Genomic DNA, 72,089 nt, shown 5'->3' with positions numbered 1-72,089 from the left:
TCATATACCCTTACATTGAAAATGTGAGCTAGTCAAGTCCTTAAATAGTTTTGTAATAGGGTGTGCATATCAGTCATAAAGTTACAGGTGGAAATAAAATTTGGGAGTCATCTATAAAAGAGCTAATGAAGATATGAAAAAAGGCATTAGAAATAAAAATGAAATATTCAGGATTAAGAAAGCAAACCATTGTTATTGAAACAAGACTTTCTTAGATATATGTGCCTTATTCCAGAAGTTAGGAAATAGACCCACTATAGTCAGTGACAGAATCAGTAATTGTGTGATCAAAACTGCATCTCTTTTTAAAGTTTTAAGTACACTTATATTAACTGTATGTATGTTGATTTAAGTTACTCTTTGAAAAAAAAGAAGTGCTGCATTAAAGAATACAAGTAACCTCACTGCAATCTTCTTGGTTGGAGAATGAAAAAACTGAGAACGTGATTGGTATTGATTCCCTTTATTTCTCTCAGTCCAACCTGGCTTTTGTCTTCTAATTACTGAAGGAAAAGAAATCAATTTTTTTTTTCTAATATCCACTCTAGTGAGCAGAGAATAGAAAGATGTAAGAGTGAATGAGCAACTCAGTGGTGCTTCTGGCTCATTTTAGAATATTTAGGAAACTATTGAAATCTCCTTAAAAATCTAAATCACCTATTTCCTTCCACCTTGAGAAACCAATTAATTTATTGTATTCTGTTACTTTCCACTGGCAAATCTTCTATGTCCTGAAATATTATCCTAAGGCATTATTCTTAACAACAGAAGGAGGAAAGTAAATACAAAGAAAAAAAAAGAAACAAAAGAAGATGCCATAATGAGCTGATCAGCTCTATCCAGGGAAGTGTCATGGGGACACTCAGAAGTAGGGCTGAGGAAGGAATGGGAATTATTAAAATGGGAAAGGGCCAGAAAAGAGCAGTAACAGATGGAAATACCATTAAGTTTCAAAGCAGCACTGTATACACAAGAAGCAGCCCTGGCAAGGAGTTTCAGGAAGGATGAAATGTACCAAACTTGTAAAAGATGTCATTAAGATGATAACTGAGAAGAGAACTTTGAATTTATAGGAAAGTGGTCATTTCCTTTGGCAAGAATGGAACCACTGTATTTCAGGAGAAAGTGCTTTGTCAGTTTTTCAGATGAAGCAACTGAAGTCTGAATGTATTGAATGATATATTCAAGTCAGCGGAACAATTGGAAAGAGAAATCAGAACTGAAGCAAAGTTAAGGATTCGTTTCACTCTGTTTGGATTTTATTTTTCTGGACAAGAAAATTAAGCCATACAGGGCATTAAAACTATTCTTCCTGATCTTTTATTGACAGAAATTTTATACATATAGATATCAAATTCCCTGCAATTTCTTCAATATATTAAATGCAAAGCAGAAATTACTTTGAAGATGAAATGTATAGAATGTAAGAAAAACAGCTTTCTTGCTTGTACAGTTTGTGAATATTATTTTTATTGTTGCAAATAAAGTCTCATAAAACCTAAGCAGTTTTACTAAAAAGAGCATATAAGCTAAGAATTATGAGTTTTTATAATTCTTCATCTTGAAAAAAAAGCTAATAAATCTCAACACTATAATTTTCTCCTTCTTTTTAGTCATTTGTGTTTTAGAGAAAGAGATGTTATTAAATTTTTCCATTATTTCAAAAAGATTAAAGCACATTTTTTCTGTAATGCATCCAATAAAAGTCATTTAAGCCTCTCCTTTTCAATTATATATATGCATACATATATAATTAACAGAAAAAAATTGGATTCAAACAAATTACCAAAGAAGAAATAATTTCATTTTGTTTCCAAAGACAGATGTCTTTTATGTCCAAAACAGCAATTGATTAAGCAGCATGCAAAACTTAGTAGACAGCCTTCGAGAGTCCAGTCTGAAAGATTAGAGTCCCTTGGCTGATGCTGCAGACAAGATTCCAGCTGTGGATCATGTTTAATGAGAAACTCCTCTTGTGTCTCAGCCACAATAGGTCAGGTAGAGATGTAAGCAGAGCTCCGTCTGGCGTCACAGGAAAGGCTGGCAGTGGCAGCAAAGTAGGAATCTATGACTCATGCATAAGTCATAACCAGCCTTCAGATCACAGTTATGGTCCCTGCACATGGATGTGTATGCACACAAGCTTACACACACATACATACTCTCTCACCACAGAAAGATCAGAAGGAAAAAATTTATTCATTTATACATGTCAAAATAATATAAAAAATGTTTGCAATAATAAAAAAAGTCCTACATGATTCTTACTACATCTTGCTTCAAAATTGTTCCTATTTGATAGAAAAGGGCAATGCTCAGCACATTTGGCTAAATAGTTTTGATTTTCACCATATTATCTCTATTTCATGATTACATATAACTTCTAGGCATCATGTCAAGCAATGTTGACTATCTGCATTTATAATAGACCTAGATTGCCTCTTTCAGCAAAGGAGAGCTACACCAAAAACAAAAAAAGTTGATCCCAGTTTATTTCTGGTAGAATCCTATTACATTTGATGATAAATTTCAACCACTTTCCTGCCAGCATTTTCAACTCCTGTGCCCAACCCACCCTGAAATACTCCAACCTTAGGTAGGTTCGGTCTCTACTCTTCCATACCCTGGTGCTGCATGCTGATGGAGAAAATGGGTGGTCCTTGATTATCCTTCATGCATCAGTGCTCAATCTGGCAAGAATACTGAAGTGGGTTGCCATTTCCTCCTCCAGGGGATCTTCCCCACCCAGAGATGGAAACTCTGTGTCTCCTGTGGCTCCTGTATTGGCAGGTGGATCCTTTAACACTGGGCCACCTAGGCATTACCCTCCAGCCATCTTCAAATCTAGTTCAGCATCTTTTTTCACTAACCCAAAATAAAAATGTCTACCAAGCATGAGCTAATCCTGGAGAACCAGTGTGAAAGAAAAAAACATCTCACACATCTAGTAGTTGGCCTGCAACCAATACCAAGGCTATAGAGGAAATCAACCCTGAATATTCACTAGAAGGACTGATGCTGAAGTTGAAGCTCCAATACTTTGACCACCTGACAAGAGCCAACTCACTGGAAAAGACCCTGATGCTAGGAAAGTCTGAGGGCAGGAGGAGAAGGAGATGACAGAGGATGAGATGGTTGGATGGTGTCACCGACTCAGTGAACATGGGTTTGAGAAAATTCCAGGAGATAGTGAAAGAAGGCTGGCTTACTGCGGTCCATGGGGTCTCAGAGTCAGACACGACAGAGCAACTGAACAAGTGACCTAATGCTGAGCATAGCTAATTTCTCAGACTTTTAAAACAGAAAAGTTTACTCTGTGTGGTCAGTCAGTCAGTTCAGTCGTTCCGTTTTATCCGACTCTGTAACCCCATGAACCGCAGCATGCCAGGCCTCCCTGTCCATCACCAACTCCCAGAGTCCACCCAAACCCATGTCCATTGAATTGGTGGTAGAACAAGACAAAAATAAGATCAATCCATAATCAGACTTGAATGCTGAAAAAATAAAAACACCATGCAAAAAAAATGAAATTTTTTACTTATTGCAAAATTTCAGACAGAACACTCCTTAAATGTGTGTATGGTAGTTTGGTTTTTTTTTTTAAATCACATATCAATTTATTTTTTTTTTCTGATTGGCTCAGTTTACCTTTTTTTAAAATTTATTTAATTTTTTTTTATTGGAGGCTAATTATTTTTCAATATTATATTGGTTGGTTTTGCCATACATTGACATGAATCCGCCCCGAGTATATATGAGTTCCCCTTCCTGAACCCCCCTCCCACCTCCCTCCTCCCCTTATCCTCCCTCTGGGTCATCCCCGCACACCAGCCCCGAGCATCCTGTAACATGCATCGACCCTGAACTGGCGATTCGTTTCACATATGATAATATACATGTTTCAATGCCATTCTCCCAAATCATCCCACCCTCACCCTCTCCCACAGACTCCCAAAGACTGTTCCATACATCTGTGTCTCTTTTGCTGTCTCGTATACAGTGTTATCATTTGCATCTTTCTATACTCCATATATATGCATTAGTATACTGTATTGGTGTTTTTCTTTCTGGCTTACTTCAATCTGTATAATAGGCTCTAGTTTCATCCACCTCATTAGAACTGACTCAAATGCATTCTTTTTAATGGCTCCATTGTGTGTATGTAACAAAGCTTTCTTATCCATTCGTCTGCAGATGGACATCTAGGTTGCTTCCATGTCCTGGCTATTATAAACAGTGCTGCGATGAACATTGGAGTACATGTGTCTCTTTCAATTCTGGTTTCCTCGGTGTGTATGTCCAGGAGTGTGATTGCAGGATAATATGGCAGTTCTATTTCCAGTTTTTTGAGGAATCTCCACACTGTTCTCCATAGTGGCTGTACTAGTTTGCATTCCCACCAACAGTGTAAGAGGGTTCCTTTCTCTCCACATCCTCTCCAGCATTTATTGCATGTAGACTTTTGGATAGCAGCCATTCTGACTGGTGTGAAATGGTATCTCGTTGTGGTTTTGATTTGCATTTCTCTGATTATGAGGGATGTTGAACATTTTTTCATGTGTTTGTTAGCCATCTGTATGTCTTCTTTGGAGAAATGTCTGTTTAGTTCTTTGGCTCATTTTTTGATTGGGTCGTTTATTTTTCTGGAATTGAGCTGAAGAAGCTGTTTGTATATTTTAGAGATTAATTCTTTGTCAGTTGTTTCATTTGCTATTATTTTTTCCCATTCTGAAGGCTGTCTTTTCACCTTGCTTATAGTTTCCTTTGCTGTGCAGAAGCTTTTAATTTTAATTAGGTCCCATTTGTTTATTTTTGCTTTTATTTCCAATATTCTGGGAGGTGGGTCATGGAGGATCCTGCCGTAAATCATGGAGGATTTATGTCCGAGAGTGTTTTGCCTATGTTCTCCTCTAGGAGTTTTATAGTTTCTGGTCTTACATTTAGATCTTTAATCCATTTTGAGTTAATTTTTGTGTATGGTGTTAGGAAGTGTTCTAGTTTCATTCTTTTACAAGTGGCTGACCAGTTTTCCCAGCACCACTTGTTAAAGAGACTGTCTTTTCTCCATTTTATATTCTTGTCTCCTTTGTCAAAGATAAGGTGTCCATAAGTGTGTGGATTTATCTCTGGGCTTTCTATTTTGTTCCGATGATCTATATTTCTGTCTTTATGCCAGTACCATACTGTCTTGATGACTGTGGCTTTGTAGTAGAGCCTGAAGTCCGGCAGGTTGATTCCCCCAGTTCCATTCTTCTTCCTCAAGATTGTTTTGGCTATACGAGTTTTTTTGTATTTCCATACAAATTGTGAGATTATTTGTTCTAGCTCTGTGAAAAATATCATTGGTAGCTTGATAAGCATTGCACTGAATGTATAAATTACTTTGGGTAGTATACTCATTTTCACAATATTTATTCTTCCAATCCACGAACACGGTATATTTCTCCATCTATTAGTGTCCTCTCTGATTTCTTTCACCAGTGTTTTATAGTTCTCTATGTACAGGTCTTTTGTTTCTTTAGGTAGATATATTCCTTAGTATTTTATTCTTTTCGTTGCAACAGTGAATGGAATAGTTTCCTTAATTTCTCTTTCTATTTTCTCATTATTAGTGTATAGGAATGCAAGGGATTTCTGTGTGTTGATTTTATATCCTGCAACTTTACTGTATTCATTGATTAGCTCTAGTAGTTTTCTGGTTGAGTCTTTAGGGTTTTCTGTGTAGAGGATCATGTCATCAGAGAACAGTGAAAGCTTTACTTCTTCTTTTCCAATTTTGATTCCTTTTATGTCTTTTTCTGCTCTGATTGCTGTGGCCAAAACTTCCAGAACTATGTTGAATAGTAGTGGTGAGAGTGGGCACCCTTGTCTTCTTCGTGACTTTAGGGGAAATGCTTTCAGTTTTTCACCATTGAGGATAATGTTTGCTGTGTGTTTGTCATATATAGCTTTTATTATGTTGAGGTATGTTCTTTCTATTCCCACCTTCTGGAGGGTTTTTGTCATAAATGGATGTTGAATTTTGTTGAAGGCTTTCTCTGCATCTATTGAGATAATCATATGATTTTTATTTTTCAGTTTGTTAATGTGGTGTATTACATTGATTGATTTGTGGATATTGAAGAATCCTTGCATTCTTGGGATAAAGCCCACTTGGTCATGATGTATGATCTTCTTAATGTGTTTTTGGATTCTGATTGCTAGAATTTTGTTAAGGATTTTTGCATCTATGTTCATCAGTGATATTGGCCTGTAGTTTTCTTTTTTTTGTGGGATCTTTACCAGGTTTTGGGATTAGGGTGATGGTGGCCTCATAGAATGAGTTTGGAAGTTTCCCTTCCACAGCAATTTTCTGGAAGAGTTTGAGTAGTATAGGTATAAGCTCTTCTCTAAATTTTTGGTGGAATTCAGCTGTGAAGCTGTCTGGGCCTGGGCTTTTGTTTGCTGGAAGATTTTTTATTACAGCCTCTAATTCCATGCTTGTGATGAGTCTGTTAAGATTTTCTATTTCTTCCTGGTTCAGTTTTGGAAAGCTGTACTTTTCTAAGAACTTGTCCATTTCTTCCAAGTTGTCCATTTTATTGCCATATAATTGCTGATAGTATTCTCTAATGATCCTTTGTATTTCTGTGTTGACGGTTGTGATCTCTCCATTTTCATTTCTAATTTTATTGATTTGGTTCTTCTCCCTTTGTTTCTTGATGAGTCTGGCTAGTGGTTTGTCAGTTTTATTAACCCTCTCAAAGAAACAGCTTTTGGCTTTGTTGATTTTTGCTATGGTCTCTTTTGTTTCTTTTGCATTTATTTCTGCCCTAATTTTTACGATTTCTTTCCTTCTACTAACCCTGGGGTTCTTCATTTCTTCCTTTTCTATTTTCTTTAGGTGTAGAGTTAGGTTATTAGGTTAACTTTTTTCTTGTATCTTGAGGTGTGCCTGTATTGCTATGAACGTTCCCCTTAGCACTGCTTTTACAGTGTCCCAGAGGTTCTGGGTTGTCGTGTTTTCATTTTCATTCATTTCTATGCATATTTTGATTTCTCTTTTGATTTCTTCTATTATTTGCTCATTATTCAGCAGCGTGTTGTTCAGCCTCCATATGTTGGAATTTTTAATAATAGTTTTTATCCCTTAATTGAGATCTAATCTTACTGCATTGTGGTCAGAAAAGATGCTTGGAATGATTTCAATTTTTTTGAATTTACCAAGGCTAGATTTATGGCCCAGGATGTGATCTATCCTGGAAAAGGTTCCGTGTGCACTTGAGAAAATTGTTTTGGGGTGAAATGTCCTATAGATATCAATTAGGTCTAACTGGTCTATTATATCGTTTAAAGTTTCTGTTTTCTTGTTAATTTTCTGTTTAGTTGATCTATCCATAGATGTAAGTGGGGTATTAAAATCTCCCACTATTATTGTGTTGCTGTTAATTTCCCCATTCATAATTGTTAGTAATTGTCTTACATATTATGGTGCTTCTATGTTGGGTGCATAAATATTTATAATTGTTATTTCTTCTTGGATTGATCCTTTGATCATTATGTAGTTTCCTTCTTTGTCTCTTTTCACAGCCTTTGTTTTAAAGTCTATTTTATCTGATATGAGTATTGCTACTCCTGCTTTCTTTTGGTCTCTATTTGCATGGAATATCTTTTTCCAGCCCTTCACTTTCAGTCTCTATGTGTCCCTCGTTTTCAGGTGGGTCTCTTGTAGACAACATATATGGGGGTCTTGTTTTTGGATCCATTCAGCCAGCCTTTGTCTTTTGGTTGGGGCATTCAACCCATTTACGGTTAAGGTGATTCAAAAATAGGAAGTCAAGAAACACCTGGAGTAACTGGCAAATTTGGCCTTGGAGCACGAAGGAAGCAGGGCAAAGGCTTTAAGAGTTTTGGTAAGAGAACACACTGGTCATAGCAAACACCCTCTTCCAACAACACAAGAGAAGACTCTACACATGGACATCACCAGATGGTCAACACCGGAATCAGATTGATTATATTCTTTGCAGCCAAAGATGGAGAAGCTTTATACAGTTAGCAAAAACAAGACCGGGAGCTGACTGTGGCTCAGATCATGAACTCCTTATTGCCAAATTCAGACTGAAATTGAAGAAAGTAGGGAAAACTGCTAGACCATTCAGGTATGACCTAAATCAAATCCCTTATGATTATACAGTGGAAGTAAGAAATAGATTTAAGGGACTAGATCTGATAGATAGAGTGCCTGATGAACTCTGGACGGAGGTTCCTGACATTGTACAGGAGACAGGGACCGAGACCATCCCCATGGAAAAGAAATGCAAAAAAGCAAAATGGCTGTCTGAGGAAGCCTTACAAATAGCTGTGTAAAGAAGAGAAGCGAAAAGCAAAGGAGAAAAGGAAAGATATAAACATCTGAATGCAGAGTTCCAAAGAATAGCAAGGAGAGATAAGAAAGCCTTCCTCAGTGATCAATGCAAAGAAATAGAGGAAAACAACAGAATAGGAAAAACAATAGATCTCTTCAAGAAAATTAGAGATACCAAGGGAACATTTCATGCAAAGATGGGCTCGATAAAGGACAGAAATGCTATGGACCTAACAGAAGCAGAAGATATTAAGAAGAGGTGGCAAGAATACAGAGAAGAACTGTACATAAAAGATCTTCACAATGAAGATAATCACAATGGCGTGATCATTCACCTGGAACCAGACATCTTGGAATGTGAAGTCAAGTGGGCCTCAGAAAGCATCACTACGAACAAAGCTAGTGGAGGTAATGGAATTCCAGTTGAGCTATTTCAAATCCTGAAAGATGATGCTGTGAATTTGCTGCACTCAATATGCCAGCAAATTTGAAAAACTCAGCAGTGGCCACAGGACTGGAAAAGGTCAGTCTTCATTCCCATCCCAAAGAAAGGGAATGCCAAAGAATGCTCAAACGACTGCACAATTGCACTCATCTCACACGCTAGTAAAGTCATGCTCAAAATTCTCCAAGCCAGGCTTCAGCAATATGTGAATCATGAACTTTCAAGCAGGTTTTAGAAAAGGCAGAGGCACCAGAGATCAAATTGCCAACATCCGCTGGTATTTGAGAAAGCAAGAGAGTTCCAGAAAAACATCTATTTCTGCTTCATTGACTATGCCAAAGCCTTTGACTGTGTGGATCACAATAAACTGTGGAACATTCTGAAAGAGATGGGAATACCAGACCACCTGACCTGCCTCTTGAGAAACCTGTATGCAGGTCAGGAAGCAACAGTTAGAACTGGACATGGAACAACAGACTGGTTCCAAATAGGAAAAAGAGTACGTCAAGGCTGTATATTGTCACCTTGCTTATTTAACTTATATGCAGAGTACATCATGAGGAATGCTGGGCTGGAAGAAGCACAAGCTGGAATCAAGATTGCTGGGAGAAATATCAATAACCTCAGATATGCAGATGACACTACCCTTATGGCAGAAAGTGAAGAGGAACTCAAAAGCCTCTTGATGAAAGTGAAAGAGGAGAGTGAAAAAGTTGGCTTGAAGCTCAACTTTCAGAAAACGAAGATCATGGCATCTGGTCCCATCACTTGATGGGAAATAGATGGGGAAACAGTGGAAACAGTGTCAGATGTTATTTTGGGGGGCTCCAAAATCACTGCAGATACTGATTGCAGCCATGAAATTAAAAGACGCTTACTCGTTGGAAGGAAAGTTATGACCAACCTAGATAGAATATTAAAAAGCAGAGACATTACTTTGCCAACCAAGGTCCGTCTAGTCAAGGCTATGGTTTTTCCCGTGGTCATGTATGGATGTGAGAGTTGGACTGTGAAGAAAGCTGATCGCTGAAGAATTGATGCTTTTGAACTGTGGTGCTGGAGAAGACTCTTGAGAGTCCCTTGGACTGCAAGGAGATGCAACCAGTCCATTCTAAAGGAGATCAATCCTGGGTGTTCATTGGAAGGACTGATGCTAAAGCTGAAACTCCAATACTTTGGCCACCTCATGCGACGAGTTGACTCACTGGAAAAGACTCTGACGCTGGGAGGGATTGGGGGTGGGAGGAGATGGGGACGACAGAGAATGAGATGGCTGGATGGCATTACTGACTCAATGGACATGAGTTTGAATGAACTCCGGGAGTTGGTGATGGACAGGGAGGCCTGGCGTGCTGTGATTCATGGGGTCGCAAAGAGTTGGACACGACTAAGCAACTGAACTGACTGATGATCCCATTGCCATTTTCTTTATTGCTTTGGGTTCGAGTTTATACACCCTTTCTGTGTTTCCTGTCTAGAGAAGATCCTTTAGTATTTGTTGGAGAGCTGGTTTGGTGATGCTGAATTCTCTCAGCTTTTGCTTGTGTAAAGCTTTTGATTTCTCCCAGATCCTTGCTGGGTACAGTAATCTGGGCTGTAGGTTATTTTCTTTCATCACTTTAAGTATGTCTTGCCAGTTCCTCCTGGCCTGAAGAGTTTCTATTGAAAGATCAGTTGTTATCCTTATGGGAATCCCCTTGTGTGTTATTTGCTGCTTTTCCCTCGCTGCTTTTAACATTTGTTCTTTGTGTTTGATATTTGTAATTTGATTAATATGTATCTTGGAGTATTTCGCCTTGGGTTTATCCTGCTGGGGACTCTCTGGGTTTCTTGGACTTGGGTGATTATTTCTTTCCCCATTTTAGGGAAGTTTTCAACTATTATCTCCTCAAGTATTCTCTCATGGTTTTTCTTTTTGTCTTCTTCTTCCGGGACTCCTATGATTCGAATGTTGGAGCGTTTAACATTGTCCCAGAGGTCTCTAATATTGTCCTCATTTCTTTTAATTCGTTTTTCTGTTTTCCTCTCTGTTTCATTTATTTCTACAATTCTATCTTCTAGCTAGCTTATCCTGTCTTCTGCCTCCATTATTCTACTGTTGGTTCCCTCCAGAGTGTTTCTTATCTCATCTATTGCATTATTCATTGTATATTGACTCTTTTTTATCTCCTCTAAGTCATTATTAAACCTTTCTTCCATCTTCTCAATCCTTTTCTCCAGGTTATTTATCTGTAACTCCATTTTGCTTTCAAGATTTTGAATCATTTTCACCATCAAAATTCGAAATTCTTTATCAGGTAGATTCCCTGTATCTTCCTCTTTTGTTTGTGTTGGTGGGCATTTATCTTGTTCCTTTACTTGCTGGGTATTTCTCTGCCTCTTCATCTTGCTTATATTGCTTTGCTTGGGGTGGCCTTTCCATCTTCTGACAGTTTGTGGAGTTCTCTTTATTATGTAGTTTCCTCGCTGTGTGTGGGGTTGGAAGGGTGAATTGTCAAGGTTCCCTGGTTAGGCAAGCTTGTGTAGGTGTTCTGGTGGGTGGAACTGGATTTCTTCTCTCTGGAGTGCAATGAAGTGTCCAGTAATGAGTTATGAGATGTAAGTGGGTTTGGAGTGACTTTGGGAAGCCTGTATATTGAAGCTCAGGGCTATTTTCCTGTGTTGCTGGAGAATTTGCGTGGTATGTCTTGCTCTGGAACTTGTTGACCTTTGGGTGGTGCTTGGTTTTAGTGTAGGTATGGAGGCGTTTGATGAGCTCCTATCGATTAATGTTCCCTGGAGTCAGGAGTTCTCTGGTGTTCTCAGGATTCGGGCTTAAGCCTCTTGCCTCTGCTTTTTGGTCTTATTCTTGGAGTAGCCTCTAGACGTTTCTATCTGTCATTTCCAAGGTGGTTCCCTCTGTTTTAGCTTCTGTTTGCTGGTCTCTTCATTGTCTCATTTCCGCTCTGGTACTTGGGGGTGGTGGTGGACACTTTTTAAGGCTCAGTTGTTCAGTCCTGTTCTGGGAGGGGAGGAACACTGCAGACAAATATCTCTGGCATCTGTGGGGAGTGCTCGCAGCATCTCGGCCACACTGGGTTTGCCCCTGCTCAAAGTGCGTGTGCTGTCCCAGTCTACACTGCACAGGCTCTAGGTTGCTCTGCCGGGAACTGTCCGAGGCCGGCGCTGGGTTGTATGCACTTCCCAGGTCTGAGCGGCTCAAGTTCAGGTTCTCAGGTACTGCACAATGGCACAGACTTAGTTGGGCCTGCGTTTTGTGCCTTCCCTGGTCCAAGCTGCTCAGGTGACCAGGTGTTTGGTGAGCACAGTCGCTGTGACTTATCGCCTCCCCAGTCCCTGCCACTTGATTTTCTGGGTGTACAATCGGCGCACCTTCTCAGGCGGATATCGACCTGCCCCAGCCCAAGAAGTCTTGATTAGCAACAAGCCTGCCTGTAGTTTGTATCGGATGCCTTTCTGGAGCCACGGTTGCCACCTCCGGCTCTGGCTGCCCTCCCCTGCCTGTGTCGGTGGGGGATGGGGGATGGGCCGACCGCAGCCGGCTCGCTCTGCTCAGCCCTTTGTTCTGTGAGCAGGACTGGCATAGTCTTAGAGCTTTCCGCCTTTTTGTGGGGAAGCTATCCCAGTCTGTTTTGCTATCCCCAGTTACTTCTCTCAGATTGTTCTCGTGGCATTCAAGCCCAGTCCTCTCTCTAAGCAGTTCAGCCAGCTCCTTCCTGCCCAGCCCCTGCTTGCTAATGGCGTATGCAGGTGTCTGGGCTGCTTCTCTGTTGGGAGTTACCATTTGGTGGGTAATCTGTGGGTTTTAATTATTTCTTTCCTTTTCCTCCCGGTTATGTGGCCCTCTGAGGTTTCAAGGCTCGCCACAGACTCACCAGTGAGAGTATTTCCTGGTGTTTGGAAACTTCTCTCTTTTTAAAGCCTCCCTTCCTGGGATGGAGCTCCCTCCTTACTTCTTTTGTCTCTCTTTTTATCTTTTATGTTTTTTTCTACCTCCTTTCGAAGACAGTGGGCTGCTTTCCTGGGTGCCTGATGTCCTCTGCCAGCATTCAGAAGCTGTTTTGTGGACTTTACTCCGCGTTCAAATGTTCTTTTGATGAATTTGTGGGGGAGAAAGTGGTCTCGCCATCCTATTCCTCCGCCATCTTGTTCCCTCCTTCAGTAGTTTGTTGATCCCATGCTCCTCATTTGTCTCTTATCACTTCCCTCTTCCCTTTGGTATCATAAGAATGTTCTCTATATCTGTGAGTCTGTTTCTGTTTTGCACATACATTCATTTATGTTTTTTTTAAATCCCACATATAAGTGATATTATACAGTACATGTCTTTCTCTGTCTGACTTATTTCAGTAAGCAACATATACTCTAAGTGTATCCATATTGCTGCAAATGGCAAAACTCCATTATTTTCTATGGCAAAGTAATATTCCATTATATATTTATGCGTATACTATATATATGTATATATATATATATATAGAGAGAGAGAGAGAGTCCAGTTTAAAATCTGATCATCAGTTGAAGGGCACTTGGGTTGTTGTTCCATGTTCTTAGGACTTGAAGGGATATTGGAAAAGATTGGAAGTCTTAGTAAGACTTTCACCTAAGATGCAAATAGAGAATGATGTTAAAATAAAAGTCATTTGTCAACATGTAAAGTTTCAAAAAATCAACTTGCCATTCATGCTTTTTATAATTTAATTTATTATTGAAGTATACTTGACACTAATACTAAAAATATTGTGTTCATTTCAGGTGTACAGCATAGTGATCCAGTATTTTTGTGGATTATATTCCACTAGAGATTATTACAGGATAATGGCTATAATTCCCTGTGTGTGCTTTTCCTCTCTTTCACTTTCTTTTAATAGACACACAGTGCATAGACATACATGTATTTTATTTATTTGTTTGTTTACTAAATCACTTGAGAGTAAGTTTTAGATCTAATGACCATTTACCACTAAATTTTTCACTGTGTATTTTCATAGAACAAACACATTATCTTACATAGTCACAGTAAACTTATAAAGTTAAATTTAAAATTGATGCAATACTATTGTCTAATGTAAAATCCATATTCAAGGGCTATCAAATTGTCTCAATAACATATTCTTTTGCAATATGCTCCAACAAGGATCTAACAGGAAATCACCCATGTTAATTTTCATATCTCTCAGTCTCCTTTAATCTGACACCATTCTTAAGCCATTTTTTTCTTTCCAGACATTAATCCTGTTAGAGACTATGTCAAAATTATTTGGGAAAAGTTATTTTGCAGTATATTCTGTGAGTTCCACTATTTCTTTCCAATGAGTATCTGACATTTGATTCTCTAATCTGGAGCCAGGATACTGCACAAAATGTTCTTCTTAAAGGCTCTCACCAATGACACATAATGTCAGTTTCCCCATCATTGACCAGATCACCTTACCTGCCTCCTGAGAAATCTGTTTGCAGGTCAAGAAGCAACAGTTATAACTGGACATGAAACAATGGACTGGTTCCAAATTGGGAAAGGAGTACGTCAAGGCTATATATTGTCACCCTGCTTATTTAACTTATATGTAGAGTATATCACGTGAAATGCCAGGCTGGATGAAGCACAAGCTGGAATCAAGATTTCTGGGAGAAATATCAATAACCTCAAATATGCAGAAGACACCACACTTGTGGCAAAAATTGAAGAGGAACTAAAGAGCCTCTTGATGAAAGTGAAAGAGGAAATTGAAAAAACTGGCTTAAAATTCAACATTCAAAAAGCTGAGGTCATGGTGTCTGGTCCCATCACTTCATGGCAAATAGATGGGGAAAACAATGGTTACAGTGAGAGACTTTATTTGCTTGGACTCCAAAATCACAGCAGATGGTGACTGCAGTCATGAAACTAAATGATGCTTGCTCTTTGGAAGAAAAGCTATGACAAACCTAGACAGCATATTAAAAAGCAGAGAAATTACTTTGCCAACAAAGGTCTTTCTAGTCTAGGCTGTGGTTTTCCCATTACTCACGTATGGATGTGAAAGTTGAACCATAAAGAAAGCAGAGCACTGAAGAATTGAGGCTTTTGAACTGTGGTGTTAAAGAAGACTCTTGAGAGTCCCTTGAACAGCAAGGAGATCCAACCAGTCAATCCTAAATGAAATCAACCCTGAATATTCATTGGAAGGACTGATGCTGAAGCTGAAGCTCCAATACTTTGGCCACATTATGCGAAGAAGTGACTCATTGAAAAAAAGACCCTGATGCTCAGAAAACTTGAAAGCAGGAAGAGAATGGGACAACAGAGGCTGAGATAGTTGGATGATATCACCAACTCCATGGACATGAGTTTGAGCAAGCTCTGGGAGTTGGTGATGGACAGAGAACCCTGGCTTGCTGCAAAGAGGGTCACATGAGGTCTCAAAGAGTCAGACATGACTGAGCAACTGAACTGAACTGAAGTGAACTAAGGTGTTGTCCTCCAGATTTCTCCTGGATAAAATAACTTTGTTTTAAAAAAATTAACATTATTTCGGACTCTCAGGATCAGTAAGGAGAAACAACAAGAGAAGTTCTGTCAGAAGCTTAGCTTTCAGTATAGTCAAAAATGTTGAATTATCAACCACAATGTTAAAGGTTTATGCTTAGAGTGGAAATAAGATTAGGGAAACCCATAACAGTAAATCTAATAGTGTATGTGTCAAATTTCTTAATTGGGGGATTTCTTAAAGGAGTTTGCTCCCTGTGTTGTTAAAAGTTGTATATTACAGCTTGTTTAGGCAAACAGTCTTCATATCAGTATGGTTTCTTCTATTTGTTGCTTAAAAAACAGGTATGACTTTTTCTGCTATAGCCCCCGGTGACAGACACCATGACTGACAGCCACTCTTAAAAGATAAGCGCATATTTCTTTCTTAAGAGTCTGTTTCCAAAGAACTGCCACATAATTTTAATACAATTTAATCAGAAAGGGGCTATCTGGGTTGACTTCATTATACATTCACACATTCAATCACACCAACATCACTTTTCAAATACCATCTCTTACAAATGGATGTTGTTAACTTTCTCAACAGTAAAGGCACAGACATGTGATTTCCACCCATCAGTGGAGAATTAATAAATCACCCAACTTATTACAGTTTCACGCCAAGTTAGCACCTTCATTGGGGAATGAAATTAGCAGAGCAAATCCTGGCTAATTGTGAAAGATGCTAATTACTCGCTCACCCTGTAAAATAAGGCATGAGTGATGTGTGGTGAGCCCTGCACAGAGTCATGAACACTTGGAAATGCAACACTTAAATAAAGCCTAAAACTGCTTATGCAGAGAGAAATGGAGACCAGACAGAGAATATAATCTACAACCGGTAAAGTGAAAAAGAATTTGCAGGGATTTTTAAGATCTCATTTCAGAATTGCAGCAAGACTACTGGACACTTGGATGACTCCAGGGATTCATTATGGAGTCTTTACTTCTGGGTCTCTCCTGTAAATCCCCACCTGAACACTACTGGGAGCAAGTTCTCACTGGTTAATAGCTGTTCACAGTCAGGATATGGGATAGCTGTCAGAGAAATGACCTCAGTTCAGCTACTCCTGGATGAGGTGGTCTCCATTACATACTGGCAGTAATTAGCTCCCCTGCTGGTTGTCTCTGCAGAGAGGCTAGGAGCTGAGTGGGTCTTGGGACGTGGATCCTGAGCAGGCATTTCAGAGGCTGTCAGCTCCTGCTTGGCTGAGATGAACTGGTGGAGGTGAGATAGAAAACTTCAGCCCTGTCACTGTTAATCTGGACCCCCTTCTCCGGATGGGAGACTTATTTCCCCAAAGTCGTCAATTTTTCACTTTTCACCATCACGAGGCTCACATTAAGAAGAGAAGCATGTTCCTAATAGTGTTGTTTAGGTGTGAAATTAAAAAAAAAAAAAGTTATGCTACAACATGTACTACCTTTTTCTATACTTTCTAGCTCCTCTGAAGATCTATGACCAATTAAGACCTCAATACAGCAAAACCCAAATAAACAAAACCAATATTTCTATTTTTCTGTTTATCTGTTACATCCCATACACTAAATTTGCTTATGAAGGGCAATTATCACTTACTAATTAATTAAAATCTCCCTGACTAGTGATTTGTGCAAGCTGCTAAAACAATTTTACCATTTACAATTGCAAAGGTTACCCAGAGAAAGATGTTGTTATGTGGTTAATTTGTGTAATGATGCAAAGATGATAAATTATTAACTCCTCAAAGGAGGATGAAATTCCTCAAAAGATGAGCTTTGTTGATCTTTTTTTAAAGATCAACATGATAAAAAATAAAGGAAAAGAAAGAAAGATAGGAAGGAAGGAAAAGAGAAAGAGAACAAGTTAAATTCCCCCAAATTTCCAAATTTTCTCTTTTAACAAAGAAAAAAGTGAATTAATAATAAATATGTGTTTGTACTACTGTTATTGGAATTCAATATAATATGTATGTGCGTGTGTGTGTTAAGTTGCTTCAGTCATGTCTGGCTCTGTGATCTTATGGACCATAGCCTGCCAGGCTCCTCTGTCCACGGGATTCTCCAGGCAAGAATACTGGAGAGGGTGCCATGTCTTCCTCCAGGGGATCTTTCCCAGCCATGGATCGAACTTGCCTCTCTTTTGTCTCCTTCATTAGCAGGCAGATTCTTTACCATTAGCACTATATATTTAACTCTAAAAGAGTAGAAATCATCTTTCATTTTAAAGTTTTTCTTTTTACTAATTGTCAATAACAAATCATGATAAGATAAAGGCTGCTCACTTCATTCCATGACTACTTTTCCCAGAACAAATTACCTGTTCAAATATATTCAACCTCCAGAATACAGTAAGTTTTCATTATATCATTATCACTATGTGATTAAATTCATTAGAATGGCACAGGGTTAAAAATAATTCCATTCAGAAAATCCCTTCATCTTTTAATTTAAGAGTTTTTCCTTAAAATTAATAAAATAAATTGCACTGTGGGCATGCCATATTGCCAGTTATTCCTCTCAGTATGCCAAATACTTCCCTCAGGAATCCAGAAATCATACTTTCTCAGAAGGCAGAGCTTCTATTTAGTGTATATACATATATATTTTGTATATAATTATATATGTATTTAAATTTTCCTGGTACATATTCAGTTCAGTTCAGTTGCTCAGTCGTGTCCAACTCTTGCGACCCCATGAATCACAGCACGCCAGGGCTCCCTGTCCATCACCAACTCCCGGAGTTCACTCAAACTCATGTCCATCAAGTCGGTGATGCCATCCAGCCATCTCGTTCTCTGTCGTCCCCTTCTCCTCCCACCCCCAATCCCTCCCAGCATCAGAGTCTTTTCCAATGAGTCAACTCATTGCATCAGGTAGCCAAACTATTGCAGTTTCAGCTTTAGCATCAGTCCTTCCAATGAACACCCAGGATTGATCTCCTTTAGAATGGACTGGTTGGATCTCCTTGCAGTCCAAGGGACTCTAGGAGGTCACAAAGTAACGGCAAAAGCACAGAAATTTGTTGTTGAAAAAATTCAGAATCTTATCAATATCATGATTGGTGTTCCCTGTAGGTTTTGTTAACAAGAAGATGAAAAAATAATACTATCTAATCTACAATCTTAGGGACTTCCCAGGTGGCACAGTGGTAAGTAATCCGCCTGCCAATGCAGGAGATGAGGGTGCAATCCCTGGGTCAGGAAGACCCACTGGAGGAGGAAATGGCAACACACTCCAGTATTCTTGCCTGGAAAATCCCATGGACAGAGGAACCTGGCTGGCTACAGTCCGTAAGGTCGCAGTGTTGGACATGACTGAGTGACTGAGCACTACAATCTTAAGAAGACAAATTGCAAAACATATCCTCATAATGCTATACAAACTGTATGTATTAAAACTAAGAATGTCAATTATATTCAGTGATACATTTTATATAACTGACTGGTTACAGAAAAATCATTTATAACATTCTTATTGCTGAATGCCTGCCTTGATAGGATATTGTCAATTCTTTTGTAACAGATTGGGTCAGATTTGACTGGTGGCTTAATTATGCTTTGGCCACCTGATGCAGAGCTGACTCATTTGAAAAGACCCTGATGCTGGGAAAGATTGAGGGCAGGAGGAGAATGGGACGACAGAGGATGAAATGGTTGGATGGCATCACTGACTCAGTGGACATGGGTTTGGTTTGTGTAGACTCCGGAAGTTGGTGATGGACAGGGAGGCCTGGCGTGCTGCCGTTCATGGGGTCGCAAAGAGTCAGACACAACTGAGTGACTGAACTGACTTAATTATGTTTTACTTTTTTTTCTTTTATCGGCTATAAGTACTGAACACTTACATAAACTCTGATCATCTGATCTTTTATTTGCTATGTAAATAATTTAGTGATAGAATTGGAATTATAATTTGGGGAATTAGGTAGAAGGGTGAATCTCTTCTCAAATTCTCATTGTGTTTATTTATTACTGGAAAGGAAAGAAGCATAGAAGTTAAAGCATTGTGTCTGCAGTGCTTAACTGTAGCCTTCAGCCTGTCTCTGATCCCCTAAGACTGCTTTGTATTTGGTTCCTGGAAAATACTGAGAGACTGTTTCAAGGAAACGTACTTGTGATTTCTTGTTCTGACAAGGACCAGAACAACAGCAGTGGTGTCCTTGTCATCATCAGTATCTCTGTCAGGAATAGAAGAGTGCCAGCACCGAGCAGTCTGCTCAGGCCTCTCTTGGCACCAGCAATCGTGGTGGTGACAGCTTCTTGGCTCGCTGATCATTGCTAACATACCACACGGTCCAGACCCCGAGGGCCTAAATGGGCTGCACCTATGCTTTTCTTCTTATTTAGTATTAAGTAGAGTCCTGCATGCATAAAATGATTTAGCAAATGTTCTGAAACCATTTAAGCTATTGCAATCATTAAATTTTTTATTGTAAAAATAGTACTTCAATAGCCATCTGACAGATGACTTCCCCACCCCTTCCACCCCGGAAATAGTGTCTAAATGAATAGCATTGCCCCAGTGAGCTTGGAGGACCCTGAAAATAGCAAATGATGATCAGAGTTCAGCAGAAGCCTAAGATGTGTGGCTCTTTCAACTAGGTGACTGTAAGATCTTGGGTTTTAGAAAATCTTAGTATATGACCAGTTTCAGTTCAGTTCAGTTCAGTTCAGTCGCTCAGTCATGTCTGACTCTTTGCGACCCCATGAATCACAGCACACCAGGCCTTCCTGTCCATCACCAACTCCCAGAGTTCACTCAAACTCATGTTCATCGAGTTGGTGATGCCATCCAGCCATCTCATTCTCTGTTGTCCCCGTCTCCTCCTACCCCCAATCCCTCCTAGCATCAGACTCTTTTCCAGTGAGTCAACTCGTCGCATGAGGTGGCCAAAGTATTGGAGCTTCAGCTTTAGTATCAGTCCTTTTGCTGCTGCTGCTGCTAAGTCACTTCAGTCGTGTCCGACTCTGTGTGACCCCATAGACAGAAGCCCACCAGGCTCCCCTGTCCCTGGGATTCTCCAGGCAAGAACACTGGAATGGGTTGCCATTTCCTTCTCCAATGTGTGAAAGTGAAAAGTGAAAGTGAAGTCGCTCAGTCGTGTCTGACCCTTAGCGACCCCACAGACTGCAGCCTACCAGGCTCCTCCATCCATGGGATTTTCTAGGCAAGAGTACTGGAGTGGCTTGCCTTTGCCTTCTCCGTCAGTCCTTAGCTTTAAATAAATACTTTAGATATATACTGCTTTTTTCCCCTCTGATTTTCACCAGGCAACTCATACTAACATGGGCTTTTCAAAGCATTGTTAAGTTAAGGGTTATTAATATGGTTTAGGAGAAAGATACTTCATTGACTCAGCAAAGCTTGATGTTGAATCTCAACTCTTTATTTTTTTCTACCAGGCAAAGTTAAAGCTTTATTGGTGGTGATCTAATTTGGGGTTGTTTAGTAGATAATAACCCTGTGAAATTCCAGATTCTCTCATGACAAAGTTCACTTCCATCCATTCAATCTCAAAGGAGCAAACTATTTCATCTACAATCTAGGGATAATACATTTGAGTTTTCTTGTTTATGAGATTACAGGTGCTTTCTTTTTCCATATCCAACAGTTCTTGATTCATATCCAACTGTTTTTGTTTCATAGCCTTCTGTTTATTTTTAGAATGCTAGAAAAAAAATTTTTAGAAAAAAATTTTCAGTTTATGTTAATTCCTTTCCAGATTATTCTTTTATTTATGTTTCTTCAAAAGTGATCACTCACTGGGATCCTTCCATTAATTTTTCTCATGGCAGTCATATTTTGGGAAGGAATTTTTTGACTGGTAGGATATTTTCCATCCAAGCTTACTCCTCCATATTTGATTTCTCTGTACTATTTTTCCAGGACCCCAGGGTTCTCAGATGAGAACCAAGTATTATATTTCTGATTCTGTACTGTTGTCTTGAGGAAATATAACCTATCTGTTTTGAAAATCAGGGTGTCATTTGGCCCAGCTCATGGTTGGAGGATTGTAGCTACCCTCCTTGACACTCCAGTGATATTGCTCATATATTATTGCCAGATCTTAACCAGAGTCCGAGCTATTATATTTCCAGCCTTCAATTGCAGACCTAGTTCTCTGTTTCCTCACAGCAAATGGAACATCTCATGAGAGCTGAACACAATGATGTGATGAATCGGTTATAGTAGTAGAGCCTTAGACTTGCTTCTTCAAGGTCTTTTTCTGGCATTTACATTCCATTCTGCTCCCCAGAAAGAGTTAATCTTCTTTTGACCATGAATATGTCTTTTAAAATATGTACCAATAGTGTTTCAACTGTCATGTTGTATTTTTGAGTATGAGAATTCAATGTACACTTTTTTAAAGGTATTTGCCAGATGACATCCAAAAAGGATTTTTTAAAATATATGTTTATCTAGCATTGAACAGCTTGATAGTAAGTTATGTTTTCTATAGAAATCAAAGATCAAAAGTAATACAGAATATGTTATGTCTCAAACAGCAGGATATTTACCTGAGCATAAAGCATCTAGATACAAGTGTGGAGAAACCTGGAATATAAATTTTAAGTCTGGTACACAGGATATTTTACAGTTTTAATATCTTTAATCTATGGACATAAAATTTAAAGTGTCAAATCATACTCATTCAGTTCAGTTCAGTTCAGTTCAGTCGCTCAGTCGTGTCCGACTCTCCGCGACCCCATGAATCACAGCACGTCAGGCCTCCCTGTCCCTCACCAACTCCCGGAGTACACTCAAACTCATGTCCACAGAGTCGGTGATGCCATCCAGCCATCTCATTCTCCGTCGTCCCCTTCTCCTCCCGCCCCCAACCTTTCCCAGCATCAGAGTCTTTTCCAGTGAGTCAACTCACCGCATGAGGTGGCCAAAGTATTGCAGTTTCAGCCTCAGCATCAGTCCCTCCAATGAACACCCAGGATTGATCTCCTTTAGAATGGACTGGTTGGATCTCCTTGCAGTATAAGGGACTCTCAAGAGTCTTCTCCAACACCACAGTTCAAAAGCATCAATTCTTCGGCGATCAGCTTTCTTCACAGTCCAACTCTCACATCCATACATGACCACGGGAAAAACCATTGCCTTGACTAGACGGACCTTGGTTGGCAAAGTAATGTCTCTGCTTTTTAATATACTATCAAGGTTGGTCATAACTTTCCTTCCAAGGAGTAAGCGTCTTTTAATTTCATGGCTGCAATCAGCATCTGCAGTGATTTTGGAGCCCAAAAAAATAAAGTCTGACACTGTTTCCACTGTTTTTCCATCTATTTCCCATGAAGTGATGGGACCAGATGCCATGATCTTTGTTGGAATCTTTCAATTGATTGATCAATTAATCAATAGATAGATACAATGAATATAGTTTAAGTGAAAGTGAAAATTTTGTTGCTCAGTAGAATCCGACTCTTTGCGACCCCATGGATTGTAGACTACCAGGCTCCTCCGTCCACAGGATTTTCCAGGAAAAGGTACTGGAGTGGGTTGCAATTTCCTTCTCCAGAGGATCTTCCTGACCCAGGGATCAAATTCGGGTCTCTCACATTGTAAGCAGACACTTTACATCTGAGCCACCAGGGTTTAAGAGATCCTGAGATTTGAATATGTGATTGTTGGGTGCATAATTCTCCAACAAAAAACACGTTGAGAATGCTATAAAGCACAATTGACTTTGTCTTATAAAATACTTTATTCTATAAAATGTTTTATACAATTGTTTACTCCATGAAATATTATACTCTATAAAATATTTTAAAATGTTGTAATTAATATTTGATACAAAAGTTTGAAGTTTTAAAAATCTAACATCACATTTAAGCACTTTATTGCTTCAGTACAAAAATAAACTTAAAATTTTAATATAATATTTAGAATAAGTTCAGCTCAGTTCACTTCAGTCACTCAGTCAAGTCCGACTCTTTGCAACCCTATGGACTGCAGCATGCCAGGCTTCCCTGTCCATCTCCAACTCCTGGAGCTTACACAAACTCATGTGCATTGAGTCAGTGATGCTATCCAACTATCTCATCCTCTGTCGTCCCCTTCTCCTCCTGCTTTCAATCTTTCCCAGCATCAGGGTGTTTTCCAATGAGTCAGTTCTTCATATCAGGTGGCCAAAATATTGGAGTGTCATCTTCAATATCAGTCCTTCCATTCGACACCCAGGACTGATCTCCTTTAGGATGGACTGGTTGGATCTCCTTGCTGACCAAGGGACTCTCAAGAGTCTTCGCCAACAGCACAGTTCAAAAGCATCATTTCTTCTGCACTCAGCTTTCTTTATAGTCCAACTCTCACATCCATACATGACGACTAGAAAAACCAAAGCTTTGTCTAGACGGACCTTTGTTGGCAAAGTAATGTCTCTGCTTTTTAATATGCTGTCTAGGTTGGTCATCACTTTTCTTCCAAGGAGCAAGCGTCCTTTAATTTCATGGCTGCAGTTACCATCTGCAGTGATTTGGGAGCCCCCAAAAATAAAGTCTGCCACTGTTTCCACTGTTTCCCCATCTACTTGCCATGAAGTGATGGGACCAGATGCCATGATCTTAGTTTTCTGAATGTTGAGTTTTAAGCCAACTTTTTCACTCTCCTTTTTCACTTTCATCAAGAGACTCTTCAGTTATTCTTTTGTTTTAAGTGTGGTGTCATCTGCATATCTCAGGTTATTGATATTTCCCCCAGCAATCTTGAGTCTAGCTTGTGCTTCATCCAGCCTGGCACTTCACATGATGCACTCTGCATATAAGTTAAATAAGTAGAGTGGCAATTTAAAATAAGTTCAGTTCAGTTCAGTTCAGTCGCTCAGTCGTGTCCGACTCTCCGCGACCCCATGAATCACAGCACGCCAGGCCTCCCTGTCCATCACCAACTCCCGGAGTTCACTCAAACTCATGTCCACAGAGTCGGTGATGCCATCCAGCCATCTCATTCTCTGTCGTCCCCTTCTCCTCCCGCCCCCAACCTTTCCTAGCATCAGAGTCTTTTCCAGTGAGTCAACTTGTTGCATGTCAAATTTCTTTCTAGTTTATTTATCTTGTAATTGCAGAAACCAAATGAGAAAATATACGTGCTATTCAGGACCCTTCACTTCATGGGAAATAGATGGAGAAACAGTGGAAACAGTGTCAGATTTTATTTTGGAGGGCTCCAAAATCACTGCAGATGCTGATTGCAGACATGAAATTAAAAGACGTTTACTCCTTGGAAGGAAAGTTATGGCCAAACTAGATAGCATATTAAAAAGCAGAGATATTACTTTGCCAACAAAGGTCCATCTAGTCAAGATTATGGTTTTTCCAGTGGTCATATTTGGATGTGAGAGTTGGACTATGAAGAAAGCTGAGCACTGAAGAATGGATGCTTTTGAACTGTGGTGTTGGAGAAGACTCTTGAGAGTCCCTTGGACTGCAAGGAGATCCAACCAGTCCATCCTAAAGGAGATCAGTCCTGGGTGTTCACTGGAAGGACTGATGCTAAAGCTGAAACTCCAATACTTTGGCTACCTCATGCGAAGAGTTGACCCATTTGAAAAGACCCTGATCCTGGGAGGGATTAGAGGCAGTTGGAGAAGGGGACAACAGAGGATGAGATGGCTGGATGGAATCACCGACTCGATGGACATGAGTTTGAGTGAACTCCGGGAGTTGGTAATGGGCAGGGAGGTCTGGTGTGCTGCAATTCATGGGGTCGCAAAGAGTCGGACATGATTGAGAGACTGAACTGAACTGAACTATTTCAGGAACAGGTGGAATAATTTTTCCTTCCGTTGGAAAAATAATCCATTTATTTGTAATATTTTTATATTGAGCTTATTAGTGGTAATAATAGTAATACAATTCAAATGTTCAATTGTGCCAAACTCTCAAAATTTTTCATGCTAGTTTTCCAATGACAATGTGGCAATATGTATAAAAATAAATTTGAACCATTTGTTTCTTTAGCCAACAAGTATCTAGGGGTATCTACTCTGTATGGAGGGCTTCCAAGTGGCTCAGTGGTAAAGAATCTGCTTGCCATTGCAAAAGACACAGAAAATGCTGGTTTGATCGTGGGTTGGGAAGATCACCTAGAGGAGGAAATGGCAACCCCTCCAGTATTCTTGCCTCAGAAATCCCATGGACAGAGGAGCCTTGCTGCCTATAGTCCATGGGATCACAAAGAGTCGGACACTACTGAGTGAGTGAGCAAGCATGCACACATTCTGTATGGAGCATAGCTAAGTTTTGTGGGAACTCAAAACAAGTCACATTTGTTGCCAGTCATCTGCTATTTTTGTCTATACAGCATCCTATCTTTGGGGGAATTTCCTATCCCTTAGGATAGGAACCTGAACCTGGTATATCAACTTCCTATGTGTAGGAGCTCTATCAATATTTGGGCTTCCAAGGTGGCACTACCGGTAAAGAACCCTCCTGCCAACACAGGACACCCAAGAAATTCAGGTTCATCCTTGGGTTGGGATATCCTGTCAAGGAGAGCATTACAACCCAATCCAGTATTCTTGCCTGGAGAATCCCATGGACAGAGGAGCCTGGTAGACTACAATCCATAGGGTTGCAAAGAGTCAGACATGACTGAGAGACTTAGCATGCTATCAATATTTATTAAATTAAATAATTGAGATGCATTCTTATAATATTCAAATGCAATAACAAATGAAAGAACAAAGAATTTAAGAAAAAAAATACCAATTTAAACAAATGAGAAACCCATGAAAATGATTACATTATAGGTGATAGTTTTAAAACTAATTTTCTCACTTACAGAGAACACAAGAAACTCCACATGTGTAAAGCAATGTCTTTCCAAGAGTGACTCTAACAGATTATGTCCCGGCGATTTTCTCTGTCAGTATTTCTTCTGGTTGTTCCTAATTTTACCCTTTCCATTGTTTGCTTATTTTCTAATGAAACATGTTTTTATAAAAGAGATTTGTGTTGAGACTTTCAACCATGATCTTACTTTGAGGTCTGTTTTTTTCTTTAAGATATCAGGGCTTGCATATCCAAAATCAGTTTAACTTCCTTGCTTTCACTACCCCAAACTTTCACATATCAGTAAGCTGGTTCTCATTCTAAGTTGAAGGAGGAAGTCGGGATGGTAAGAAATAAGAGATCATTGAGGTGACAACAGTTTCTTGTTGACTACTGAAGGCTACACTATGTTGAGACGTTTCAAAGGAGAAAGAGGAGAATTTGAAAGTAACATGGAATTTATTTTCACTACATTATAAGATTGCATCTTTTAATCATCATTTATCTTTTTTAAAGAACACTCTTTCATGCATTGGAGAAGGAAATGGCAACCCACTGCCGCAGCCCACGGGGTCGCAAAGAGTCGGACACGACTGAGCGACTTCACTTCACTTCACTTCACTTCCAGTGTTCCTGCCTGGAGAATCCCAGGGACGGGAGAGTCTGGTGGGCTGCCGTTTATGGGGTTGCACAGAATCGGACACGACTGAAGTGACTTAGCAGCAGCATAATAAATATTAATGCTTTCTATTTTCTATCTCTTACTATTTCATTATCCTACCATTTCTTTCCCTTCTAGTTGCCATGCTGAGGCGAAAGTTCAAATTACATGTAAATGTGTCAGTTGTAGTAACCCAATTTCAAACATTCTATTGGGAAATAATGTTACTTGAGAAATACACTGATTTCAAAAAAACCCAAATCAAAGAATAACAAGAACCTTTTGTAAAATAAGATGCATGAAATATGAAAAATTGATGCTTACATACACAACCAATATCACTATTTGAAGATTAATTATTTAAGTATATATTTAAGTATTAAAGTAGGACTTCACTGGTGACTCAGATGGTAAAGAATCCACTTGCAGTGTAGGAAATCTGGGTTTCATCCTTGGGTCAGGAAGATCCCCTGGGCAAGGGAATGGCTACCCGCTCCAGTATTCTTGCCCAAAGAATTCCATGGACAGAGGAGCCTGATGGGCTACATTCTGTGGGGTCGCAAAGAGTTGGACACAACTGAGTGATTAACACATACACATACACACAGATATTAAGATACTGTGTAAACTTGCTTTACAGTAAAAGAATAAATCTCATTTGGTGGAAGAAATTCACCATTATTGAATAGAATTAACCATGTGTGCTTAGTAGCTCAGTCATGTCTGACTTTTTGTCAGCCCATGGACTGTAGCCCTTCAGTCTTTTCTGTCTGTGGAATTTTCCAGGCAAGAATAAGGGAGCAAGTTACCATTTCCTCCTCCAGGGAATCTTCCCAATCCAGGGATGGAACTTGAGTCCCTTACGTCTCCTGCATTGGCAGGCAGATTCTTTACCACTGCACCCCTGAGAAATCTCCAATATTATATATTTTGATTTATATGTCAATCTCTAATTTATTAATTGAAAGCACAGCCCTTTGACTTCCACCAAAGAGCTGGTGTCTAGACTGAAGATCCCCTGGTGAAGAAAATGACAATCCGATGCAGTATTCTTGCCTGTGAAATCCCATGGACAGAGGAGCCTGGTAGTCTATAGTCCATAGAGTGGCAAAATGTTGGATATGACCTAGAGACTAAACAACAACAAAAACAATCATAAAAATTACTTTAAAAGTGTATGCCTTTTCTCTATCCCTTCAATCAAAATTCAAGAACTGAGCTATTTTGCTCATAAAATATTTTACAAAGCTGTTACATATTCAAAAGGGAAGAATAAAAACTTTATACTGCAGGTATACCCACAAAAACAGGTACCTGTGTCCATGCCCAGTTGTTTGAAGAATACCTGAGTGAGTTGCCTTGCCCTTCCCCATAGGATTTTCCTGACCCAGGGATCAGACCTGCATCTTCTGCATGGCAGGCGGATTCTTCACCAATTGAGCCACCCCTTAATACTAAAGGTAAAATGACGTCTCCTTCTTGCCATCTGGGCTTCCCTGGTGGCTCAGACAGTAAACAATCTGCCTGCAATGCGGGAAACCTGGGTTCAATCCCTGGGTCAGGAAGATCCCCTGGAGGAAGATCCCCAATAGTATTCTTGCCTAGGGAACTCCATGGACAGAGGAGCTTGGTGGGCTATATCAACAGAGTTCCAAAGAGCCAGACACGACTGAGTGACTAAGCACAGCACAGCACATCTTGCCATCTAGGTTCATATATGGTAAATATATTCTTTGAGTGATATATCATAAAGAGTGAAAAGCATGCTAGAAAGTTGGTAACTAAGAAAATCCCTTTGGACAGATTTAAGCTTAGTTGATTACAACAACAAAAGTAATATTTTCTTATAGTTTGCTTAAAAATATATTGGGATTGTCAAATTAAAACTGTCTACTCATTAAATATAAACTTTTTAGTTTCAATCCTTTTACTTTATTAAAATCAATAAATCAATATCTACAGAGTAAAGAGAAAACTGAGTATTTTTAAATGATGAATTCATTTTGCAAACCTAGAAAAATATCATATTTTAGTAAAAGTGTTTTGGAATTAGTTCCCCTAATATAAATGAACTTCTTAGAACCATGTTAATATATCTATAAGCATAAAATACGTAGAAACAAGTTCTAAGTTAACTGGCCATGATAATAACACACATCCTCTAGTACAAAGGAACTTGATAAAATGACAAGTTTCATATCCTTCTGTCTAGAAAACACTTCACTCATCAAGTCAGCTGGCTCCTCTTTGTAAGTAAATCCTCTGAAGATGTAGTTTATACATAACACAGGTGTTAATTATAGTTCATTCCTTTGGTTATTTACCTTTAAGATTAGATATATTTATTGGCTTAAGAAGAGAACAGAAGCCTTGACTGATTATGTGTTAGTAAGAAGAAATTTTAGGGGCATATTCTAACCTAAGTCAAAGTTAGCATGTCTTGGCTTTCATTACTCAAAGGAATGCCAAGTCTAGTTGGGAATATGACCTGTCACTATGTCATCACCTCACATCTGCTAAATGCTGACAATAACCCATTTTGGAGCTAATATCCTGACAAACAGCAATCTCCCATGAGTTAGTTTTGGCATATTTGCAAGTATTCATGAACACTGACAGAAAAATAAGCTATTCCTAAAGGAATTCTTAGAATAAAAAAATAATCATTTTCTTAGTTATGGTTTTTATGTACTGAGAAAAAGCAATGAAGTAGGAAGATTCTTGGCAAAATGAGCTCTTAATCATGTTGAATACATATTTGCAAAGCATTAACCATGGATTCATAATGTGCCCTTGAAATCATAAGCAAAGAAAAGCTCAGAATCACAACATAAGAGGCAAGGGAAAAAATCCCCATGCATGATGATGTGTTATATAGAATGGTTAAAATTAAAATCAAAAGTGACAGTTTAGGTATTCTTTACCTAGACCCTCTACTTTTAAAAATGGGGTCTGGTGGCAAATTTTGCTAATTAAGAGACATGAGACATCTATAAAACCTAGTCCTTAAAGAGAAAAAGAGGCAGAAATTCCTGGCCTCAAATTTGGCCAGTTCAACTGTTCAGATTTTAAAACCAGAAATATAAAATCTCACTATGTTGTATGAAAAGCCAAGTAGTTTATAGTTAGCTGTAAAAATAAAAACACATAAATATCAGAATTGCTTCTTCTGAAAAAAAAAAAAAACCTCTAATTTGAAGACCATTTAGAAAGTAAGAATTCTTATTAAAAAAAAGGAAGATATTATAAAGGATGGAATTATATAATAAAGCATCTGGAAATTAGATTCACCTTTCCTCCTCAACTTAAATACCCCTATAATTGTATTTATATTTGAGGTAAAATTAAGATTTATATCATAACAATCCTTTCTTGAAATCAAAACATAATTTCATTGACTTTCTTTAAATGACAGTGGTGTTCATTAAATAATCCATCACTACTCAGCCCCCCGGAAGTTAGTGAGACCATGTTAGTATCTCCAGTCATTAAACTGTGAGCAAACGTGGTAACAGTTATTCCTTGGTCAAAGAATATAAACAAACTAGTAATTGATATTAACTAGCTTGTTCATATTTATTCCAAAACCACAGCAGTGCAGGAGTTCACATGTTGTGCATGCGTACTCAATCGCTCAGTCTTGTCCAACGCTTGTGATCCCATGGACCTTAGCCCACCAGGCTCCTCTGACCATGGGATTCTCCAGGCAAGAATACTGAAGTGGGTTTCCATGCCCTCCTGCAGGGAATCTTCCCCTCCCAGGGACTGAACCCAAGTATCCTGCTGTCTCCTGCACTGCAAGTGGATTCTTTACCACTGAGCCACCAGGGAAGCCCAGTTTACATGTTACAGAGCCTAAATTTTTGCCTTGTCATTTTGTGTGTATTTCATTTAATACTCACAGATATCCTATGGGTACTGGTGGTTTAGTTGCTAAGTCGTGTCTGACTCTTGGCAACCTCATGGGCTATATAGCTGTCCATGGAATTCTCCGGCAAGAATACTGGAGTGGGTTGCCATTTCCTTCTCTAGGGGATCTTCCCAACCCAGGAATCGAACTCATATCTCCTGCATTGCAGGCAGAGATTCATTACCGACTGAGCTAGTAGTGTTATATCCATTTGATAAATTAGGAAATGGAGGATAAAGTTGGTCATCACTGACATTATTGTCATAATGAGTAAAAAGGTTGAGAATTTAGTGACATATGCTAAGCTGTTTACATATTGTAGACCCTCAATAGTGAAGGCCTATTTTTCTTATATTGTCACAAACTCAAAGACTTTTTGACATATTTTAACCTTTAACTTTTTTCTAAGAGTTAGAATAGGACATAGTGAAAAATCAGTTTTAAGATGGGACATTTTCATATTACAGAGACTCAGGTCAATCAAGTGTGGCACGAAGCATGGCACAGTTATAAATTCTTTATATAAAAAACATTCTTTCTTTGATTCCTTCTTTTACAATGTGATAATACACTTTGCTACACTTGTTCAAAAAGTAAATATTGCAGAATTATAAATTCTGGGTCCCCTAGTAAATTCTTTAGAAAATGTTTTTAACCCTTTGTCAATTTTAAGGACACATTTTGAGGTAGTAAGATGAGGCTTTAAGAGAAATTCCATTCTCAAGAGTTGTTAAAATTCCAGGGAATCTCTGAACAATATTTATACCTAAAGATACAAGGGTAATAAGATGATATTTCTAAAATGATTACCTGAAGCTGTCAATTGCCTGATTTTAAATCTTTTCATTTTTTTTTCTCTCAAGAATAAAGTTCAGATTTTGTAGCATTCTAGAAGATTGATCTGCTTTATGTTGATTTTTCACCACCATCTTTTTCTGGTAAGCATTAAGTCAAGCTATAGTCAATATCTCAAGTGATTCATATTCATTTATCCCACCAGTCACTACACTTGTAAACCTATGGTAACATTTTCCTGCAGACCTGGGGGCTTCTTGCTGTCTAGGATGGAAACATTAGATAGTTCAGAACAGAGTCATTTTTAAGAGTGAGTAAAAGAAGTTCTTTGGAAGGTAAACCTTCCTGAAGAGACAAGCATACCTGAGAAATTGAGAAATTCAAGGAGAAAGAACATTTGAGCAACTGGATCTGGCCATACTTAAAGTCAAAACTATATCATCTAACTTCTCACATACAAATGACAAACAATTTCTTTCACTTGTACCTATACTTTTATATACTTAGTTATATTTTCATTTTTCTAATTATCCCCTACATTTTCTTAAGATAAGGATTCTAAATTTAGTATGCATAAGAATCCCTGGAGAAGTTAGTTAGTGACAGATTTATGGCTTTTCTTTTAGAATTCCTGTTTTAACCATTTGGGGAAAGAACCCAGGAATTTGTATTTTTTAGCCAATATTTCATGTGTTTCTTATATATTTGAGATTTTCATACTTTAAGGAAAATTGGTTTTATGGATTAAGAAATTGTGTGTTTTGATAGTACTTGAAAAACATCAGCCACAAATATCAATAACATTGTCTGGTACAAATATTAAGTGTCCTTCTTATCCCTCCAAGTATTTTACACAATGAATAGCACTTGCTTTACTCAATTGGATAACTGAAAATAAGAAATCAATGACTGTATCCTTAGAGAGGTATCCTTCTGATCAATAGCCATTGGCTGTCTTTACCTAACACTCAACACCAGGCACACTAACAAATAATCATTGAAATTGCTGACTTTATATTGTCCTAGGTTCAGGACAGCTGTTCCAGAATCTTCTAATATGAACTGATACTTTTCACTGCTGATGGCAACCATGGCCCATGCTATCATGCCATCTGCTCAGCTCTCACTCACCAGCAGCTGCTGCTCTTGCTTTGGCACCGTCTGCCTGGCTATCTCTGCTTCCCATCTGTACTACTCCTTGGCACTGCTAAAATTACAACACATTTCACCCCCACTCCTAAAGAGAGGAATTCCTTAGTCATTTCTCCTTTTAGATATAGATTCATGGGGTCGCAAAGAGTCAGACACGACTGGGCGACTGAACTGAACTGAAAGCCCTTTGTGAAACCTCTATAGGGCTCACTCTCCTTTCTTCTCAGACATAACAATTACATAGTATCAATGATTTCTTAAATTGTGGGAGAAACAGTCTTGTTTGTCCCAGCAAAAATGCAGATACAAGTATAATAACATTTGGTGTTTAGATAATGTTTGTGTTTAAAAAATACTACTAATAATAAAATAATTTTTAAGAACTAAAATATTTTACTAGTTATAAAGAAGCAAATGAACTCTAGAGATTTTTGAAATATATATATATGCTATATATATATATGCTATATATATATATATAAACAAATGTGTTGACTCTAAGCTTATCATATATTTGATTAACAAACAAATAGAACAGTAATATACTACTATCAATGAGAAATATGAAATTTTAGAAACATTAACCCATTTTGGGAAATATATAGAAATGATTGTAATATAAGATATAGAAAGATCAATTAAGTCTTTGGAAGAGGAATTTATCTGGTGGTCCAGTGGTTACAACTTCACCTTCCAGTGCAGGGGATGGGGGTTCAATCCCTGGTCAAAGGGCTGAGATCCCACATACATCACAACCCAAAACATAAAACAGAAGCAATATCGTAATATATTCAATAAAGACTTAGGGGGGAAAAAGTATTTAAAAGAGTTAATTTCCAAAACACTTCTCCAGTGCCCTCCTTTATCTCTAAAGGCAGATGCCTCCTTTGCCACGGAAAATGGAAGATTTATTAATTAAAGAAATTAAATAAGAAGAACTTTGAATTCAGGGGTATGAAATGAAGCACAAGGCAAACATGAAATATATGGAAAAATTAAAAGAAGATATTTCATAATAATATCTATATACTGAATCAGAATTCTAAGTTCTAATCTTCCTCCAAACAGGTAATCCAATAACTATCCATAAACTTTAAATTAAAAGGTTATTTTCCCCTTTGTTGGTAGCAAAGGAAAACTTCCACGTTTTTATATTTGAGGTATTTAAAGATATTTTTAAGAGAGAAAATCATGGTTCTTGTACAAATATAACCTTATTATGTCAAACGGAAAACAAATCCAGAATTAGTAAAGACAGACTTTTGACTGAAAGACTATTGCAAAGGGGGGGGGGGGGGAGGCGGGGAGGAAAGGCTACCGCCTGGGGAAGAGACCAGAACTAAGTATGAGGGCTGTAGGATTTCTAAGGGCTGGGTGAGCTAGACAAAAAGTGTTGGAGAAGATTGGGAGGCGGTCAAATGCTACGTGTGTTTGTGAACTGGTTTTATCCAAAGGAGAAATAAACTTCCCCTATCTTTAGGACAGGAGGTAGTTTTATAGCTCAGAGCAAGGCATCCCATCACAATCAGAGCCCCAACTCCCGTAGAAACAGAGAGAGAGTAATGCCACTCTTTTAGAAGTATTAATAATTAAAAGTAATGCTTCTAAGACTAGGAATTTTATCTAGGCACATTCTGTAGAAGGCAAAGAGTAACCTTTTCTACTGTAGAGGAAGACATTCATCCTTTAAACAAAGAAGCAAGCTGGGACTCAGCAAACTTTGAAAAACATTTATGTATGTCTCGTGATTTCACTGTCTAGAATAAACTGATACCTGAAGATAAAATTATTCTATTTCTCCTTGGGGGAAAAAATAACATGCAGATGTATTTCTCTGTCACTGCTGTTCCTTGTATGGACTTTACTAGCAATAATAGTTGTAACTTTTTCTTTCATTTTTTCAGATTTATTAATTTTTATATATTTAACAAAATACAGACATTACAATGTTCTGGGACATTGATCTAAATGCTTAACAGATATTAATTCATTCAATCATCACAACCTCCCAAAATAGGTTTTACTAGAACCTCCATTTATAAACAAGGAAATTGAGACACAGAAAGGTTTAGCTGTTCAGGATAAGTTGATGAATGTCAGGGCACAGACCATGCTATTTTGATGAAACAACTGAAAACTATTTAAGTCACACAATGTGGAGCAACAGAACTGAAAATGGAACCCAGCTTTCTGTTTTGTTTCCTATTTGAAAAAGTTTTGCCTTTAAAACTTCCTTTTGTTGGAGGAAAATCTGACCAACAAACTCAGAAACAAAACAAAACATCTCTTTTAGAAATCAGAGCACCAGATTAAGACAGAAAGTTAATTATGAAAGGAAGAATAAATGTGGAAAAACCAGAGCAGCTTTCTTCAAGTAGATTCATTCTTGTCTCTTCTTAGGTGCAGCCCATCCCCCTCCAGCAGAAAAGAAAACAAACAAAAAGCAACCTTGAAAGGGATTGTGTCTACGGCTTGATTCACTTAGAAATTTTATTTTCTTATAACTTAAGTGCAATAAGATGTGTTTAAAAAAAAAAAACAAAACAGGAAGTTGAGTGATACAGACAAAAGATAAAAAGATAAAATCTAAAGGTTTCCCAGAAGATATAGGTTCGATCCCTGATCCAGGAAGATCCCACGTGCCACAGAGCCACTAAGGCCATGTGCTACAACTGTTGAGCCTGTGTTCTAACGCCTGGGAATCACAACTACGGAGATTCATGTGCTGCAACTACTGGAACTGTGTGCCCTAGAGCTCGTGCTCTGCAACAAGAGAAGGCACCCCAATGAGCAGCCCAGACACTGCAACTAGAGAGTAGCTCCTGCTCATGTCAACTACAGAAAAATCCTAGCACAGCCAAAATTAATAAGGAAATAAATTTTTTAAATAAAAATTAAAAAGCAGGATTTCTTCAATCCATAAGGAAGATCTACATCTGTAACTAACCTAGTAAGAAATACTGCTTATAAATTGTTTATTTTTTGTGTGTAGAACATTTGTTTAACTCTGTTAATTCTTATTGGAGAATAATAAAAATGTTACTTTACAATTTTGTGTTAGTTTCTGCTGTCCAGCAAAGACAGAATCAACTATACATATACATATATCCCATATTTTCCTTGGACTTCCTTCCCAATTAGGTCACCACAGAGCATTGAGTAGAGTTCTCTATGCTGCAATTGTAACTCTTAATCAAAATTACCTAAAACCTTTGTAAAGAGAAAAACATGAGAGGTGAAAAAATAAGAATTGACAGTCAAACACAAACGTTTGAAGAAATGAACTGAATGGCAATGTGGAATTATATCTGAATTCTATGTTCCTGGAAAGTAGCAACTATCAAGAAATCCCCACGCATATGTTGATTCCAAGAAACGACTAGCCACAAAGAACTATCCTACTCTTACATATTCAGAAATATGGCACTTTTCCTCCTTCCTCCTGACTCTCATACACTTGTGTATGATTCCTTTGTTTACTTGACTCTATAAAACTCCAGACTCCTTTTCTTTCAAGCAATCTTCACCTGTTTCCCTATCACAAAAGGCTGAATACAGCTATCTCCTTAATTGTCCTATGGATTTGTCTTTCACATAGCACAACTTTCTACAGCTGTGTACATCCCTTTTACAGCAATTAACTAGTAATTTCTGGACGTAGGGAAACATTTCATACTGACACAAGGAAAGTCAGGTTTTTCTTAACTGTAGACACACTAGCTCCCAGGCAGACAAACACATGAGAGCTTATAGCTTCAGTTCTACAACCTCAGCCACAGATCACAAGTAAACAGACACAAAAGACTTGCACATTCCTTCCCAGCAGGCATAAATTTATTTATTTCTTTGAGCTGGCAACCAGAAAGATCATTGAGAATGACTAACAAACTGGATTCTGCATCATCTCTCACCTAGTGGAGAACAGATTAATACCATCGATCAACCAAGAACACGAAATGGTCAGAAGATAAGACTGAATTGTCAAGTATTGCTTCCACCCACCAATGGGGAATCACTTAGTGGCTGTGACGAATGAGAAACAAAAATGCCAGCACAGAATCAGAAGAGAGGAGAGGAAAAAGAGTAAACGAGGGTTATACGCTTGAAAACTCCATCATCATTTGGAATTCACTTTAGGAGCAAAGAAAACCATGCCTGTGGTTAAGAATCCCAGTGAGGACTCATATGGATCTGTGCACTTTACCAAACTGACAGGTAAATCCATGAGTCTCTTGGGGTCATCTCAAAAAGAAAAGCTACATTGATGTTTGATTCCTCTATGGTCAAGTTTACCAGTTGCTAAGTCTACCCTCACAGATTGAGCTTCCTAGCAAACGTCTGTAGTGCTGTTTCACTCTTAAATATAAGCTGACAGTCATAGATCAGCAAATATTTTGAGCATAAGAATAAAAGACATCAAAGCCAACAAACAAGGAAAGTCATTATAAAGTAAAAAGAGCCAATTCAGTTTACAGGTTTTTATAAAGGGAGAAAAAAAAAAGATTTTGCATATTATACAAATATGTTCATTGTGCTATCTTATCCACTCCTACCAGAAGCAGCCATCAAATGATTTATTCAGCAAACAAATGCAGAGATTTCCAAATGACGACTAAATGGTTAAGAAAGCAGGTGAGAACGAAGAAGTAGGTAGGATCACCTTTTGAGGGAAGTGATTTGTTAACTAATAATATGAAATATATCCCAAAAGCTATATAGAATTGTTGAGGAATTGTGGATTTGCTAGAGTATTCAGTACTTTCACAAATATTTGACATTATTGAAATATAGCACATTAGAGATTTACTTCAGGCTTTTCTACTGTTCACCCTAACAGAATCTAAATATTTTAAATAAGTCACAAATTATTTGCTTCTAGAAGTTGGAGGCCATATTTTCATATTCTAAATTTAAGATCTAGAAGTACTGAATCAGTTCAGTTCAGTCACTCAGTCGTGTCTGACTCTTTAACCCATGTAGGATAGTTCTCCATTTCCCAGGGTTACAGGAGGCTGATGAAAGAGAAGCAATTGGGAAGGAAATAGGAGTATGTGTTATGCTACCTCCAGTTTGGTGAGTTATCTTCTCTGGCTACACATCTAGAGAGAAAGATAAATCTTCCTACTAACTATTGAGAAGCTGGGGAGCCCACCTCTGCATTCAAATATTTTGTGCACCAATAACATACAAAACTTAGGGATTTACTTAGTGGAGGCTTAAGGAGTTTTGTTTCTTTTTTGCATTTTTGGATTTTCTAATTTCTCTACCTCTTTCTTTTTTCCTGATTCTCTAAGTGACCTGTATCTTTCTTCTGCTGTCTTGTCTTTAAGTGTTTCCTACCCAATATTCCTTGAAAATAATTGTATCCTCTTGTTCTTTTTCCTTTTTTAACTCTGCCAGTGCAAGCCTCCTCTTAATGCTGAATATAAAAGAAATCTTTCCCTCCCTAGACTGCTGTCAGGTCTGAAGTTGGAGGGATAGATTCTGCTCCTGTAGGAAAGTGAAAAAGTGAAAGTGTTAGGTGCTCAGTCATGTTCAACTCTTAACTCTTTGGGATCCCATGAGCTGTAGTTTGCCAGGCTCCTCTGTCCATGGAATTCTCCAGGCAAGACTACTAGGTAGCCATTCCCTTCTCCATGGGATCTTCCTGATTCAGGGATCGAATCCAGGTCTACATTGGAGGCAGATTCGTATTTGTCTGAGCCACCAGGAAAGCTCCTATAGGAAGATGACATTTTCAATGTTAATCTGCTGCTGCTGCTGCTGCTGCTAAGTCACTTCAGTCGTGTCCGACTCTGTGCAACCCCACAGATGGTAGCCCACCAGGCTCCGCCGTCTCTGGGATTCTCCAGGTAAGAACACTGGAGTGGGCTGCCATTTCCTTCTCCAAAGCATGAAAGTGAAAAGTGAAAGTGAAGTTACTCAGTCGAGTCCGACTCTTAGCGACCCCATGGACTACAGCCTACCAGGCTCCTCCATCCATGGGATTTTCCAGGCAAGAGTACTGGAGTGGGTTGCCATTGCCTTCTCCCAATGTTAATCTAACCCCATGCATTCTTGAGTTCACCTTAGTTCAATTCTCTGATGTCTCCTTAAAATGAAGACTTCACAAACTCTCACCTGGAGTATAAAACAATGAAGAAGAACTGATGGGGATTAATAAGAGACGTAGTGGAAAAGAAAAATTTCACCTAACATTTGCTAAAAATATCAAGGAAAACTGTATTCAAGACTATTGGAGTAAGGGTCAAGACTATATTGCAAGAGAAAAGAAAGATTGAACTCTGTTAATGAGTCTGTTAAAAAGAGGATTTTAAATGCCGGCGTGAACTAATGGAAAAGAACTGGAGGACATGAAGGGGTAGGTCAGTCAATGTGATTACTAAATTACACTTGATCTTAGCCAAAAGGCCGAGAAGCGATGATTACTAATTTACAACAATGTGTTTACTAATTGTTGCTTATTGAAATTGGGCTTGTATCCTCCCACAGGGACCCATAGGTAGTGGCTCTATTTTCCTTGATGGTTACATTTCAAAGGATGGCTCTAAGGTATTTGAGAGAGAGCTTCCTGGGTTCTAAAGGTTTCACAGTCAAAGAGGAGAAAAAGAATTTACAACTGCAAGTTTTCTAAAGTAAATGCTCTAGTAAAAGGGGACATGTCTTGCTTTGTGTTCAGTTCAGTTCAGTTCAGTCACTCAGTCATGTCCGACTCTGCGACCCCATGAATAAGAGCAGATATAAGCAGTTATAAGAATTTAAAAAAGGAATGGCAACCCATTCCAGTACTCTTGCCTGGAGAATGCCACGGACAGAGGAGCCGAGTAGACTACAGTCCACAGGATCGCAAAGAGTTGGACACGACTGTGCAACTAACTTTCAAATAGGAATGATAAAAGAAAAGGAAATGTTATCTACCCAAGAACTGGAACAGAAAGGGAGGCTTCTTGAGCAGAGAACATCAATCATTAACCTAATCCAAACATGGGACACCAAGTCTAATTTTTTTGTTATGTTCTTCTATCCAGGAAATATATAGTTTCAGTTTGTAGTTCATTTATTATATATTTCATGAATGTGGGCACATCTGACAAACTGAGCAGTACTAAATTGAGTTACCAACACTCCAGATTTTTCAGTCCAGCGTTTCATCACAGATTTATTCCTCTGTGCAAAAGGCTTTTCTAGTCTGTTCAAGTTATTATTGAATCCATTGTATGGTACTGATGACCAGTTTATGAATTAGCTAGAAATATCACTCTCACTAAAAACATGTCAGGAAGAAACGGCACTTTTATTTTTGTTCCATTATATTTATCTGTTTTAAAATTGTGTTTTCTGAAATTCTTGGTAGCCAATCGTTAAGTAAATAATTGATGTTTTAAAATTTTTTAAGATGCATATGTTTTAACAAATATGATATGCTTGCTTATAAACATATTAGTTTATCTATCTCCCAAAGATTTTCTGTGATAAATCCAATTCTATTCTGTTCTATCATTTTGTTATATCATATGTTAGACCAATGTGTCTCGATTTTCTGTTTTAGAAAAAAAAAGTCATGGCAGATTATTTCATACTATGTTAAGAAGCTTAAACAGAAAAAGGACAATGTATGAAAATAAGAAAGATGTGAATGAAGCAGCCAACTGGCATCCATACATGGGACTCATATGCAAATCAAGTTATTCTGTGCTTTCCAACACGTCCCAAATTCTTTTAAAACCATATTTTAAGCTGGATAGCAACTCTTTATGAAGACATCAGTGACAAAAATACAGACAGCATTGTGTTGGGTAGAGCAATGCCAGGAGTTGACAGGACCAACAGATAAAACCAAAGCAATTAAGTTTCCATAAACACTTGACTTGGTGTTGAATCAACACTCTTCTTTCTAAACAGCAGTGTAGCAAGACATAAATGACAAATCATACATTTCCAATCTATAAACCATGCTGGTTTGATGAAGTATCAGAATTCTTTTTCCAGCTTTTCTTTTTACCATGTGAAAGAAAAAAAATTGCTCAATAATGTGTGAGTTTTACTTCAGAGATGTGAATTTCTCTGTCTACAAAATATTGAAGAATTATAGATAAGCTTTGGCATGTTTCCAGCTTACTACCATCCATCTCCAGCAACAACAACAAATGTTTATGGCTAGAGGTGAGCAAGTTTTGAATGACATTTAGTCATCCTTTCTTGCAAACTGTTTTCCAGGCATTCATTATCAACTCTGGCAAAGTCAGAGAATGCTGTCTCAAGAGCCTTCCATATCTCTGTTATTTTTTATTTCATTTCCCCTACCTCAACACATAACACAAAATAATTCAAGACTATACACTATCTACCTTATCTCCCTTACTTTGTTCCCTTGTAGATATTCGACTGAACTTATTCAAACAATAATGTTTTCTTTCTTCCAAAGAAGAAAGTGATAATAAATTTCCAATATAAATGGAAGTGTATAATATATAGCGGACTTCCATTTATACTTTATAGAGACGTCAATGTAAATGGCAAGAGGCTCATGTAAGCAAACATTTCCCAAGTTTTCAGGACAATAAAACAAAAGCATCTGATTATATCTGGTTTCAGAGTGATTTTCTACACTCACATATGATTTGTCTGTGTAGCAATGTCCTTCTTTGCTTTAAAGGTCTTATGTATTTGTCTTTATCTAGCTCATATGGTAGAGAAGGCAATGGCACCCCACTCCAGTATTCTCGCCTGGAAATTCCCATGGTCGTAGGAGCTTGGTGGGCTGCAGTCCATGGGGTCGCTATGAGTCGGACACGGCTGAGCGACTTCACTTTCACTTTTCACTTTCACGCATTGGAAAAGGAAATGGCAACCCACTCCAGTATTCTTGCCTGGAGAATCCCAGGGACTGGGGAACTTGGTGGGCTGCCGTCTATGGGGTCGCACAGAGTCGGACATGACTGACACGACTTAGCAGCAGCAGCAGCTCATATGGAGTATTTAGTACTTTAGTATTTAATATTTCCAGACATTTCAAGACAGTTAATCCATGTCATGTCTGACAAATGACATGGACGTTTTTTATTAGACAAAATTTTATTAGAACGCTCTCATATTGTAGGTAGCTTTCCTGTTGTACAAGACGTTCCTTAGGAAAATTGATTGCTTCTCTTTTCATTCCCAGAATTTCAAATTGTCTGGCATTTATAGTGCAGTTACCATGAATGCATTGTATGTACTTTATACCAGGTGATAGATTGCAAACTTCAGGAGATTGAGAGCAGTTTATGTATTTGATTATTCCAGGTTTCTTTATATCTAGAGGAAGGCATGGCACATATTAACATCTTAGTAAATATTTATTAACTGCATGCAAGCATGCAAAGAAAGCCAATAAGTTGCTTCTCTTTTCTGGGCCATGGGGTCATTTTGAGTGTCCTGTTATCTATAGTGGCTCCACTAAATCATGCAGCTAATCTCTGCAGCTTGTTCCAAATGTGGCAGTTTAAGACTGGTGAGGTTCATAGATGACGTTATCTGGATTACAAATGAGAAATGCATCCACAATTGTGACTTGTAGTCTTCACAGGCTCTAGATTAGTTCTGATTATTATGTGTTCATGCCACTTGTCTACTGTAAATTTCTGACTCTCTTGTAAACATTTTCACTGAGCTGACTTTCTCATAGAGCAAATCTCTCATGTGGAGTACTGTGTAAAGGCAAGAATATATTGTACAGCCAAATATCTCATTCTCATCATAACACTGACAAACTGTGTAAATTGGGGTAAGTTATGTATGTCTTTAACTGTTGGTTTAATTATCTGACAAGTAAGATTAATGATACATGACTACTTAATAGCATCATCGTAATGTTAAATAAGAGATTATGTGCAGCCTTATCTTAACACCATCCATCGTAATATAAATGTTAGTTGGAGAACAGACTTGTGTTTGCTAAAGAGGAAGGGGAGTGGGGGAGGTATAGAGACGAAGTTTGGTGTTAATAGATGCAAACTAGTACATATAGAATGAATAAAAAACAAGAGCCTATTGTTAGCACAGGGAACTATATTCAATATCCTGTGATAAACTATAATGGAAAAGAATATAAAAAAGAATGTATGTATATATATATAACTGAATCACTTTGCTGTGTAAACAAAAATCAACACAACATTGTAAATTAGCTATACTTCAATTAAAAAGTTAAAAAAATATAGTATAACCACTTTGGGGAAAAGAAAATTAAATGTTAGTTATTTCCATGTTTTTAATAACCAAATTAATAAACTTATACATACTATACAAGTTTAATATTACTTATTCAGATCATTCTCCAGAACTTCTTGTAGCAAGACTAAGAAGAAATTAATTTTCATGTAGGGCCAAATACCACGTGGTTATACACATCTTAAAGTGTCAAGGCAGGCATCTGTTATTTTAGGAACTATGTGGCACTGCTTTGGAAGCAGCCTGTTATAAGGCAGTGGCCCTCTCGCTCTTCTATAACTGAAGGCAGGATAGTTTCAGATTTAACATTAGGAGTAAACAGGCATGGATTTAAAACAGTTAAACCATAAAACACATTAACAGTTTAGGCAATCCTGTTTACATATCCCATTATATTACACTGGTCCATTTATCTAGAGTGGTGCCATTAGTGGGATTCCCAGTTGTCTTAGTGGTAAGGAATCTGCCTGCCAATGCAGGAGACAAAAGAGATGCAGGTTCAATCGCTGGGTTGGGAAGAGCCACTGGAGAAGGAAATGGCAACCCATTTCCCAGACTAAGAGAAAAGATTAACAGTACATATATTTGACAAATATTTTATATTAAGAATATGCAGAGTTCTTACAAATCAGTAAGAAAAATGCAGTCAACCTAATTATAATAAAGTGAAAAATTTGACAGACACTTCACAAAAGATAATATGAAAGTGGCTGACAATGATATAAAAATGTGTTCCATATCATTAGTAAGTAGACAAATACAAATTAAAAACCATGATGAAACATAGACATAATGAGTATTTTTTTTAAAAAAAGAATACCAAGTATGAGTGAGGATATGAAGCTGGTAGAAGTATAAAAGTACACATTTCTACAACTCCTTTGGAAAAATATTTGATAGTACTTAATGAAGGAAAATATATATATATTGTATAGCCCAATATGTCCCCAAAAAGTAAATAATGATATGTACCAAAAGGCATACAGAAAAGTGTCTACAGAAGTTTTATTTGTAATAGCTCTAAACTGAAAACAAACCAAATGTTCATTAATAATAAATGAATTCTAATTCCTGCATACTACCCAGCTATTAGCAAAAATAAACTTCTTTACATGCAACATGGATGAATTTCATAGACATAATATTAAGTGAAAATGTTTATATGCTAAAAATATATATTCTGTCTATGTAAAGTTATAAAGTTGATTAAATTATGGAAATCAGAATGATTTTTACTCTTGGGAGTTACTCGAAAGAATTAGGCACTTTCTTGAGTGCTGAAACTATTATATGTATATTACTTTTGGTGGTGGTTATTATTTTTGAATTCACAAATTCACGGAGGTAAAGATGATAAAAAGGACTGGTGACCTGATTTGGTAGAGTTCATTCTTATGAGCTCTTTGATTAAAGGAAGGAAGAGACTGTTCTTGTACATACTTTCTGAGCAGGACATGGTCTAGCAATTTAATCCACATATGAGAATGAATTCCCAAGGGCATGCCAGAGGGCAGGACTCGGTTCTCCTTAGTGTTTTCCTTCATTTTTGATCTTTCCTCCTACCAAATTAAGTTACAAATTGCCAAGTTCTGTTTATTTGTTAATAAGACCTACAATCTGAAACAGAAATGTAGGGAAAATTAATTTTTAAAGTGTATCAAGTTTCTAATATTATCAGAAGAGAGTTTAAGAGTTTGGGCTTAAAACTGTCTATTGCTTATGAAACAACTGTGTTAAGTAGGGGCTGAAGCTAAAGTTAGTGAGGTGACATGTCAGCTGCTTCTGTAATACTTCTGTTCAGAAAAACTGCCCTTACCTCAGTACAGGAAATGGAATTTCATAGTTAAAATGGCCTAGTTTATATGTAGATTTTCAGACCTCCAGTCAATAGAGAATCATTTAGATCATTCTGGAGGTTTGGCCCTGGTCCTGAAACATTTCCTGTACTAATTCTCCAGTGGATAGGTCTCAGTGGGTCCCCAGAGTCTCTTAATCTGGGTCTACTTATTTTTTCCACCCCTACAACCTCTACTCAACCTCTGAGTCATGCTCTCCAGTTCTATTTATTTCTGCACATTGATCATTTTGCCAGAATCACTGCTTACCAAAATCTCGGCCTGTTGCCTGTTGCTTTCTAGTCCCTTAAGCCAAGCATCTGACTCTACCTCTAAGGGCTACTCCAGAGCCCAAAATCAGTACATTCATAAAAATTTCAGGCCAACAAGGATACATGTATAATTACCTGAATCCAATCCTCATTCTAAAATGCTTACTATACCACTGATGCCCAAGTGTTAACCTTTATCTTTCTGTTTGACTGTTTCTCCAAATGAATATTTGAACTTTAAGTAAAGGTAGCCTCCTATTTTCCTGGTACCCTTGATCTCTGAAGAGCTTTAAGTTGAATGCACACATTCTACTTATTCATAGACCCAAGCCAAAACTTAGGCTCAAAAATTTGCATGTCCCTTTAGCTTAGCTGCCCTTAACATCAACCAAAGTTCTTTGGAGGAGCCCAACATGTTAAGGTAACAATAATCCCAGATGACACTGACTATCCCGTAAACAGTCTCAGGAGGTCATGATAAGCTTCTTTATAAGTTGTTTTCAGTTCTTGTACAGGATATAATGTCTAGCATTAAATCATCAATTGTATCAAATTCTTTATGTGTCATTACAGATCAATGATTTTTCACCTACTTATGACAGAAGATATTATATCTGTATATAAAATATCCAGGTTCTATTTATCTATTTTCAATAATATGGGGGATACTGTATGTCTTCAAAAGCTATCTATCAGAATTATAACCCATTTGTATAATATGGCATGGCTTTCAAGTTTGGATTATAAAGCCCACTGAGCAAATTGCAGCATTCTAAAAATAACAGTAGTAGTTAACTCTCAAGAGTTGGTTGTCTTTTGTACTTCTATGAATTTGAAAGCCATCTATATCTCCAGCATGTTGGATTTCATTCTAAGCAAAAACAAATTGATTTTCAGAGAATTTGTGGATTTATTGTTGTCAGAGCTAATAAGAGAACCAAGGACAAATCGTTAGTATTTTAATTACAGGATCAGTATGACTTTTATTATATCACATTTATTAATTAACAGATTGTGTGTGTGTCTGAAATAGGCAATTATTTCAACTGTACAAAATATAAATTATTTTAAAAATATTTATTGAGCACTTATTACATATCAGGTTTACTTAGATTAATATTAGTTTTGTATCATGTCAAAAGAAAAAAGTTCAAGATGTCAATCAATTTCAAATTCTGACGCTCAAATCCTATGATAATTTATGAAAAATATCCTTAAAATGGCAGGGTATTTAATATTTATAATAACATAACAGGAGAAGGGAACGACAGAGAATGAGATGGCTGGATGGCATCACCGACTCGATGGACATGAGTTTGAGTGAACTCCAGGAGTTGGTGATGGACAGGGAGGCCTTTTGTGCTGTGATTCATGGGGTCGCAAAGAGTCGGACACGACTGAGCGACTGAACTGAACTGAACAGTACTTGTAGAGAAAAATATTAAAGCTTAAAATCAGACTTAGTCAAAATCTTAAGCTAATTACAGGTTATTCATATTATCAAAACAATGATCATAAGGAATATACGATAATAGAAATTCTGGGGAAAACAGGATACAATTTTTGTATGTATTATGGATATTATGGATAAATCTGAATATTGAATTTATACATAAGAAAAAAGGCTTGGGAGACAAAAATCTGAATTATCAATTCTAGTTGTTTGATTGGGTGAAACAAATTTTTTGGTATTTTAAAATTTTTATGACAGTTTTTTGAGGTACATGCTAGTATATATCAGCAAAATTATCATAACAATTAAGATAATGAGCATTCACATCACACCTCAAAATTTTCCCTTAGAAAAAGATGTAGAGATATAGTGTAAGGGGTATAAATGCTAACTTGTGTGTATATATCAACCTACTGTAGTTCAGAAGATTTTTATTCTATTTTTTTTTTCAGTTAACTTGGAAAAAAAATTGCTTTATTGGATTGTTGAGAAGTAAGTAACAGAATAAGTTGTATATTTCATCTGAGTTACTGTGTATTTTAGGGTTTGAGGGTTTGCTGAACATTTTGGAGGCAGAAACAGAGGAAGGGAAAGAAAGATATGAAAAAATACAGTAAAAGACAGATTGCTTATGTGTGTATGTTCCCTGAATTGGTTTACAAATTCCTGTCATACAAACATGCTTGGCATCATGTAGGGGAAGTTTAACAGCAATGGCAGACTGCATTGTTTGTATTATTCTGCACAAATCGTCTAACCTGCCCTTTGAAAATCTTCTTTAAAATGAAAACCAAACAGTTAGCCCCTTCTGCTTCCCAATCAGCAGGATTGATTCAGAACTAAACTTGGCAGACTGTAAAAAGAAGGTATCAACCAAATTTAATAACATATATTTATTAATAGGCAGGTATCAGCAACCTGTATCAGACAGAAATAAAATAGAGAGTATATTCACTCTGATTTGCTCCACTCAAAATGTCAACCATTCTTGACAGAGTGATCAGACTTTACAGAATATCTCTAAATCATGTATGTAAACCATTTGCACCAACATCACACCCTCTTGCTGTCAATTCAGTTATGTTCAGTCACTCAGTTGGGTCCGACTTTTTGTGACACCATGAACCGCAGCATGCCAGGCCTCCCTGTCCATCACCAACTCCCGGAGTCCACCCAAGCCCATGTCCATTGAGTCGGTGATGCCATCCAACCATTTCATCCTCTGTCGTCCCCTTCTCCTCCTGCCCTCAAACTTTCCCAACATCAGGGTCTTTTCAAATGAGCCAGCTCTTCGCATCAGGTGGCCAAAGTATGCTATAGGAAATAGAAAATTCATATCTAATCTTGCTGTATTTATATTAGTTTCCAATTGCACACTTCAGTACAGTTCAGTCTCTCAGTCGTGTCCGACTCTTTGTGACCCCATGAATCACAGCAAGCCAGGCCTCCCTGTCCATCACCAACTCCCGGAGTTCACTCAAACTAACATCCATCGAGTCAGTGATGCCATTAGGCATCTCATTCTCTGTCGTCTCCTTCTCCTCCTGCCCCCAAACCCTCCCAGCATCAGAGTCTTTTCCAGTGAGTCAACTCTTAACATGAGAGGGCCAAAGTATTGGAGTTTCAGCATTAGCATCAGTCCTTCCAGTGAACACCCAGGACTGATCTCCTTTAGAATAGACTGGTTGGATCTCCTTGCAGTCCAAGGGACTCTCAAGAGTCTTCTCCAGCACCACAGTTCAATTCTTAGGCTATCAGCTTTCTTCACAGTCCAACTCTCACATCCATACTCCAACTCTCACATCCATACATTACCATGGGAAAACCCACAGCCTTGACTAGATGGACATTTATTGGCAAAGTAAGGTCTCTGCTTTTTAATATGCTGTCTAGGTTGGTCATAACTTTCCTTCCAAGGAGTAAGCATCTTTTAATTTCATGGCTGCAGTCAGCATCTGCAGTGATTTTGGAGTCCAAAAAAATAAAGTCTGACAATGTTTCCAATGTTTCCCCATCTATTTCCCATCAGCTTTAAGCCAACTTTTTCACTCTCCTCTTTCATCAAGAGGCTTTTTAGTTCCTCTTCACTTTCTGCCATAAGGGTGGTGTCATCTGCATATCTGAGGTTATTGATATTTCTCCCGGCAATCTTGATTCCAGCTTGTGCTTCTTCCAGCCCAGCGTTCCTCATGATGTACTCTTCATATAAGTTAAATAAGCAGGGTGACATTATACAGCCTTGATGTTCTCCTTTTCATATTTGGAACCAGTCTGTTGTTCCATGTACAGTTCTAACTGTTGCTTCCTGACCTTCATATAGGTTTCTCAAGAGGTAGGTCAGGTGGTCTGGTATTCCCATCTCTTTCAGAATTTTCCACAGTTTATTGTGGTCCACACAGTCAAAGCCTTTGGCATAGTCAATAAAGCAGAAATAAATGTTTTCCTGGAACTCTCTTGCTTTTTCCATGATCCAGCGGATGTTGGCAATTTGATCTCTGGTTCCTCTGCCTTTTCTAAAACCAGCTTGAACATCTGGAAGGTCACTGTATTGCTGAAGTCTGGCTTGGAGAATTTTGAGCATGACTTTACTAGCGTGTGAGATGACTGCCATTGTGCGGTAGTTTGAGCATTCTTTGGCATTGCCTTTCTTTGGGATTGGAATGAAGACTGACCTTTTCCAGTCCTGTGGCCACTGCTGAGTTTTCCAAATTTGCTGGCATATTGAGTGCAGCACATTCACCGCATCATCTTTCAGGATTTGAAATAGCTCAACTGGATTCCATCACCTCCACTAGCTTTGTTTGTGGTGATGCTTTCTAAGGCCCACTTGACTTCACATCCCAAGATGTCTGGCTCTAGGTGAGTGATCACGCCATCATGATTATCTTCATCGTGAAGATCTTTCTTGTACAGTTCTTCTGTGTATTCTTGCTGCCTCTTCTTAATATCTTCTGCTTCTGTTAGGTCCATACCATTTCTGTCCTTTATCGAGCCCATCTTTGCATGAAATGTTCCCTTGGTATCTCTAATTTTCTTAAAGAGATCTATTGTTTTTCCTATTCTGTTGTTTTCCTCTATTTCTTTGCATTGATTGCTGAGGAAGGCTTTCTTATCTTTCCTTGCTATTCTTTGGAACTTTGCATTCAAATGGGTATATCTTTCCTTTTCTCATTTACCTTTCACTTCTCTTCTTTTCATGGCTATTTGTAAGGCCTCCCCAGACAGCCATTTTGCTTTCTTGCATTTCTTTTCCATTGGGATGGTCTTGGTCCCTGTCTCCTGTACAATGTCACGAACCTCCGTCCATAGTTCATCAGGCACTCTATCTATCAGATCTAGGCCCTTAAATCTATTTTTCACTTCCACTGTATTTTGATTTAGGTCGAATCTGAATGGTCTAGTGGTTTTCCCTACTTTCTTCAATTTAAGTCTCAATTTGGTAATAGGAGTTCATGATCTGAGCCACAGTCAGTTCCCGGTCTTGTTTTTGCTATCTGTATAGAGTTTCTCCATCTTTGGCTGCAAAGAATATAATCAATCTGATTTTGGTGTTGACCATCGACATCAGGGGCAGTGGCCGAGAGCACCAGGCTGCAACTGCGCACTATCGGCCGAGAGGAGCTACCCCACGCCCGAGGTCAGATTGGCGGCTGTGAGGAGATACCCCTCATCCAAGGTAAGAGAAACCCAAGTAAGACGGTAGGTATTGCGAGGGGGCATCATAGGGCAGACACACTGAAATCATAATCACAAAAAACTAGTCAGTCTGGCATCACCGACTCGATGGACATGAGTTTGAGTGAACTCCGGGGGTTGGTGATGGACAGGGAGGGCTGGCGTGCTGTGATTCATGGGGTCGCAAAGAGTCAGACACGACTGAGTGACTGAACTGAACTGAACTGAGGCAATCTGATCACACGGACCACAGCCTTGTCCAACTCAATGAAACTAAGCCATGCTGTGTGGGGCCACCCAAGACAGGTGGGTCATGGTGGAGAGGTATGACAGAATGTGATCCACTGGAGAAGGGAATGGCAAACCACTTCAGTATCCTTGCCTTGAGAACAGCATGAACAGTATGAAAAAGCAAAATGATAGGATACTGAATGAGGAACTCCCCAGGTTGGTAGGTGCCCAATATGCTACTGGAGATCAGTGGAGAAATAAATCCAGAAAGAATGAAGGAATGGAGGCAAAGCAAAAATAATACCCAGTTGTGGATGTGACCAGTGATAGAAGCAAGGTCCAATGCTGCAAAGAGCAATATTGCATAGGAACCTGGAATGCTAGGTCCATGAATCAAGCAAATTGAAAGTGGTCAAACAGGAGATGGCAAGAGTGAACGTCGACTTTCTAGGAATCAGTGAACTAAAATGGACTGGAATGGGTGAATTTAACTCAGATGACTATTATATCTACTACTGTGGGCAGGAATCCCTTAGAAGAAATGGAGTAGCCATCAAGGTCAACAAAAGAGTCCGAAATGCAGTACTTGGATGCAATCTCAAAAATGACAGAATGATCTCTGTTCATTTCCAAGGCAAACCATTCAGTATTACAGTAAGCCAAGCCTATGCCCCAACCAGTAATGCTGAAGAAGCCAAAGTTGAACGATTCTATGAAGACCTACAAGACCTTTTAGAACTAACATCCAAAAAAAAAAGATGTCCTTTCTATTATACGGTACTGGAATGAAAAAGTAGAAAGTCAAGAAACACCTGGAGAAACAGGCAAATTTGACCTTGGAGTACAGAATGAAGCAGGGCAAAGGCTATGAGTTTTGCCAAGAGAATGCACTGGTCATAGCAAACACCCTCTTCCAACAACACAAGAGAAGACTCTACACATGGACATCACCAGATGGTCAACACCTAAATTCCTGTTGCTGCTGTCATAAATTCCTATGAGCTCAGAATCTTAAATCAGTACACATTTCCTATTTGTATAGTCTGGAGCTCAGGAGTCCAAATGGGTCTCATTGAGCTAAAATCAAGATTCAGCAAGAAGAATTCAGGGGAGAATTCATTTCCTTGCCTTTGCCTACTTTCAACAGGTTGTCCATATTCTTTGGCTCATAGTCCTTCCCTCTGTCTTCAAAGTCAGTCGTGGCTAACTGAGCCTTCCTCATCATCCATCACTGATGCTGCCTCTCTCTTTCACATATGCTTTCCAGGTGGCACTAGTTGTCAAGAACCCACCTGCTAATGTAGGAGGATGTAAGAGACATGGGTTCAATCCCTGAGTCGGGAAGATCCCTGGAAGAGAGCATGGCAACTCACTCCAATACTGTTGCCTGGAGAATCCTGTGGACAGAGGAGCCTGCTGCCTCTAGTCCACAGGGTCACAGATTTGGACACAACTGAAGCGAATTATCAGACATTCTTGTGATTACATTGAATTTACATGGATGAGCCAGGACAGTATCCCAACTCTAAAGTCAACTGATAAGCAATTTGGACTTTATCCGCTACCTTAATTCTCTTTTGCACACAATGTAACATATTCAGAGACTCCGGGGATTAACATTAACTTCTGTTCTTCTCCCAATCATGGTTCTCTCCTCCTGTCTTGGTACCAATGACTAGCACATTAAAACCTTGTTCTGATCCTACAGGTCCCTCTGCAAAAAAAATTAAAAATGCAGACGCATGTAACAGTGTTTTCCAAAAAGACTTATAACAAAACCTTAACCCCACAAGTCAGCAATAGTCTAAAATTATGTTACTTTTCTTACAGGGATGACAATGAAATGCTTCTTGTTTCTGGCCATTGCTGCTGGCTGCCTGCCTGTTTTGATTATAAAAGTATGTGAGGATTGTATATTTTTTTATTACTTTTGAGAGGAGGATAAGAGCTAACTCTGTGCTAGAACTTGTTTTGTTGCAGGCACTATTGTGAGGATGCTGTGCCCAGTAGGGCAGCTAAAGTCCACAGGGTCGCAAAGAGTTGGACATGACTAAAGCAGCTGAGCACACACAGGCAGGTGCCCAGTATTCACCTAGTTCTCACCATAGCTCTATTAGGCACATACTATTCTTAATCTCGTATTACAGAGAAAGAAACCAAACATAAGAGGTTAAGTCATGTGTCCAAGGTCAGATAACTTGGAAGTGGCAGAGCCTGAAGGTAAATCTAAGCAGTTTGACTTCACAAGCCCATGCCTATATCATTAAACTTCTCTGAATAATTCAAAAAGCTAAAAATGTAGGATGGGAATTACTTCTTTACAACTGATCCAATGCTTTTCCCATGACAAAATGGGAAAAATATTGTTTTTTAGTTTTTTCCAGAAAAGGTAAGTATTTCATCAATATCCCAACTGAGCTTTCTGATTTATGACTATAACAAGAATTTAACACATCCAAAATAAATATAAAATGAAAAGTGCCAGAACTTCTCTCAAAGTCCAGTGGTTTGGAGTTCACATTTCCACTGCAGGGGACTTTGGTTCCCTGGTCTGGAAATTAAGATCCCACAAGCCTTGCATCACAACCAGAAATAGAAAATGAAATATGCCAAGAGCAAGGAGAGAAATGTGAGGAGCTTTTAGCAATGGAGTCAATACATGATTCTTGAATCTCGCTACTTATTAAAAACAAGAGTTTCAACATTCACAGAACAGAAATGAAACATTTAATGGTATATAAGAAGAAATAACTTCTGAGTATTTTGCAAGTCATCCAATAATATGTGCTTGTAAAAAATCTCAATGATATAAGGAACATATTACATTGCAATGTACTGAAAATATTTTTTATGATGAACTGGTTAATAGTTTTGGTATAGAACATGAGTGGTTTTTATATTTTCACATGCTAGATAGAAGTCAAAAGAGGAAAAAAGTGAAAACCACTTAATTCAATAAATGAAAGAAAATCCACTTATATTAGGTTGCTGGTGTGGATCTTATCACTCACACTTCTTTCCCCATGAGAAACCAGATGGAGCTTTTGCCTGATAACCAACAATCCTCTGGTAAGTTAAAAGTATTGCATTTTGAAGTGATCATCAGATATAGGCTGCAACCTTTATGGTAGAAAACTAAAAAGCCTCAGAAGAGAAGTTTAAGAGACTAAAGTTCAAGGCCCCAGGATATGAGATGGTTGAGTCATCCATGTGAACGTTGATGTCACTCCTGTCGACTGCAGAATTTGGGGTAGACACGATGAATTGTTTCAGGAGACCCAATTTCTATCAATGAGAGGAATTAACTGGAAAATCACTATAGAAAAGTAAATGTTCAGAGGTGAGATAGCTAGAGCTAAATGACATAATTTCACTGAAGCAGCATATTTTAAGAGGAGCATGGAGAATTATCATATGGAACTTAAGGAAATTCTTGTGGGTTCCCAGTTCAGTTCAGTTCAGTCACTCAGTCTTGTCCAACTCTTTGTGACCCCATGTACTGCAGCCTGCCCAGCTTCCATGTCAATCACCAACCTCAGGAGCTTGCGCAAACTCATGCCCATCAAGTCAAGATGCCGTCCGACCATCTCATCCTCTGTCATCCCCTTCTCCTGCTGCCTGCAATCTTTCCCAGCATCAGGGTCTTTTCGAATGAGTCAGTTGTTCTCATCAGGTGCCCAAAATACTGGAACTTCAGCTTCAGCTTCAATCCTTACAATTGAAAGGTTGTTGCTGAGCCGTGAAAGACACAGGGATTCTTGGCGTCCGGAGGAGAGGAATTCAATCCAGGGCCAGTGACGAGGCTTGATCACTCAGAGTTTTTGTGTAATCAAGTTTTATTAAAGTATAAAAGAGATCGAGAAAGCTTGTGACATAGACATCAGAAGGGAGCAGAAAGAGTTCCACCCTGCTGGTCTTTAGCCGGATGTTATATAGCTACTAGCAGGCTGCTAATTAGAGAAAGGAAATGTCTCAAAACTCAGAGTGGCACCAGGCCTCTCACCACAACATGCATTTTGAGGTAATATTGGCAAAAGGTGAATCACCCTGCGACCATAAGACAATTGACATGATTCTTGAAGAAAGGCAAGTTTCCAAACAAATATATGGCTTCATTAACATAGATTAGGAGGACAATTGTATGAGTAAAACATACTGGTTTGTCAAGTCAGTTCTGAGTCTTAGGTGGAACCAACTTGAAGACAGAGTCTAGGGTAAATACGTAGTTCATTAACATAGCTAGAAGAAAATCATTTCCATAAGAAAAATGCGTTGGTTAGCTCTAGGTTTGAGAAAAGCTAAGTTCAGGTGGAACCAGGTGTCGTCATGGGATCAGAGAATTTTAAGAGAAACCTCCTTTTAATTTTGTATCAGTTCAGTTCAGTCGCTCAGTCGTGTCCGACTCTTTGCGACCCGATGAATCACAGCACAAAAGGCCTCCCTGTCCATCACCAACTCCCGGAGTTCACTCAAACTCATGTCCATCGAGTCAGTGATGCTCTCCAGCCATCTCATTCTCCGTGGTCCCCGTCTCCTCCCACCCCCAATCCCTCCCAGCATCAGACTCTTCTCCAGTGAGTCAACTCGTCGCATGAGGTGGCCAAAGTATTGGAGCTTCAGCCTCAGCATCAGTCCTTCCAATGAACACCCAGGATTGATCTCCTTTAGAATGGACTGGTTGGATCTCCTTGAAGTCCAAGGGACTCTCAAAAGTCTTCCCCAGCACCACAGCTCAAAAGCATCAATTCTTCGGCAATCAGCTTTCTTCACAGTCCAACTCTCACATCCATACATGACCACAGGAAAAACCATAGCCTTGACTAGACGGATCTTGGTTGGCAAAGTAATGTCTCTGCTTTTTAATCTGCTATCTAGGTTGGTCATAACTTTCCTTCCAAGGAGTAAGCGTCTTTTAATTTCCTGGCTACAATCAGCATCTGCAATGATTTTGGAGCCCAAAAAAAATTTGTATAGAGAAGGGAAAAAAATCTGATACTTGTAGTTTGTTTCCTCCTGCCACTCAACAGAGAGACAAAAAGTATCTGACACTTGAAGCCTATTTCTTCTGCTTGGAGACCCCTAGCCTTGGAGATTCAACCAGTCTATCCTAAACGAAATCAGTCCTGTGGCATCCGGTCCCATCACTTCATGGCAAATAGATGGGGAAGCAATGGAAACAGTGACAGATTTTATTTGGGGGGGCTCTGAAATCACTGCATATGGTAACTATAGCCATGAAATTAAAAGATGTTTCCTCCTTGGAAGAAAAGCTATGACCAACCTAGACAGCATATTAAAAAGCAGAGACATTACTTCACCAACAAAGGTCTATCTAGTCAAAGCCATGGTTTTTCCAATAGTCATGTATAGATATGAGAGTTGGACTATAAAGAAAGCTGAGGGTTGAAGAACTGATGCTTTTAAACTGTGCTGTTGGAGAAGACTCTTGAGAATCCCTTGGACAGCAGAGATCCAAACAGTCCATCCTAAAGTAGATCAATCCTGAGTATTCATTGGAAGGATTGATACTGAAGCCGAAACTCCAATATGTTGGCCACCTGATGCGAAGAACTGACTCACTAGAAAAGACCCTGATGCTGGGAAAAATTGAAGGTGGGAGGAGAAGGGGACGACAGAGGATGAGATGGTTGGATGGCATCACTAACTCAATGGACATGAGTTTGAGTAAGCTCTAGGAGTTGGTGATGGACAGGGAAGCCTGGTGTGCTGCAGTCCATGGGGTCGCAAAGAGTCAGACATGACTGAGCAACTGAAATGAACTGAACTGAACTGAACTGAGCCTTCCTGCCTGTTACTCTCTCACAATGAATACTCAAGACTGATTTCCTTTAGGACTGATTAGTTTGCTCTCCTTGCTATACAACAGACTCTCAAGAGTCTTCTCCAAACCACAGTTCAAAACCATCAATTATTCGGCCCTCAGCTTTCTTCATGGTCCAACTCTTACATCCATACATGACTATTGGAAAAACCATAGCTTTGACTAGATGGACCTTTGTTGGCAAAGTAATGTCTCCGCTTTTTAATATACTGCCTAGGTTGGTCATGGTTTTTCTTCCAAGGAGCAAACGTCTTTTAATTTCATAGGTGCAGTCATCATCTGCAGTGATTTTGAAGCCCAAGAAATAAAGCCTGACACTGTTTCTATTGTTTCTTAATCTGTTTGCCACGAAGTGATGGGATCAGATCCCATGATCTTAGTTTTTTGAATGTTGAGTTTTAAGCCAGCTTTTTCACTCTCCTCTTTCACCTTCATCACGAGGCTCTTTAGATCCTCTTTGCTTTTTGCCATAAGGGTGTTGTCATCTGCATATCTGAGGTTATTGATATTTCTCCCTGTAATCTTGATTCCAGCTTGTGCTTTATCCAGCCTGACATTTCGCATGATGTACTCTGCATATAAGTTAAATAAGCAGAGTGACAATATATAGCCTTGACGTCCTCCTTTCCCAATTTGGAACCAGTTCGTTGTTCCATGTCCGGTACTAACATTGTTTCTTGACCTGCATACAGGTTTCTCAGAAGGCAGGTAATGTCGTCTGGTATTCCCATATCTTTAAGAATTTTCCACAGTTTGTCATAATCCACACAGTCAAAGGCTTTAGGGTAGTCAATGAAGCAGAAGTAAATGCTTTTCTGGAATTCTCTTGCTTATTCTATCATTCAACGAATATTGGCAGTTTGATCCCTCTAATTTAGTCCAGGCTACTTGCAGTATGACAGAAAAATAGCACCTTATGAGTGTGTTTTTGAAGAAATGACATCCACAGGGGACAGTTTCTAGAGAAGTGTAATGATTTTATAGTTTTGTCTTCTCCTGATATCCTTAAATTTTTAAACAAAATATAAGACAAGAGCTACTGCATTTGAACAAAGTATGGCTGAATCCTATCCATTCAGAAACTGTTGATAGTTCTGTGGTAGTTGAGATATGCATAGATACCACTCAAATTATGCCACATAAGTCTTTCACTTAAAAAAAATAGTATAAAATACATGTGAATCACACACACACCTAAAAGAAGATGTTCTTTACACAAATTAATGCTAACCTAAAATATTAAAGCCATTAATTCTTCTTCTTAGTAAGCTACAGAATAAAAGGTAAACAAATGAAAAGAATACTGACACATTTTAGTTTGTAGTTGATTTGAATTCTATATTGTGTGTACATATGCTGATACAAATATCAATGCTTTCTCATATGAATCAGACAAAGATGCACTATCTGGGTTGAAGATCCTGAAAGTTTTGTACTCAGTGATGAATATTTAGATTCTCCCAGACATATGCCTTTAAGCAATATTCAAGTGTGAGTGGTTTATCTGAGATGCAAAGAGAACACTTGCAGGAGGTGGGGTGGGGAATGCACCAAGGAAGGGAAGTCAGTCAGTAAAAGGTATAATAGTATCGAAACATTTTCCACTATGGTTCATACTGCCCAATAAAAATGCCTCAGTATAGTCCAAAATACCAATTATAAATCTGACAAACAGTCCTATCATAGTGCACTGTTCTGTAGACTTGTGTAATGTCAGATTGGTATTCAAAAGTCCTCAAAACTAATACTGGAGCAATGGAAACCAGCATACTGAGATGTCTTAGAGTGAAAAGTGCTGTAGAGCATTGTTTAGTTCACATAAACTATAAATTTATTTCACCAAGTCTACAAGTAATATACTATGTGTTACAAATTCCACTTAAAAGAATCAAGACTAATTAGTAATTTTCTGGTCACAGACAATACCAGCCAAAGTTCCATATGATACACTCCTTACAGAACTGGCAGCTGTCCAAGAAGAAATTGTTACTGCACATAACACCCTCAGGAGAGGAGTATCTCCACCAGCCAGCAACATGCTGAAAATGGTAAGATTAATTAAACAGCAACCATGATGATGCCAATAATAGTAATGGTGTTTACTGAGACTTTATTAAGTTCTATTTGGTTTCCATATACTAAGAGTCTGATCTTTGCAAATAAACCTATAATGCAGCAGCAGAAGAAACAGAGGCTCAGAGGAGGTAAGTAGCTTTCCCAACTCACAGACTTAGTAAGTGACAGAGCCACATCCATCTCAGGAAGTGTAATTTCATTCTTAATGGACCCTAGGACAGTGTTTCTCAAACTCTAGTATGCTTGAGTCGGCTGAAGAATTTGATGAAGCACAGGACCCTGGGCCCCACTTTCTAAGGTCTGATTCAGGAGGTCTGAGATGGATACCATTCCAATCTCCCAGATAATGCTGATGCTGCCAGTCAGTATCATCAGTATGGCAGATGCTACAGGTGCTTTAACAGTGCATTTGGAGAGTCATTTCATAGCTGTCTTCATTGGGCAGTAGCCCAGAGGCTAAGATGCTCTGAGAATCAAGATGTCCATGTTCTAACCTGGTGGTGCAGCTAGATGAACAAATATTGGCAAAGCTATTTCCCTGTTTCAAACACTAGTGGTAAAGAATTCTCCTGCCAGTGCAGGAGACTTGAGAGACCTGAATTCAATCCCTGGGTTGAAAAGATCCCCTGGAGTAGGAAATGGCAACTCACTCCAATATTCTTGCCTGGAAAATCCAATGGACAGAGAAGCCTGGTGGGCTACAGGCCAAAGGGTCACAAAGAGTTAGACATGACTAAAGCAACTTAGCATATAAGAAAAGAGAAATTGTCTTTCCTCTGTAAACTGCGGTATGAGCAAAGTGCTAGCAAGCAAACAAATACAGGGACTGTTCAGGTGTATTAGGCGACTAGCCTCACCTATATTATATCCCAGAAGTATCACTCAGGTTTTGGGGGATAAGAAACTTGGTTGTTTAGCCCCAGACTAGCCTAGAATAACAAGGGTTAGAAATAACACAGGCTCTGGGAACTGATTGTAGGGGACACTTTTCTCAGGCAAATGACAAAAAAGGGAGGAAAAGAGTAAATGGAAAAATGATCTTGAAATTTATCTCTTGGTCATCTTAGAATGCAAAATAATAAAAGCCAGCAGCTAGCATAGGCATTTTTGCATTGTGAGTATTGTAACTGACAGCATATTATACTTACTATAGTTTGAAAGGCATTCTTCTAGAACCTTATTGCATTAAGTTCAGTTCAGTAGCTCAGTCGTCTCCGACTTTTTGCAACCCCATGAACCACAGCACACCAGGCTTCCCTGTCCATCACCAAATCCTAGAGCTTACTCAAACTCATGTCCATTGAGTTAGTGATGCCATCCAACCATCTCATCCTCTGTCGTCCCCTTCTCCTCTTGTCCTCAATCTTTCCCAGCATCAGGTTTTTCAAATGAGTCAGCTCTTCGCATCGCATCAGTGGCCAAAGTACTGGAGTTTCAGCTTCAACATCAGTCCTTCCAATGAACACCCAGGACTGATCTCCTGGGACCTTCAAGAGTCCAAGGGAACTTCAAGAGTCTTCTCCAACACCACAGTTCAAAAGCATCAATTCTTCGGCACTCAGCTTTCTTTATAGTCCAACTCTCATATCCATACATGGCCACTGGAAAAACCATAGCCTTGACTAGATGGACCCTTATTGGAAAAGTAATGTCTCTGCTTTTTAACATGCTATCTAGGTTGGTCATCACTTTTCTTCCAAGGAGTAAGTGTCTTTTAATTTCATGGCTGCAGTCACCATCTGCAGTGATTTTAGAGCCCAGAAAAACAAAGTCAGCCACTGTTTTCCCATTTATTTCCCATGAAGTGATGGGTCTGGATGCCATGATCTTTGTTTTCGGGATGTTGAGCTTTAAGCCAATCTTTCACTCTCCTCTTTCACTTTCATCAAGAGACTCTTTAGTTCTTCTTCACTTTCTGCCATAAGGGTGGTGTCATCTGCATATCTGAGGTTATTGATATTTCCCCCAGCAATCTTGATTCCAGCTTTTGCTTCCTCCAGCCCAGCGTTTCTCATGATGTACTCTGCATATAAGTTAAATAAGCAGGGTGACAGTATACAGCCTTGACGTACTCCTTTTCTTATTTGGAACCAGTCTGTTGTTCCATGTCCAATTCTAACTTTTGCTTCCTGACCTGCACACAGGTTTCTCAAGAGTCAGGTCAGGTGTTCTGGTATTCCCATCTCTTTCAGAATTTTCCACAGTTTATTGTGATCCACACAGTCAAAGGCTTTGGCATAGTCAATAAAGCAGAAATAGATGTTTTTCTGGAACTCTCTTGCTTTTTCTTTGATCCAGTGGATAATGGCAATTTGATCTCTGGTGCCTCTGCCTTTTCTAAAACCAGCTTGAACATCTGAAATTTCACGGTTCACATATTGCTGAAGCCTTTTTGCATTGTTTCATTTAATTCTCTCAGTCATCTTGTGTTGCAAATGATACTACCATCTCTGTTTTACAGATGGTAAATCTGAACATCAGAGAAATTAGGTGTCTCATCCAAAGTCTTAAGTACTGGATAAAAACAGATTCAAATATGAATGGCCAGCTCCAGGGATGAGCTTTTAACACTTTACCTTCCTTAGGACAAATAGGGTTCAAAATCCTCAGTTTCCAGATGAGCAAATAAGTGTAGCTAGGAAGTAGTGAAGAAGTTATAGGATGAATAGAAAATATAGTCTCTGATTTCAGAGACTTTATTATTGTGTATTCAAGGTAAATACACAGGAACTATTAGAACATAGTATTAAATATATGGGCTTCCCTAGTAACTCAGCTGGTAAAAAATCTGCCTGCAATGCAGGAGACACCAGTTCAACTCCTGAGTCAAAACGATCCAATGGAGAAGGGATAGGTTACCCACTCCAATATTCTTGTGCTTCCCTGGTGGCTCAGACGTAAAGAATCTGCTTGTAATGCAGGAGCCCTGGGTTCAATCCGTGGGTTGGGAAGATCCTCTGGTGGAGGGCAAGGCAACCCACTACAGTATTCTTGCTTGGGGACACCCTATTGACAGAGGTGCCGGGCAGGCTACAGTCCATGGGGTTCCAAGGAGTCTGACACAACTGAGTGACTAAGCACAGCACAACATTGAATATATCAGTTCAGTTCAGTTCAGTTCAGTCGCTCAGTCGTGTCCGACTCTCTGCAACCCCATGAATCACAGCACGCCAGGCCTCCCTGTCCATCACCAACTCCCGGAGTACACTCAAATTCATGTCCACAGAGTCGGTGATGCCATCCAGACATCTCATTCTTCGTCGTCCCCTTCTCCTCCCGCCCCCAACCTTTCCCAGCATCAGAGTCTTTTCCAGTGAGTCAACTCGTCGCATGAGGTGGCCAAAGTATTGCAGTTTCAGCTTTAGCATCAGTCCCTCCAATGAACATCCAGGATTGATCTCCTTTAGAATGGACTGGTTGGATCTCCTTGCAGTATAAGGGACTCTCAAGAGTCTTCTCCAACACCACGATTCAAAAGCATCGATTCTTCGGCGATCAGCTTTCTTCACAGTCCAACTCTCACATCCATACATGACCACGGGAAAAACCATTGCCTTGACTAGACAGACCTTGGTTGGCAAAGTAATGTCTCTGCTTTTTAATATACTATCAAGGTTTGTCATAACTTTCCTTCCAAGGAGCAAGCGTCTTTTAATTTCATGGCTGCAATCAGCATCTGCAGTGATTTTGGAGCCCAAAAAAATAAAGTCTGACACTGTTTCCACTGTTTTTCCGTCTATTTCCCATGAAGTGATGGGGCCAGATGCCATGATCTTCGTTTTCTGAATGTTGAGCTTCAAGCCAACCTTTTCACTCTCCTCTTTCACTTTCATCAAGAGGCTTTTGAGTTCCTCTTCACTTTCTGCCATAAGGGTAGTGTCATCTGCATATCTGAGGTTATTGATATTTCTCCCTGCAATCTTGATTCCAGTTTGTGTTTCTTCAAGCCCAGTGTTCCTCATGATGTACTCTGCATATAAGTTAAATAAGCAAGGTGACAATATACAACCTTGACGTACATCTTTTCCTATTTGGAACCAGTCTGTTGTTCCATGTCCAGTTCTAACTGTTGCTTCCTGACCTGCATACAGGTTTCTCAAGAGGCAGGTCAGGTGGTCTGGGATTCCCATCTCTTTCAGAATGTTCCACAGTTTATTGTGATCGACACAGTCAAAGGCTTTGGCATAGTCAATGAAGCAGAAATAGATGTTTTTCTGAAACTCTCTTGCTTTCTCCATGATCCAGCGGATGTTGGCAATTTGATCTCTGGTGCCTCTGCCTTTTCTAAAACCAGCTTGAACATCTGGAAGGTCACTGTTCACGTATTGCTGAAGCCTGGCTTGGAGAATTTTGAGCACGACTTTACTAGCATGTGAGATGAGTGCCATTGTGCGGTAGTTTGAGCATTCTTTGGCATTGCCTTTCTTTGGGACTGGAATGAAGACTGACCTTTTCCAGTCCTGTGGCCACTGCTGAATTTTCCAAATTTGCTGGCATATTGAGTGCAGCACTTTCACCGCATCATCTTTCAGGATTTGAAATAGCTCAACTGGATTCCATCACCTCCACTAGCTTTGTTTGTAGTGATGCTTTCTAAGGCCCACTTGACTTCACATTCCAAGATGTCTGGCTCTAGGTGAGTGATCACGCCATCGTGATTATCTTCATCGTGAAGATCTTTCTTGTACAGTTCTTCTGTGTATTCTTGCTGCCTCTTCTTAATATCTTCTGCTTCTGTTAGGTCCATACCATTTCTGTCCTTTATCGAGCCCATCTTTGCATGAAATGTTCCCTACTCAGAGGTAATATCCCAAAGAGCTTCCTCAAAGAAGTCTGAACCACAGACTATTTGTAATTAAGGTTTCAGGTACTTTATACAAAAAGATAAACAGACTCTGAGATGGAGATTAGCATGTATGTTGTTTATTGGGGAACAATTTCCAGATTTACAGCTATCTGTCAATGTGGATAAAGAAGCAGCATTGAGTGTACAAAGAAATTGGGTTGTGAGTATAGGCACAACAGAAGTCTCCACTAATCCCATGGGAAACTGTATAACTAGGACGGCTCAGTAGACCTTGTCCTGAGTTGGTGAGAGGTTGTGTGGCATTTATCGTTACTATAGCTACGTGCTTGTACTGTTAGATATGTGCTGCCTTAGGGAAGTAAGTATGCTCATGAATCAGGACAATATGTGTTAAAAAGGACAGTAGAGCTTTCTGTGGACAAGACTCTCAGTTCAAGAGGAAATAAGTGCTTCAGTTCTGAAAGTAATCTTGGTATGGGTGGTGCATCTCAGCATGCACAACGAACAGTCAGCAGTAAATTAGCCAGATAAGTTCCAGCTCTAAACACTTGGAAACCTGGTCAGAATAGGCAAGATTTTATATTTGTGAGTTCAATGATGTTATTCCCACTGCCATAACATATTATGCCCTGATGAGATGTTTTATGTCATATCTACATTTTTAATTAGATGTATCCATCATTGAAATATATCTTACATTTTTTTTCTTTTTTTTCCTCAAGGGCCAGTTTTTTTTTCTTCCTTTCTTTTTTTTTAATTGGAGTATAGTTACAATGCTGTGTTAGTTTCTGCTATACCACAAAGTGAATCAGTGATACATATATATCCTCTCTTTTGGATTTCCTTCCCATTTAGGTCACCACAGAGCATTGGGTAGAGTTCCTTGTTTTATAGTCAGTTCTCATTAGTTATCTATTTTATTTATACATAGTAGTCTGTGTATCTATCTATCTATACCTATAACTCTATACATATATATAGTGTATGTCTGTCCCAATCTCCCAACTCTTTCCACTCCCCTTTCCCCCCTTGGTATCCATATGTTTGTTTTCTATGTCTGGATCTCTACTTCTGCTCTGCAAATAAGTTCATGTATACCATTTTTCTGGATTCCATGTATATGCATTAATATATGATATTTGTTTTTCTCTTTTGACTTACTTCACTCTGGAAATACATCTTTTCTTGCATGAAACAAGCAAACCCCACAAAACCACATTTTTTACTTTGACCCTAAGTTAATGAGTTACTTAATTAACCTCACAATTTAATCAATTCATCAACCTGAGGGGTAATTCTATAAAACTAACACAGATGGCAGCCTATGCATATGAGATAAACTTCTTCAATGGCAGGGAAAATATTGAAAATCTAAGTTAGGGCATCGTTGAAAAATTATTTTCAAGAGTAGCTGGATGATTTATATAAAAGCCCGTAGTAAACAAGAAATGCTGCAACTTTTTTCAGTAACAATGTGTTTTGTGCAGATTTGGGGACAGTCTTTTAAGTGGATGTACACAGCGTGAGAATGAAAGCGTGTCCGGGAGAACATTTGTCACAGTACCATAACAAGGAATGTACACTCTTCCTTTCATCTTATTTGGTGAAAAACCCAACAAAATGCTTCAACTTAACACAGTCGACACACATCAAGAGTTAGGAGCACATGCTCCAGAGCCACAAGAACTTGGATTCCAATTTTCTTTCTGCCACTTATAGATTGCATTATCCTGAAAAGTTAAGCAATAGCTGTGTGTCAGTTTCCTGATTTGCAGATGGGGATAGTAAGAGTGATTCCCTTGCAGAACTGCTGTGAGTAAAAATGAGAAAGTACACATAAAGAATTGGTGACAGATCCTTGCATGTATGTTAGCTATGATTTGCTATTATTATTCATAATTTACATGGAGTTATGTGACACTGTATTTGTTTCTAATCACAGCAATACTTATTTATTGAGCATGTAGCATAAGATTTATTATATCATAGTTGTCTTGCATGAATTATCCAAATCAAAAACTTAAAATTTTTGAACAAACTGTTGTGTATGAATTATGGGGCATATTTTACAGATGAAAAAAACTGTGATTCAAAGAGATTTAATAATGTGTCAAAGGTAAAACTATTAATAAATAATGGGATGGATTTCTAACTTGTCTCTTTTAATAGAAGCATTTACTTAAACGCTAATATTTCAGAAAAAGAAGCTACATCTGAATATTATTATCAAGTTTTGGTCTTGTAAATTCAAGGGTTAAAACAATGGAATGAAAGATTTGTCTTCCTCTTCCAACCAAAATATTTAAGAGATGTGCTTTCAACCAAAATATTTAAGAGAATTCAATTGTTAGCCTACGCAATTGAGAATATTGCTAGCTTTGGATTTTTAGAAAGAATGAACTAGAATCTTATCATCAGTTCAGTTCAGTTCAGTTGCTCAGTCATGTCCGACTCTTTGCGACCCCATGAATCACAGCATGCCAGGGCTCCCTGTCCATCACCAACTCCCAGAGTTCACTCAAACTCATGTCCATAGAGTCGGTGATGACATCCAGCCATCTCATTCTCTGTCGTCCCCTTCTCCTCCCTCCCCCAATCCTTCCCAGCATCAGACTCTTCTCCAGTGAGTCAACTCGTCGCATGAGGTGGCCAAAGTATTGGAGTTTCAGCTTTAGCATCAGTCCTTCCAATGAACACCCAGGATTGATCCCCTTTAGAATGGACTCGTTGTATCTAATGTTATTAAGGCCATGTATTTGTATTTCACTTGTAGAATTGGAGTGAAGAAGCTGCACAAAATGCCAGAATGCTGTCAAAGGATTGTGAAATTGTACAAAGCAATGCACTCAAGAGGCGAATTACAAGTAGGTATACAACACACCTTTTTTGCTCAAAAGTCCTCAGGAATTGTTCGGTAACCTGGTAAGGGTAAGTTAAGTCATCTATCATGGATTTACACTTACCCCATAAATGGCAGTGAATTGTGACTCATAGCACTGTTTCATTACTGCTAATTTTTAAATTTGGATATTCAAAATTTCAAATTCCTGATTCTGATCACCAAAAGAAGAGTCAAAGCTCTCAATATCATAGGATAGTTGAATACAATAATAACGGATGAAAAGCTGTGTAGCTAGAAGGTTTCCACTCCATGTAGTTATTTTGTGCATGCATGCTAAGTCACTTCAGTCGTGTTCGACTCTGTGTGACCCTCTGGACTATTGCCCACCAGGTCCTCTGTCCATGGGATTCTCCAGACAAGAATACTGGAGTGGGTTCTTCTCCATGCCCTCCTCCAGGCGATTTTCCCAACCCAGGGATGTAACCCGCATCTCTCACATCTCCTGCACTGACAGGCAGATTCTTTACCACTAGTGCCACCTGGGAAGCCCATAGTTATTTCAGCTACTCACAATATTACCATGGGACTATATTTAGCTTTGGAATGAGCTATCTTTATTTATAGAGAAGTGAGTCATACTCAACTCTATGGAGCTGCCCATAAGAACAAGTTTAGATGCTCAAAAATAAACCCATCTCATGGCATATATATTAGGTAGATCACTGCTAGTTTCCTGAAAAGCCATTAGTGTCTCCTACCGGAGCAGACATTAAGAACACTCTGTATTTAAAGATTTGGGGGCATCTTTACTCAATGCTGTTAAGCTGTGAATTAGCAAAATGAGTCTTCCCTGCTCCAGAGAAAGGCAGTTTACTACCAAATGTCACGTTTGATTGAGACCCCACATCACAAGTGAATGGATGACCAAATGAGCAAATGTTTATTTCAAGGTCTTTGTATGATGAATACTTCATATGGTTGTTTTCAAGGCATGGACTTGGTTACAACTCATAGATTGTTCTGATTGGTTTCATCTTTCTCCATCAGCTTGGACATGGCAGAAACTAAAATGTTGGTTGGTCTGATTTCCAAGCTTGCAGATAATTTCCTACTGTCAAGTTTTCAGCAAACCTGAGTACCACACGTTTATTCATCAATGAGAAAGAAAATTGTTAGCCAAATACAGCTGAGTTGGCCTCCTCTTATCAAACATTGCTTAGATGACCAGTGAAACATTTCTAAAATAAAAGTGAGGAAAGTATCCTTGTAAAATGTTTCCAAGCTTCGTAAAGTATAACCTAGTCCTTTTTCCTCCTCTTAGATACTTTTTGTGGAGAAAATATGCATCTGACATCTTATCCTATCTCATGGTCAAATGTAATCAGGATCTGGTACAGTGAGTCTAAATATTTCCAGTATGGGGAATGGACATTGACAGATGATGACGTGACAACTGAGCATTACACTCAGGTAAACTGTGTGCTGGCCAATATACATATTGATCAAGTGACAATAAGGGTGTGTGGAAAACAGGCAAATAAGAACCATGGGAAATCCTTCTACCCACTTTTTGCAAATTTACAATCTTCAAAGATACTTCTAACTTTTAGTGGGAAATAATACTTGGAAACCATTATCTGGGATCTGGGTATGTTCAAGGACTTCTTTAGAAAAAACTAAAGAAGGGGTTGGAGAAGGAAGTTGAACCATGATACCTTCAAGAGCTGAAGGAGATGAACACAGATGGAAGGGCCTTATCATTGGAGCCATATTAGCTATTATAAATGTTATCTTGTAATTTGAATGTAGTAGAAGTCATTAAACAGAAGAATGATTTAACCTGATTCACATTTGTAAAATATCACTGGGCTTCAGTGTAGATAATAAATTAATTCTACAAAAATGACTTTGAATATCTAAATCAGGTGATTTATTTTCCAGCAAGATGTAAATTGCCAAAACTCATCCAGAATGGATAGATTTAAATACTTAATATGCAAGAAATACAAATGATAAAACAGTGTTATCCCCCAAGCAGAAGACTCAGCTGTGACACAAAATCTGTAATAAAATATACTCACAACAAAACCTACTTAAGATTAATGTTAAAAGCTTACAAAGATAGCACATTTAAGAAAAATAGACTTAATCACTTATTCTAAAGCAAAGCAGACATTTCTAAATAAAGACTAGCAAGTAGAATTCCTCTTCTTTATTATTATTACTATTTACCTGGCCACGTGGCATGTGGGATCTTAATTCCCCAACAAAGGATCAAACCCACACCCCGAGCAGTAGAAGTGCAGTCTTAACCACTGCACCACCAGGGACATCCCAATAGCATTCTTATTTTAAGATCGATATCATTGGACACAAGTGGTATGTGCCAGGAGTCCTAGAATAGTACAGCATTAGACCATTTATTTATAATTTATGCTATCAGAGGATAAAAATAAAATTATTACCCAGAGAGCTAAAAATATGACAATGTGAGACAATTTCTACTTTCCTTGTCTTTTAGGTAAAAGTAGACTAGACCCACTATTTCCATCAGAAGAACATGAGCTCTATTACTCTGAAGCAGTAATTTAATATTTCTTCCTCCAAACACTTGAAAGTCTTTTCTATTCAATCCCCACCATATACCTATGATGTAGAAGCTAGTATTATTATATTTCATTTTACAAATAATAAAATGAGATGTTGAAACATAAAACAAGCTTGTAAATACCATCCCACCAGGAATTGACAGAGATGGATTTTGAACCTGACTCATTTTTTTCTCAGGAGCCAACTCACTGTTCTCCACATGCCACTTTTTTGATGATTAAGCAAAGTTGCTGCCATGCTCTAATTTTTATGCAGTCACCAAACAGTCTTCATCATGTTACTATATTTTCCATACAGACTTGATAAGAAGAAGAATATAAGTCAGGGTCAGTGATGGCACCCAAGTATGCATATATATGTACAATATCTAGACACATGGGAATCTTTCTGTTTCTATGACCTCCTAACAAGCCATGCTCAAAGCATCCTAAAAGCATGTGTGTTTATTTTCAATCATGGATAACAATATTCATATTGCAATCATTTAGCAAAATACCAAATTATTAATATAATCATCTTATCTTTACAGGTTGTTTGGGCCACTTCTTATCTTATTGGCTGTGGCATGTCATCATGTCATAAAGGAATTCGCTATCTCTACATCTGTCACTATTGCCATGAGTATGTATTACACAGCTTTAGTTTCACATAACTTTTAGAAATACACTTCCCTTACATCATCTAGTTTCTCAAAAATCATTTGCTTTAAATTATTTTAACTGATTTTCAAGAGTGAGTAAAGTTTTATTTGCATTTTTCAAAAAGGAATTTTATTAGACCACTTTTTCCTTTGTTCTTTTTTAAGGGGAAATGACCCTGACAAGAAGAATGTACCCTATAATAAGGGAAGTCCATGTGGAGACTGTCCAAATAACTGCGAAGATAAACTATGTAGTAAGTTTTACATCTCAGTGTGCTTAATATTGATTGTTGATCTAGGAGCCATGGGTCATTAAAATCAAGCATTTAATAATATTACAACTTTCTATAATATTACTTTTTCCTCAATCATCTCAAAGGAATAATTAACATTATCTGATTTCCCTTCCCCCACCCCCAAAGTGATCCAGAAGACCAATGATTAAATCTATTGAATTGGAAATTAGAACATCCAGGTCTAAACTCAACTTTCCACCCTACAACTTATAGTTCTCACCCTATAATAAGGGCATCTTGGATAAGATGCTAATATAATTTTTTCTCTGCTCTTTATATAAAAAGTTTCTTGGCTCTGTTATTGCAGCCCTGAATTTAGACATGGTGCTTTCAGGTTACCAGGGTTCTCAGGTTGCTCTTTGGCCGTAACCCCTCTACCTGCCTGTCCACTTATCAGAGCAGGTGGTAATTTTTTACTCAGTGATCCTTATACTTTTAAGTTTCCACAGACACATTGGAAGACATGAGCTATGATCAGACTGTCTATTTTTTACTGTACATCTTTTTATTTCTTAAGTAAGTCTTACCTAAAATGTAGTATTAACTAAATGGGTTCCAATTCCATGTTCATTTCCTTAGGTAACAAAAGTGTCTTTTTCTGGAGTTTTCTTCAGGCATAATTTACTAGTCCATGGGGCTATGTTTATAACTTAATTTTCAGTAAGTTTATGGAGAAATAATAAACCTCCTCCCCACCAAAAAATATCCTTTATCTGCAGATTTGGAAGACTAAAATCCTTCACCTGACCAGTCCATTCCATTTGCTTTTAAAGCAAGGAAAAATGCAATCACTTTTCCTTTATCAATTTCTCTGTCACTCTTCTTCTTTTCCTTCTTCCTCTTCCTGTCACTTTCAGTAACTCATTTCTGAAAACAAATGTAGCTGGAGAAAGATAAAATATCTACTAATTATCTTTGCTACAGGGTAATGGAGTAGGTTTATTTTTTTAATTCAAGAGACAAAAGCAGTGTCTAGAATGGAATGAAAAATGCCATAGAAGTAAAATGAGAGTAGAAAAGTAAAAAAGTATTACTTAATAATATTGACTCTATAACACAGAATATACATCTCTTAAGCCTTTTCAGTTCAGTTCAGTTCAGTTCAGTCGCTCAGTCGTGTCCGACTCTCCGCGACCCGATGAATCACAGCACGCCAGGCCTCCCTGTCCATCACCAACTCCTGGAGTTCACTCAAACTCATGTCCACAGAGTTGGTGATGCCATCCAGCCATCTCATTCTCTGTCGTCCCCTTCTCCTCCCACCCCCAACCTTTCCTAGCATCAGAGTCTTTTCCAGTGAGTCAACTTGTCGCATGAGGTGGCCAAGTGTTGGAGTTTCAGCTTTAGCATCAGTCCTTCCAATGAACACCCAGGCTTGATCTCCTTTAGAATGGACTGGTTGGATCTCCTTGCAGTACAAGGGACTCTCAAGAGTCTTCTCCAACACCACAGTTCAAAAGCATCAATTCTTCGGCGATCAGCTTTCTTCACAGTCCAACTCTCACATCCATACATGACCACGGGAAAAACCACCTACAAATGCATGAGAAGATGACAGATGCGTTTTTGAGTCAATATGGTGTAACCTTGCGTTTTCCTTTCAGCGAACCCCTGCATCTACTACGATGAATACAATAACTGTAATACACAGACTCGACGTCTTGGCTGCAACCGCCTGTCAGTTCAACGCCTCTGCAAAGCTAGTTGTATGTGTCAAACTGAGATAAAATAGCCTTTTTTATTTGCAGCTGTGATGTGCTGTTGGATTATCTTTGACCTTCCTTTGCTCCAGCAGCTTTTGATGCATTTCAGTTGGTTTTAATTACACCTAAAATACTAATTTTCACTAATCATATATAAGTGTTAGTCACTCAGTCGTGTCCGACTCTCTGCAATCCCATGGATCATACATGGGCATCAGTATATTTACAACAATGCCCTTCACTCCTGTTCTGCTACATTGTGAAGCAACACTGTTTTAAACTTTCTTAAAACTGGAGTGAAATATGACTGATGAAATGTGACAGAACTATGAAATATGGAATGAAATACGATTTAAATATGAAAGAGTTCAGCACCTGCCTCATATTTAAATCATGTGATGTCTAGTTCTCAGGTTGACATGATTCAGTGGATTGGATAACTGGTTCAGTAAACTGTGCTAAAGGAGGGTCTTTCCCTGTTTAACTTCTTCTCCTGCTTTCCCAGGTCTCCAGCTTCCCTGGTATTTGTCTTCCCTGCACAATTAACACACACTAATAATTCATCTCTTCTTAACTTCACGTCTACTTTAAATCAACCATTAAAATAATCCACAAAGCAAACAAAGAGTCCAGTCTCATTACTTGAAAGGTAAATGTTGGTTAATGGGAAGTGATTTGAAGATCTCACTGTTTCATTGCCATATCTATACACATTTGTAAAGCAGGGCAAGACAACTGTGTGAGTGCTTAATTTAACAAAATAAATATTCAGCATGGATTACATGCAAGGCGTAATCCACACATAGAGGATATTCCCTCCCTTATTTCCTACTGAACTGGAATATTAAAGAAACCTAGTAAAGTGTATGGCTACACGGACGGCACAATATGAGGTATTTTGTTTCATTTCAGGTATTTCTTTGGTAAATGTGCTCTTTCTGAAAGTTTATATAAAAGAAACTCTAGGTTTTTATCATTTGTCATGCCAAGTAAAAGAAAGAAGCAGTAGAAATG

The 72,089-nt window shown here is 38.5% G+C and overlaps 1 protein-coding gene across 2 annotated transcripts; it reads left to right on the top strand.

Annotated features, from left to right (window-relative positions):
* Window positions 1-36,732: 36,732 nt before the first annotated feature.
* Window positions 36,733-71,104, top strand: CRISP1 (cysteine rich secretory protein 1). 2 transcript variants are annotated; one of them, XM_055406386.2, is made up of 8 exons: window positions 36,733-36,796; window positions 52,090-52,157; window positions 58,021-58,149; window positions 65,758-65,848; window positions 67,148-67,296; window positions 68,966-69,057; window positions 69,242-69,330; window positions 70,977-71,104. In XM_055406386.2, the coding sequence occupies exons 1-8, from the start codon at window positions 36,733-36,735 to the stop codon at window positions 71,102-71,104; spliced, it is 810 nt and encodes a 269-aa protein (XP_055262361.2). The 2 variants fall into 2 exon arrangements, with proteins under 2 accessions (XP_055262361.2, XP_088687510.1); XM_088831384.1 differs by lacking the exon at window positions 36,733-36,796 and adding an exon at window positions 42,017-42,074.
* The last annotated feature ends 985 nt before the right edge of the window (window positions 71,105-72,089 follow it).

Source organism: Moschus berezovskii, chromosome 23 (assembly GCF_049115385.1).
Source record: "Moschus berezovskii isolate FMDL1 chromosome 23, NW_MosBer_1.0, whole genome shotgun sequence".
NCBI lineage: Eukaryota > Metazoa > Chordata > Mammalia > Artiodactyla > Moschidae > Moschus > Moschus berezovskii.
The sequence above is the reverse complement of the archived record's forward strand: the minus strand, read 5'-3'. Positions and strand labels throughout refer to the sequence as shown.

Bases quoted from the DNA above. Each gene is read 5' to 3' on its own strand.
- CRISP1 (XM_055406386.2), top strand. From the start codon at position 36,733: ATGCCTGTGGTTAAGAATCCCAGTGAGGACTCATATGGATCTGTGCAC. The intron at 36,797-52,089 runs GTAAATCCATGA...CTTTTCTTACAG, and splicing joins GCACTTTACCAAACTGACAG to GGATGACAATGAAATGCTTC. The intron at 69,058-69,241 runs GTATGTATTACA...TTCTTTTTTAAG, and splicing joins ATCTGTCACTATTGCCATGA to GGGAAATGACCCTGACAAGA.